Genomic DNA, 72,089 nt, shown 5'->3' on the forward strand with positions numbered 1-72,089 from the left:
GGGTAGCAATGCACATTGGGGTAATGATTAGATATGTAAGCAGTATGTTCGTGCTTACAGCATGTATACATCTCTAGCTCCATTACAAAGCACTATGTCAGTTCCTAGTGCCACAATGCAGTAATAGAAAGCTCCAGTAATGCTGTGGCTAAAAGGCTGACATTGTGCACCTTTCAGTCTACAAATGCACATCTATGAAAAAGGAACTACCATTTTGCTATACAAGAAGCCCTGAAAGAGTGTTCTGACTACATAGGGTGCTGAGGAATGCACAGTCCAGAATGGTATGCCAAAGAGAGCTTGTTGTTCATCCTACAAAGGGAGTTTCAGGAGTGTCTGCTAGGGAAATATAATGGTACCTTGAGGGAAATGGATCCCTGGTGTAAGCTTGTCAGACTGGTGGCTGTTGCCACTGGCATTACTCATTCTGCTGAGCAGTGCTGAGAGTGCTACAGTTAACTGAGGTGGTACCATCTTGAGATGCTTTAAAATTAGGTGGCAGAGTTTAGGAATTTACAGCTAGAAATGTACTATAGGCATATATAAACTGTCACAAGCTCTAGGTAGTCTCTGTCTCTCTCATTGTCTATATGATTGTGCAAATGAAATAGCTAGCTAACTAGCTAGCTAGATAGATAGATAGATAGATCGATAGATAGACAGATACACAGACATAATTTTAAACATTACTTTTGGTATTTATAATCGTGGATGTACACAGTATCAAACAATAAATATTGAAATTAATGAATCTCCAAAATGAAAAAAACTCAAAGTAGCTGCTCAAAAAATGAAAGCAAACAATTTTGTTTCCAACAAGTTAAAAAAAAAAAAACTAAAACCTAACACTGCATTCAGAAATAATTTGTCTGAGTAGTGATACTGCAAGGGAAAGTTTTTCTGTATGGTAATGGGTAGAATTTGGGTTAAGAACAGAAACAGGGTTAGGGTTAGGGCTAGGGTTAGGGCTAGCTCACACAAGTAACAAAGGATGAGAGGCTTCTCTGGAGGGCACCATGCCCATACTTGCACCTCTCCAGACCATGCAATGAAAGTGACATCACTCACCTCCCTGGCGACCTGGTTTCAGGAATCAACCCCATACATGGGTACAACGTAGTTTCCCAACAGCATCCCCTATAATCCATGTGCAGCAAGTACAGAATGATTTTCATGTTCCTGGTGTATCAGTTGGAAACCCTGCTAAAACCATTACTTGAAAAGCCCATGTGCACTGTACAGGTCAGAAGGAGGTGAAAAGTAGTAGCCCAATTTGCATGATCACATGTTGGGATACCACATGGCATGGAGTATCAGACAGCACAGGGGCATGAAGTAAAGGATCATTAGCACAAACAAGAGGTGCTATGAGTTATGTAGGGTTCATGCATAAGCATGCTGTACATATATGATCCACTAGAAAAAGAACAAACATAGGTGAGCATGCAAGATATTGCTGACTGCTGCTAATACATCATATTTTGGCAACAGTACAGAGGCCGTCATACTAAAGATCTCCATTAACAAAAATATCATGTTATGAGGCCCAGTGTAGTGCAATAAAAATCACAGTTGCCTGGGAAACCAGAATAGAAATCTTGCTGATAGATAGAACAAATATATTGGCTATTAGGTTGCATAGATGAGAAACTGGATATCCCACTCCCAGTCATGCTTTGGATTAGGAGGATAGTACTAACATTTATAGGATTTATTTTTAAGCACTGAAAGTATTTTCCTACTAATTGGTAATGTATTCTTATTCTGTATAGTCATAGATACTTCACTCACTTACTGAATAAGGTTAATAAGGAAGAATGGTTCTCCTTGTGGTCTATCTTCATTCTAGCTTTAGGCTCCACTAGTGTATTTTACTGAGATTGTAATATACCTCCCATTCAGATATCACCAGTGTCATGCTGATGTTAGGAACTATTACACTTGGTGAAAACTGGAAAGACCTTATCTGGTAACCATTTGAAATGCTGGACCTGATAAAGTGAGTCCCAAAAGACAGAGACTGAATGGCCAGAAGAACGGACTTACATATATTTAGTCTAAGATGGCCATTTGCCAGAATATTCCATTTTCACTGAATTATGGTGACCTCAGAGTTGCTATATATAAGCTCGAGGATATGGGAGGCTTGCCCCCTTATTGGGGGTGCAGGGCCCCCTTTGCAAAAATGAAGTTTAAAGGAGAAGAGCGATCTTTGAAATGTGCTCTTCTCCTGGATATTCATTTATTTTGGCTTGTCAGCACTCAGCATTTTGAGTGCTGACATTTGGAAAGGGAGCCACTTATCCACCGTCACATCAGCTTATCCTCTGCAAGTATAGAATAATGGCTCCTTTTTTATTCTTTTTTTTTTAATTCCTCCAAGTCTTTTGGGTTTCTAATACCTTGTTGGGAATGGACCCCATTCCTTCATCAAAACACGATTAAAGTTTATGACATTAGTATTGTTTCAGTCTTTGATGTTAGCCAGAAGTGCTATTCACAGCATCCACAATGTGGACAGTAATGACTCCTTCTGCAGTTCGTATGGAGTTACATATATTGTTAACATATCTAAGTACAATAGTAAATTCTTTTTTATAAGAATCATTGCTTCTACTACTATTGGACCTGTCTGGGTATCCTTCTTCCACATTCCCCTCATTCCTGCCTGCAAATCCTGGTATTCTATGATTTTGTGTCTCTCTCTGTATGTAACACACTGTAGTCACTGGGTGTGGTGATTTCACTGATCAATACCACTTTTGTCTACTTTTCATGGACTACTGCATCTAGTTTTCTTGCATCTATATTTTGAACTGTTGGTAATGGGTGATCCCATGTGATATAAACTTCATCATTTTCTAGGATGCTTTGTGCCTCATGCTTCCAGTGTTTTTCAGCTACTTCAGTATTATAATGTTTGTACAATCCCCAGTGGAACACTCTTGCCACATTATTATGCCTTTCAGTATACAGTCCTTCTGCCACTAGTATATCACACCTAGCAAAAAGATGTGTGACTGTTTCCACTTCTGTTTTGCAAAACCTACATTTGTCTGTTTCTCCCACATGTTCATTTGGCTTTGTAAACCAGTGTGTATGTAGTTCACTGTCTTGGGCCACCAATATTAACCTTTTGTCTTTTGGTTTAAATTCATCTCTCTTTAACCATTCCTGAGTTTGATCCTGATCCATATGGGGCTGCTCTAAGAGAAGAGTTTTCTATACTTGCAACTATATTTATGCATTTTCTGCATTTCTTGCTATCTCATCTGATCCTTCCCCTTATATTCTTTCTTTTCTTTTTGGGCACATTCAGTTGCTGCCTGACTTTTATCTACTTCTGGTTTGAATTCCATTCCTGCTTGATACTGATATGCTTCTGCTAAACTTAGCAGGGAAGTCATCTTAGACTTATTCTCCTCCTGTTTTAAAACTTTCACTATGCTTAGGTTTTGTGAGGTCAGCATCGTATGCAGTCCTACAGTTGCAGATCTATGCATGTAATCAATTTTGCGGAGGCCCATACCTCTTTCAGAGATGGGAATATATAGTCTTGGCATACAGTAATTTTTATAAATCATTTGATGAGCATGAAGCATCCTTCTTGTTTTCCTGTCCAACCTATCTAATACCTTTTGGGGCAAGCCAATCACTCCAAAACCTTGTGTTAAGACAGGGAAAGCAAATTGTTTTATACCTTGAATTTTGTTCCTAGATGTCAATGCTGTTTTTAGTACTAATTTAAGTCTTCTAAAATATTCCTTACTAAGTTTTATTCACATTTGTTCTTGTTTTGTTGTTGATCATTCATCATTTCCCAAATATTTATACACTTCCTCTTGCTAAAGTCTTATATATCACATCCCTGTCCCAAAATGATGGGTTTTTTTGGTGCTATAGCTTTCCTGCTTTAAAGGTTCCTTTTGCACATTTATCAAGACCAAATCTTAACTATAGCACCTGAAAAATTTTTGACCACTTGCAGTTGTGCTTTCAGTTCCTCATCTGATGAACTATACAGTTTTAAATCATCCACAGAAAGAAGATGAGAAGTCTTTACACTTTGTTGTTTTCAAGGAGCCAAATTGTAGCCATGACCTAATCTGTTGAATAGACAGATTAATGAGCTAAGGACAACATAAAAGAGCAGTGGTGACAACAGATTAATGAGTTAAGGACAACATAAAAGAGCAGTGGCAACAAAGAGTCACCATGGAATACTCCCCATCTGGATTTTTATCCCTGGAATAATCATTTGTCCTTCATCATGGCTTAACTGCAAAGTGGTTTGCCACAGTTTCATGGTCACTGTAATTTAATCGATCAGAGTATCTTATACATTTTTAAGCAGTCATTGAATGTAGAATACTGTCAAAATTCTTTTTTGTAGTGTCTCCATGCCATACTTAGATTCTTTCCCTTTTTACAGTTCTCCATTATGACTTTATTTAACAACAAATGATCCTTGGTTCCATATGACTTCCTTGTATTACCCTTTTGTTCTATTGCTATGATTGACTTTTTTTCAAAATTACTATAAACAATTCCAGTTTATAGTTTATAGGTCATTGGAAGGCAAGTTATTGGTCTTTAGTTTTTAGGATAGCTTGCAGATTCACTCTTAGGTAGGAACATTGTTTTTCCTGTTGTTAACCAGGTTGGTGTCTCTTCGGGGTGTGCATACACATAGTTCTTATGCATGGCTAAATCTTCATTTAAACATGTTATTACTTTTAGACAGAAGTTAGATATTGCATCTGGGCCTGGGTTTTTCCAGTTAGGAGCATTTCTTAACTTTGTTTCAATTTCTCTGGCTGTTACTTCATCCCCTTTCATATCCTGTATATTTGAACTTTTCCTTTCTTTTACTTCTTTTATCCATTCAGCATCTTTGTTATGTTTCACATGATCTTTATAGATATTTCTCCAAAATGTATCTATTTCTTCTTTTTTGGTGGTGTTTCAGTTCCTTTTGCCTTCTTGCCCAATTATACAACTTTTTTGGGTCATCAATAAATTGCATATTTTGTACTTTTCCTATATATTTGTTTGCATATCTTCTATGTTTTTCTGCTTGTGCTGATATTTTTAGTTTATTATTTGTGATAGTACAATACATCCTGATCTGTTCTGATACTGCACATTGCTTTTGTAACACCTATCTATGTTATTATTTTTGTTGATCTGTTCCCTCTTCTATACTCTGCTAACAGTGACACCTCTAGTATTAATTGCATTATAGTTTTCTCTACTCAATAGATCCACGATGACATTTGATTTCTCCCCCTCCTTTCCCTTACTGACCTGTATTCTTGTAGAAACACTTTATATGTTATTAATTTAACTGCACAGTTTGTTCTTCTTTCGGCTTTTCCCGGTTAGGGGTCGCCACAGTGGAACTCCGGTCCACTAATGATTGGCAGTCGATTTTTATGGTGCCGAGGTGCCAGCTCGATGCCCAACCTTCAATGAAGGCATGCCCTATGCATGTCTTTCGAATGCCACTCAACCATGGGGAGGACATGCAGACTCCACAGAGAAGGCACTCCAGCTGAGAATCGAACAGGAGAACCTATTGCTGTGAGGCGACAGCACTACTGCTGCACCACCACGGCAGTAATATACCTTATTTACTTCTGTTATATCACATAGGATCATACGATCATAGGAGGTTACTAGGCTATCGACCCAGAGGCCATTTCAAGCCTAGCCATTTCATCCCAACATAATACAATGGATACTCTAGTCAATACCCAGGATTGTATTTAGTAAGGACTGCCCATGTCCAGGAGGGTTGTGGGTGCTATCCTTGGTAAGAATTTATGGCCCCATCCACTCATCTTGGTTCCTTTTGAACAGTGTCATAGAGGTGCTCTGCTGCACATGAATTGGCTGCCTATTCCAAACACTCTGCAGTCACTGGGAGAAACATCTCTCCCTCTAGCATGTCCTATTCAAGTCACAGGCCATACTTAGGTCCCTGGAATGGGTAGCTGTAGTCCTGTTTGATTTACAGATGTGCAGCAAATTCATTAGGTTTGGGTTGGAGATTGCTCTGTAAGCCAGGCAGAAGTCTCCACTAAGATGTCTATACAATACTGAGGATAGTGACAGGGACTTTAGTGAACCTGTGTAAGGCATGTGCTGGTGTCCCCTGATCTTCTTAGTTAGAAACCTCTCCCCAATTGCTGCAGGTGCTTTGTACGGTACATGCCAAAAGGGGCATTGTACTTAGTTATGGGCCTGATTAGTGACAAGTATAGAGGGGTTATAACCTCCTTTGCTCTAGAGGTGATGCCTTTGCCAATGAAGTGTGCTACTTACAAAGCTGACTTACTACAGTAGACACATGGTGGTCAAAGTTAACATTGCAGCTTACTTGTGATCCCAGCTCTCATACCACTTTGTAGGTACATAGGGTATTGTTGTTAATCTGACAGGGTGAAGGGAGATTGTTTTTACTGAAGGGAATGATGATTCATTTCTTTGCATTCAGTTTGAGACCATGACTAAAGACACCAATCGCTTGTCTGTGTAAGACTCTTCTGAAGTATACTGACATCATTTGGGGATTCAATAATTGCAGCCAGTTTTCAGTCGTCTGCAAACTTGGTCAACCACAGCCCCTTAGTTTTGGCCTGGACTTCTGAGAAGTATATAACAAAGAGTAGGGGGACCAGCACTGACCATTGTAACATTCCGCTGGTGATAGGTTTGCTGATTGATGCAGAGTTACCCACTTTGATAGTGTGTGATTGGTGTTTGAGCCATTTGGCAACCCATCTTACAATAAAGGGGTTTACATTCAGTTTAATAAGTTTGTTGGTAATGCCTGAGTGTGGGATTGTGTCAAAGGCCTTTGCCAAGTTGAAGTAAGTTGTATGCACAGATTTGCCCTCGTCAATGGTCTTTATCACATTTTTGAAGAACTCTACCAGGTTTAATAGGCAGGATCTGGCCTTGACTAAGCCAAATTGGATCAGACCCATGGTCTGGAGGTCGTCTATGTCTTATTCATGAGGTCCACGATGATACGTTCCATGGCTTTACAGATGATGCTGGTCAGACTTATAGGTCTATAATTCCCTGGGTCTGTTGCTAAATCACATTTGCAGAGGGGAATAACTGTTGCTGTTCTCCATTCCAGAAGACCAAAGCCTGTTGATAGGTTGTGATTGAATAGGTTACTTAATGGTGTTGCTAGTTCATGTTTTAATTCATTTAGAAGAGAGCCTGGGATGCCATCTGTTCCCATAGAGGCTGTGTCTTTTGCCTTAGACATGGCTTTAATGACCTGCTCTTTGGATATGTAGGGTGGGGAGGAAGTTGGGGCAAGGTTTGTGATAAGTTTGGAGGGGATAGGTGAGTGAAATTTTTGCCGAATCTACCTACTAGTAGGCTTGCTGTCTCTGCAGGATCAGAGTGTGTGTGTGCATGTGTGTGTGTGTGTGTGTGTGTGTGTGTGTGTGTGTGTGTGTGTGTGTGTGTGTGTGTGTGTGTGTGTGTGTGTGTGTGTATGTGTGTGTGTGCAATACCATTACTCACTAGTTTGGCACATGCTTGGGTCCTACCTTTTAGACTACGTAAGTAGCTGTAAAAGGCCTTTTGGATATCCTTGGCTGTGATTGCTAATTTTTTTCTCAAAGTTACCCATAGAGGATTTGACATGTTGTCTTATTTGCCTGTTGAGGCTGAGGAGGGTGTTTTAATATTGTTGGGGCCTTGCCTTAGTTTTTGTAGGCAGCAACTTTTTACATTTGCTGCAAAGTTTGTTGATGCTGGATGACCACAAGGACAGCCTGTTTTTACTTGGGGCTTTGGCTTTGATTCTTTCTGGAACAGCAGAGTCTATACACTTATACAAGTGATTGTGCAGAGCTTTAGTGTAATTTTGGTGCAGTTATCACTCCCAGCTGGAGGTGTGGCTTGGAATGCATTTATACCTTCCCCTAGGAGGGTATAGTTTGCTTTGTTGAAATGTTTTAGTCTGACTTCACCTTTTGTTAGTTCTGGTGTTAGTGCCATTTTGAGGTGACTGATTTGTGGTCAGATTTACCAAATGAGGGTCCAACAGTTGTGATGGAGCATCTGTTTGTCATGCTAGTGAGGACCAGATCTAGTATGTTTGTTCCACTTGTTGGGGTTTGAACAATTTGTTCCAGGGAATTTGAGCTGACAAAGTTGAGGAACTTTTGCACTAGTGAGTTAGGGCTAGAGTAGATTTCCCAGTTGATGGAGGGATTACTGAAATCTGCGATGACCAGACTGTTTGACAATATTTGGATTGACTCCAGTTTGGTCAAGTAGGCCTCATGCGCATCATGATCCATGGAAGAGGATCTATAACTATCTATGACTTGACTGGAGGTCTTATCCACAGTAGTCTGAACTTGGAGTAACTCCATGGAGTTGTCCACTCTAACTAGTCGAGAGGTGAATTTATCTCTAATATAGATAGAAACACCACCTCCCTTAGTTTTCACATGTTTGTTTTGCAGTCTAAAGGTGTGGAAGGCATTGCAGCCGTGCAAGGCAGGGGTACTCTATAAGGCCTGGAACCAGGTTTCTGTGACTGCACAGACATCTATATCCTCCGGTGATAGAAGTGCTTCCAGGGTGTGCAATTTTTGGTTTAAGCATCTAGCAGCATAACCCTTATTTTGTTATGTTTGGCAATTTTCATGTCAGCGATTTTGTTTTTGAGACCTTTCCTAAAAAAAGGCACTATGAGGGAGGCAAGAGCCTTTGCCAGCAGTAGTGATGTCAGGTGAAAACCATCTCTGGAAAAGCAGCGAGGTGTGTCGACCATGTCATTCCAGGCTGACAGAAACTGGATCCCCTTTGAATGACACCAAAAACTAAGCCAATTATTGAAACTGATCATTTTTTGTTTATATTGTGGCATCATTCTATGTGAGGGTAATATGCTGCTCAAGCCTAGGTATATACCTGCCTGGGACACATACTCATAGAGCTCAATCATGTCTTTCTTCATATAGTTCCATGAGGTATGTTTCAGTTCGTTCACTCCAACATGAGCTATGATAGAGTCATAATGGTACTTGTTGCGGAGAGACCTGAGTGCATGCATGATCTGATGAATCCTGGCACCGGACAGGAAGTTGACAGTGACTTTCTCCTTATCTAACCTGGTGAGAGGGACATCCATGTGTCTCACTATGGAGTTTACAATGACAAGAAAATTTGTTTTTTGAGTGTTACACCTTAAGGGCTTGGTAGGTGAGACACTGGTGTGGCTATGTGTCTTGGATGCTGTGGGAAGTGTGCTAGTTGTAGCAGTATTTTGTTTTGGAGGTCTCTCGTGCTTTGGCAAGTTTTTTGAAAGAACCTCTGCATATGTTGATTTATGTGTTGGATGCGTGCTATATATATGAGTAGTGGTACTATATGCATGAGTAGTGGTGGGTGAGTTGATAACCTCTTGTGTTACTGAGTCGAATGCAAGAGTGCAGGGATTCACGATTCTTGGTGTTGCTACATCTCTCGCACTCTGTACTGTAGTGAGTTATTAGTAGAGGGTTGTCAGTGTACATGAGGAACTTGTTACACTCTCTCAGGAGACCCAAGTCAACAAGGCTGGCAGGAGAAACAGGGGTAGTCCAACTGTCCATAATGCTAGTTTTGAAGAACTGTTATCACAGAGCTTTCAGGAGTAATTTAGAAGGTGCTCTGTAGATGGATATTTCTGACAAGGTTTTTTGCTAGTGGTTTAATAGGTCACAGCTCAATAGCAGTACTTCTTACACAGGAGATGTACAAAAGATGAGGAAGGGAACAATTGTCAAAATTATCTGTCCAACTCTAGCGCACAATTGGGCTGCAGTGTGTGGTGCTACTTGATGTGCAAACAAGCAGAAACCTACTCAAACACAGGGCTTAAATACCAGAAGGTAAAAACTTTAAAAATAAATAAACTCAAAAGAACCAGTAAGGGTGCTTACTCCAAACCCAAGACAAATCACCCTTCACCAGAGAGATTCCAATCAGCACACTTCTCTTACAAGGGTGCAGAAGGGCCCCTTCTGATCAAAGTTGGTTTGGAAAATGTGCTCAGAATACAACAGCCACTACAAACAGACCTAGGTTCAGAACACCTGTATCTGGGCTATGAATCTTTATGAACAGTTCTAATTACTGTGTTCATTTGTTTTATTAAATCTTCTAACTTTTGGAGGTTTATTGACTTTCTGTAGTCTGTTTCTTTCATTGATCTTAATATGTCTGTCCACCTCTATTAAATCATGTAACTCTCCTCTTAGGTCACTTTCTTCTAAACTGAGGGCACATTCTTTTTCTCCATTTCCTGCAGGCATTCTAAAGAAAGTTCCAGAGCATCTTCATGTGCCAAATTCTCTTCAGTTTCATCCTGTGTCATCTGCTGCTCTTTCATATGGGAAATCCAATAGCTCTTGTTTATTAAGTTAGGCAATGAATACACCAACTTAGAGCTATGTGGGTTCAATTTCCAGAAGTATAAATTGGCTTTAGTGTTGGGGGTTGGTATAATAGTTAAGGTGTTTATCTCAGACACACAAGTTACAAGGTTTGATTCTTACCTTCGCAGCTAGCCTAGTACTTAGGATCAATTAACTGGAGCCACTCCACATTTGGCATCTTTTAGGGGAAGGGTTTGGCATATGGGTAAAGGTGTTTGCCTTATACGTACAAGGTACATGACTTGATTCTGATCTTGGAATATTGGTGAAGTTTAAAATGCTCTTTCAGGATAGTTAGCTTAGTATTCACCTATGAACACAGTAGCCTATCACTCCACAACACAGACTGTGTCAGTATTGTCACAGTTTGCTGTTCCTTCCTTTGCTGTGCAACTCTAACTGAACTTTTGTACTGGTTTACTGTGAAAGGCTCCTAAGGATCTTCATATGGCAACTGATCAGATGTTTCCTGATCCACTGTTTTCTCCTTAATTTGGGGATCCATTGCTCTGTCCTGTTGTGATTTTATCAAAATTAGAATTTCTACTTTAAATCCTTCTCTTCGCAGGTAATCTGTAAGCTCAGTTTCTATTTCTTTACTTCTCCATTACTAATCCTCTTTTTTACTTTTCTTCTTTGCTTTCTTATTTCTTTGTATTATAACATTTTCCATATCTGATTGCCTTTCCCTGTTTTTCTCTTCATATATCTTTGATGCTGCACTTTTCATATTGATTAGTTTTGCTTTCTCCTTTTCATAAGTATTGCACAATATCAAATCTCTTTCTCTTTCCCATGTCAATACTTCTATAGATGTCTCCTGCTCCTCATTGTTTCTCCTTACTTCGGAGACTTGTTGTTCCATCATGGTGTGATATAACCTGTGTTAGACATTCTACACTAAATCCTACACTTCACAGGTATTCCATAACTTCAGCTTCTATTTTTTTAACTTCTACTTTACTAATCTTCTGTTCTAGGTGACTCCATAGTCAGACACACTGACGTCCCGCTCACCAGACTGAACAAGGAAAAGGTTACAGTAAGCTGCCTGTCGGGCGCTAGAATCTGCCACATAACACAAGCACTCAGGTCACTCCAAAGCAAGTACAAATATGACTCAGTCATTGTCCATGCCGGTGTGAACGACCTGAGGTGTACCTCCCTGGACTACATGAAAAGAGACATAGAGGAGCTCCCTGATTATGTAGCCCAGGCGGTATGACCCTGACCCTGAGCAGCATCTTACCCTCACCAAGAATGATGCCACAGTACAAAGACAAAATGATCAGTTTTAACAATTGGCTTAATTACTGGTGTCATTCTAAGGGGATCCAATGTCTGTCTGCTTGGGATGACTTGCTTGACAAGCCACGCTGCTTCTCAAGGGATGGCTTGCACCTGTCACCCCTGGGCTTCCAGATATTGGCCAAGGCTCTTGCCACCCCCATAGTGCCTTTTTTAGGCAAGGCTCAAAAGACAAACCTACCTCCCTAGAAAACACAAGTGGAAAAAAACTAAGGGTAATGCTGCTCAATGCCAGAAGACTAAACCTCAAAATGCACACTCTCGAAGCCCTCCTCAGTTAGGAGAACATTGATGTCTGTGCAGTGACTGAAACCTGGTTCAAGGCTCCAGAGAGCACCCCAGCACTACCAGGTTTTACCTCATATCATGCTTTCTGGCCTCAAAACTTGGACCGAACCACAAAAGGAGGGGGAGTATCCATATTCATCAAAGATACCCACACCTCCAGGTTAGTAGCAATGCACGAAGCATCGGAGACCCTCCAGGTGCAACTAAATCATAGGCAAAACTGCCCTACAGTTTGTAGCATGCTACAGACCACCCTCTCAAACTCAGGAACCCCACTCAGCCTTCCTGAAGACACTGGAGAGTATGAATGTCTCTCCAAATACCATCATATTGGGAGACTTCAACTACCCAAACATAGACTGGGAACATTACTCAAGCCCCAACACCCTAGCCCAAAGGTTCCTAGAATTCATAAACTCAAATGCGATGGAACAACTAGTCACCATTCCCACAAGAGGAGATAATATACTAGACCTGATCATCACAAACATGGGGACAAAATGCTCCACACTGGAAGTATACCCCTCATTGGTGAGATCAGACCATAAATTAATCTCACTGGAAATCCACATCCGCCCCCACCCCCTGCACAAAAGACCACAGTGAAGAACTTCTCAAAAGCCAACTTCACACTTCTTAAGACTGAAGTGGTATCCTTCAAGGCCCCTGGGCCAGTGGAAACCACAACCCACACCACTGAATCCTTTATAAATGCCTTCTACGGGCACCTTCAAGAATGCATGGATCATGCAATCCCAAATAAAACCAAGACCCATTCCCCCAAAGGCAGGCGCCCTGTCTGATGGACACCAGCCATTAACAAACTTTATAACAGGAGGAGGAAGCTACTACATGACAGAGCAAAATCCCTAAAAGGGAAGGCATCTCTGATTAGTACTAGCAAAAAACTACGATCACTCATAAAATCATCCAAGGCCAACTTTAAGAGAAAAATCGCAAAAGACACAAAAGACAATGACAAGGCCTTCTTTAGTTATGTTAGAAACCTGGGTGGAAACTCCCAGATATGCTCAGAGTTAGTCCAAAATGATACAAAATACACTGAACCCACAGACATTGCCAACATTCTGGCAGACAAGTTCAGTGCAAATTTCTCCTCCCCCTCCCCCCCAAAAAAAGAAATATCTATCCCAGCAGAGTGTAGCCTCCCAAACATCTCAGATGCCCAGGTGAGAGCTGCCCTCTCCAAAGCTAAAAACACAGCATCAATGGGACCGGACGGTGTCCCGGGCTGTGTGCTACATGAACTCCAAGAGGAACTAAACCCGCACATAAGGCTGCTGTTCAATCTTAGCCTTACTACAGGATACGTACCCAAAGAGTGGCGTACAGCAACAGTGGTCCCACTCCACAAAGGCGGTGCTTCTACGGACCCTGGAAATTACCACCCCATAAGCTTGATGAGCCTGGTCTGCAAAGCTATGGAAAGGATCATTATGGAACTCATAAACAAAGACATTGGGGACCTACAGACATTGGATCCTACCCAATTTGGCTTTGTCAAGGGCAGATCCTGCCTTTTGAACTTGGTCGACTTTTTGAAACAGTCACTAAGGCCATTGATGAGGGTAAGGCAGTTCACACAGCCTACCTTGACCTTGCAAAAGCCTTCGACACAATACCCCACTTGGGCATCATAGACAAACTCACCAGCTTAAATGTAAACCCATATGTCACAAGATGGGTTGCAAACTGGCTCAAGGACAGAACCCACAGGGTCAGAGTTGCTGGAGCCATGTCAGACTCTAAGCCGGTCACAAGCGGTGTCCCACAGGGCTCAGTACTGGGACCCCTCTTGTTCGGCATTTATTTTTCCGAGGTGCAGGCAAACATAGGAGGATTGTGGCTGACAAAGTTCGCAGATGACTGCAAACTGGGCGCCATAATTGATACTCCAGTGGACACAAGCATCCTTCAGAGAGGCCTCATAGAAATGGATAATTGGTGCCAGAGCCATGGCCTTAAGCTGAACGCCAAAAAATGTATAGTCATACCCTTTGGGAAAAAAAAGGTACCCACAAATTACCACATAGGTGGTAATCCATTAAATACGGAAGAGGTAATCAGGGACCTAGGGACCCAAGTTGACAGTAACCTCTCATTTGACACTCACATTGCCAAAGTGGTTAGGAAGACCTTCTATATTGCCCACCTTATCATGAAGGGATTCACATCTAGATCAAGAGAGGTCATTGTGCCCCTGTACTCTTCTCTTATCAGGCTCATGATTGAGTACAATGCCCCATTTGGGATGTATCTTACCCGACACCTGCAGCAGTTGGAAAGACCCCAAAAGTTCCTCACCAAGAGGATAAAGGGTCTCAAACATATTTCATATGCTGCCCGGCTGAAGAAACTCCAGCTCTATTCAGTCGCATACCGCCTACTCAGAGGTGATCTATGCCTGACGTACAAGGCCATGTCCAATCCGGAATTAATGGACATGCTCCACCTCAGAAAATCCAAATCCACCAGAGCCACGAGAGCAAGAGATTTGAACCTCAACACAGAAATAAATAGGACGTGCTAGAGGGACAGATTCATAACCCAGAGGCTCCCTACACTCTGGAATAGAATCCCAGTCCATGTTAGGCAGAGCCCCTCACTAACTCTCTTCAAGAGAAATCTTGACGAGTGGATGGGAGATCGTAGGTTTACCCCGGCGGTCATCTCTGTGTCACTACTAGACAGAGGCACAGTAAACTAAACCCTAAATGGGCGTAGTATTCTCATCCTAAGGGGTGGTGAAAGCCACACACTCTGGCTAGGCTTATAAATGCCCTAGGGCAGATAGCCTAGTATGAACCTATGAACCTATGAACCTATATTGCCTCTTTGTGATCTTTTTGTATTGTGAAAATTTTCCATGTCTGGATGCCTTTGCCTGTATTTCTCTTTGAATATCTTTGGGGCTGCTTTTTTGTATTGATTAATTTGGCTTTTTCCCTCTACATAAATATTGCACCATATCAGATCTGTCTTTCCCCATGTCCATCCCCGGGATTCATGAAGCTTGCGCCAGGCGCAGGTGTAGCGTAGGCAGTATAACGCCAAACATGGCCACTGAGCAATTCAGGTACAATCCAATTCCACGTGCACTACCGGCGTACACAGATCTGCGCAGCCCTCGGCTTAGGTATGCTAATCATCCCATGTGCAGTGCCACACCATGCAAATGAAGGTACATAGTGATTCATGAAGTGGTGCAGGCGTAGCATAAGCTCACAGAAATGTAAACCAAAAAACACGGTTTACATTTTTCCAAACAGAACATCGGAGATATGAAAGCGGACTAGACTCATGTATTACAAAGTTAACATATGCCAATGGCTAAATATACAGCCAATGGCATAAGAAAGGATGCACAACACCTAAAAAACAACATTTAATGTCATGTCCACAGTAACGCAAAGTACAACCGCAGGGCATGTGTGCGCAAATGGGAACACAAAGAAAATATATACAAATGTCATAAAATCGCAATGTAATACAAATCATGGTTTCACCATAATACTCAATTGTATGCATGGTACACCACAACCAAGCTGCAAGGGTTGCTAAGGGTCTGTGACAGTGTTTGGAATGGTAACTAGGAATTAGTAGTCAATGCCATACAAATGAGGCCGATAATAGTGAATCGCAAACATCCCGCCGAACTAAGGATGTACCATACGGTGCAGCGCTACAACACTGAGGAGTGGCTTAGAGGCATACATGAAATCAGCAGTGGGGTGTGCCACCATAGCTGTAAGCACATTGGAGCAATGCAAATCCGGCCTGGCCATTGCTAAGCAAAGCCACAGGACAGGGGTTGGGAGGTAGGTATAGCATCGTTTAGCTGAGAGCACATATGGTGCCCGAAAGTGCATGTGTACGGGGAGGAAAACGTGCCTGAAACCCGGTAAGCAGACGCACGCCCGCGCACCATAGCTCAAACAGGAAGGCCAGGGGAAGAAAATAAAGAAATGCCACAGTAGGGTAATTGGAGTACAACTGAGCAATTAATACCTATTAACTCACAGCAGGCAATCCACGGCACCTGACAACTCTGCTCGCAGAAACCTGCAAAACAGGATAGGGGAGGTGTCGGATTGCAAACAAAAGAGAACTGTCATAGCAGAGCAAAGCAAACCTGCAGTAGACTGGCCATAGAACACATTATGCAAGATAAGCCAGATGTAGGAAAGTACAAATGAAAGCAGGCTGCTGGACGCATGCCAGAAAATGGGAGGTGAAATGTTAAGAAATGTAAAGAGAAGGGCAAGAGGTAATCCACGGCAGCCAAATGTAATTCAACACCAAAGGCACCACAATAGTAGTTCCTGTCGTAAAACGCATAAGATACCCTTTAGCTATGAGCGTACATACACACCCTATGACATCACCGGTGTTCACAGCACAATAGTATAAAGCGTGAAAGCACCCCACACACACCTGTGTATTCCCAAACACTGCACCATAGGTGTAAACATACGGGGAACTTTTACAATGTACATGTTGGGAGCTGCCATAGCTGTGATTCATCACCATGTGTTAGAGACTGACGGTGTCATGGAGGATGATGCTGACAACCACCACAGGCTCCGGAGGAGGAGAAGAGTGTTCAGACCAAGGGTCACCTACCAGGGGCTACATGACCTGGAGATAGTAGAGCATTACAGGGTGGACAGGGACATCTTACAGCAAATAGTTGAGCTGTGCCAGCCATGCCTGAGATCCAGAAACAACAGAGGGGAACCCATCCCAGTGGACACGAAGGTATGTGTAAGCTTGGGAATACTAGTCACAGGTACCTTTCAAAGTCCAACTGGAGATATAATGGGGATCTCACAGGCATCAGCATCCAGGGTACTACACCAGTTCCTGGATGCCATGTTACCACATGCCAATGAGCATATATACTTCCCCCAAACTCAGGAGGAGTTGGCCAGCAATATGCATCTCTTCCACCATGTGGCACACTACCCGGAGGTACTGGGTGCGATAGACTGCATGCACATACATATCAAGTCACCATCTGGTGAGCATGGTAGGCACTACATAAACTGCAAGGGATACCACTCCATCAACTGCCAGGTTGTGTGCAATGCCCAGGGCATTATCATGGATGTGTGTGCTGGCAGCCCTGGAAGCTACCATGACTCCCACATCTGGCATGCCTCACAGCTGTATCAGGTATTTGTCAGGGGGGACATCCCACATGGCCACCTTGTGGGGGATGCTGGTTATGCACTGGAGCCGTGGATGATGACTCCCATCAGAAATGCACACACACCCATGCAAGTATACCATAATGAGGCACACGCACAAACCAGAATCATCATAGAGCATGTGTTCGGGATGCTGAAATCACGGTTCCGTTGCTTGGACATATCTGGTGGAGCCTTGCAGTACTCTCCAGGCACATGTGCCCACATCCTCATAGTATGTGCCATGCTACATAATATGATCCTGTGGAAACAGCTGCAGCAGGGACAAAATGGTGAGGGCCCTCACAGCCCACCGCAATTGTCAAGGCCATCACAGGCACAGAGGGATTCAAACCATATCCATAGTTTCTCCTGCACACCCGTGTTGAGTTTCCACACATAACAGCCATTATACACCTCATATCGCAGCCATGACACACCTTTACACATTGCCCTCTCATGAACGTTGGGGCCCTACACACATTTTGTACCACTTCGTGTATTTACAGGCTCACCATCCATTCATATTTGCACATACGTGCCTTTCCTGGTGTTATGGATTACGAACGATTTGCGGGTTACAAGTGTAGGTGGTCGCAGCATGTACTACATTCCATCTGTTTACAATGTTGATGTAGCACTTCAACGATGTTATGGCCACTGGTATAACCCTACTTCTGGTGTGACGAGCGGTGCTCTACTCACACTTGTGCAGCTTTATATGCATACGCTGCGAGCACTTCATAATTCCTTACTTGCTCTGGATTCCCTTCAAAACCCTTATGTTTGCTTTCGGCATTCCTTACATATCTCTCTCTCTCTCTCTCTCTCTATATATATATATATATATATATATATATATATATATATATATATATATATATATATATATATATCTGTATATATATATATGTATGTATATATCTATATATATATGTATATATATATATATATATATATATATATTTATATATATGTGTATATACAGATAAATATGTAGATATATAATTGCATATTTCTGTTATGTCTGTGGATATTTGTCTATACACACATCTATCTATATATATAAAAGTTACAGCTGTACAAGACAACATACATTTGCTATGCTAATAGCTGCGTACACCCGTGCAGGCACACTTGCATCTACTTATTCTGAGTTACATATGTTTACAGGCACTTCTTTGGGATTACATGTGCCTTATTCCTTATGAAAGTACCACTTTGATGGAATCCGGTTAACGGACCCATGCAAACGTGGTCACCTTTACATGTATAAATTTTGGCTTTACAGCACAGAGGCATTCATTACACAATTAATATGTGCTATAGTCGTACTTGAACCTGGAATGCCTTTACGTTGGGCGGATGCTGTAACCACTACACTATTGGTGTTCTGGCTCATTTATATGTATACCCATGGTTCAGAGCTACTCTGACATATGCCTCACCGCTTCCCTTACACAGCAGGCATCCATTCTCCTGCTGGGAAAACCACAGTACTACAATTAGGACATTCCCTGTTTCCTACTGCTCTGGACCCGTGCTGCAAGTCTACTCACTCCAAGGATATTCAGAACTCCTACACTTATAGTCCTCGCACATACGCGTGTTTGATTGTCAGGGTGTTCATCTGCTGGTCCGGGTTTAGGCTCGGCTAACTGGTGACTAGAACTGCCCTGGCACTGTTCAAAGATCAGACATAGCACATGGACAGAGTTAGTCCAGATTTTAACATTCTACCTGTGTTTATGGAAGCATGTGTTTGTGCACCTCTGACCACATTATTGGATCGGCGCTACATAATTTAGGGCGGGGAGTGGTTCCACTACATAATGCAGGTTGTGGGGTGGTTTCCACATGTTTCCCTTCCCATTTGACTATTTCATTCATTTATCGATAAAATTAATATTATTCTGGACATCTGTTATAAATTCACTACAGATATGCAATAGTCCTGTCAACAGATGTGACAGTTGGTTGGTGTACTTATGTGTACAGACCTCTGTGATACTCCGGGACTCATTTCTACAGTGACAGGGACAAGGCTATGACAACTCAGGGACAATCACGGACACTTCTACCATATTAGTACTATTAACTTGGAACGTGTTGACAGATTCGTAATACTACTAATTTTCTGCAGTTAAATGCGTCTATTACTCTTCATTGTTGTAAGTCGTTATTCTCATTCAACACCTTTCCCCCAAAGGTCACTGGCTTTGTGAGTGGTTAAGAGGCTGGCCAGTTATTGTGCGAATGCTCTGACCAATGGTAGCGTTGACATTGTCATATGTACAGGTTGGGATGTATTCTGGGGACTAGGGTTGCCACCTTTTCAAATGGCCAAGATAGGACATTTTCAGAACACACATCAGATTTTACAAGCCAACACATACCCACGGTCAGTACAAAGGATAGAACTTTACTTATTTGCCTACTTAAAAGCCTATAGTTGTAGCAGTTTAGTTGCTTATTCTGTTTCTTGTAACATTTAGGTATTTTAGATACTGAAATAATTATTTTCTGCAACTGTTACATAACATATGGGACATAATTATGTCCTACAATCCCAGGACATTTGCCATTTGTAATGTATTTTGTCAGGACACAACTGTCCAAAGAGGGACTGTCCCTCACAAAGCGGGACAGATGGTAACCCTACTGCGGACACCAGATTGTTTGGGCCAACACATAGCCATGGTCAGTGCAGGTTTAGAACATTCATTTGTTTTCTAGCTGTGAGCCTTATACCTTTGGCACTTTTGTTGTTTGCCTGTTTCTTCTATGAATACGTTTATTCTATCCTGACGTGACCACTTTAGGCAACTGTTACATGCAGTATGGTACATAGTTATTTCCTACAATCACAGAACATTTGGCATTGTATCATTACTGGTCAGGTCACGCCTACACACACATTAATTGTCCCTCACACAGTGGATCATGGGGTATCCAGTTTACATCAGTGCCTTCATCACCCTTATACCATGTGCTACTATGCAAATGAGTGCAATATATTCTCTCGCTTATTCATGTCGGGACATGTGCATCACAGGCAGGTGTTTGATCCTGGGTAGTAGGTTCTGCATGACCATCTAGGGCTGGACAGTCTTGTGCACCACTACTGCACATTCCAACTTGTGTCCAGATATCTACAGGACTGGACTTTGTGTCTTCATACCCATTCTAATGTTTAAACAGGTTACTTATCCCATGAGGGATATCCCAAAAATTGAACAAGACCAAAACAAGACAAATACCAACCATTCTTCTGGCATTACGAAAATGTGCTGGGGGTTTTACATGCAAGGGATACATAGTTTGCAATCCTGAAACTGCCTAGGGTGACACTACCTACTACATATGCATAGTGGTCACTATGTGTAGATGTGGCTGCACCAAATCAGTAGGCCAAGTATGGCTGGATTTGGTGGATGTTCAGGTATGGGAGCAGGTTGTGTGCTGTGGAAGGGATGCTGGATAGTCCATTATGCATCCAGGTGTGTTGCATTTGATATGGCCAGTTCGATCAGGACCAATCTGTGGGTATGTGCCGGTAACATGTCTATACATTTGTATCACACATCTTAATATTCATATGTTTGTGGGATTGTGTTCTACAGTATGGCCTGTCTGGTTGTATTGCAGATGTGTATACATGTTTTTGTGTTTCTTTCTGCTTCACCCAGTGCTCCTTCATACACCTCTGGTTCACCTATTCTGCATGTGACACAGTGTCGCCTTGGAGGATTATACCATTACGTACCCCCCACACACATATTCCTGACACTCCATCATCACTGCTTTGGTTGATGGCCCATGACACGGTCAAGGTAACACATTGCATACCCTACATATGTCAGGTACCTGTATGGTCGTGTGAACTACCCTGCCATGTTTGACTTTCCACATGCTATACCTCCCGCACATAGGTACACGTCCATACTTAACTTTCATGACATGGTTGGTATACCCAGGTAATATCCATTCAACTGTGACACATCCTGACAAGTTCGGCTTGGACCACTGATGTGCAGATTTTGGCCGACTGTTCTAATCATTGGTAGGATGCCACCTTTTCCTATGTCCAGGATGGGATATATTCTGGACACATATCCGAATGTACTGGGAAAAATGTACCCATAGTCAACGGTACAGATAATACTGTTCCTTTCAGCCTACATGTTGCCTCATGTAGCAATTTATATGCTCCTTCTGTTTTGTTTACATGCTTATTCTATTTCCTGTCACATTTGGTATGTGAAATACAGACATACCTATTGTATGTGACTATTACATGCGTTGTGGGATATAATTCGGTCATACGGTAGCTAGATATGTACATTTATCATGTTTTTTGTTATGGACACATATGCTCAGCTGAGTACCCTCCCTCACAATATGGGTCAGCTGGTGACCCTGACCATTGGGCTGGACATACCTATTGGCGGCGCGCTAACATATGATGCGTTTCATTTCCACTTGGTATAACTATCTACACTGTGTTGGACTACGGGCACACAGTTTTCAATGTCATTTGTTCACGGGATAGGGACCCGTTATTCCCTACCGTGCATTTGTGTTTGCTTCTTCATTTTGTGTTCGCAGGAACTGTCTTGCATGCTTTGCATATGTTTCAGTATCCACGGACACTGACAGATGTGATTACTATTGCTTGCAAATTGTTATATGCAAGCATTTTAGGTTGCACGTCGACAGCTGACATTTCCCTGCCTCCGTGCGGCACTTTGACACACCCCATGCACTCGCGCTCCTTTCCTATGCACATGGCTGTGGCGGCAGCGCGCCTTCATTAATATGCATTTGGCGCTACTGCACCATCTTCACGCCGCACGGTCGGCGCAAGCCTAACACCGGCCTTGCACCGAGCTTCATGAATCCCAGGGCATATTTCTTTTTTATACCTTTCAAAAATCTCCAGATTTTGTTCTTTATATTTTCACACTTCCTCAGTCGCTACTTTTTCCAAGTGACCCAAGGTTTCTTGGTCTATATAACATTTTTCATAAATCTGTTGTATTAATGAACACAAATTTTTATTTGAATCTTCTGACAGTTTTTCTTGTGCAAGTATTTTTCTTTCCTCTAATTTCTCTCAATCTTTTTGTGTATCTTATTCTGGAAATTCTGGGCTTCTTGCATAATAGTAACAATACATATTATCCTAGGATCATAGAAAATTACTAGGCTAATGGTCCAAGGGCCCTTACAAGCCTAGCCAATTTTACCCTTGTTACCATGATCAGCACCTATTGCCCCTGTCCAAGAGGGACACAGGTGGAACCCCCGGTGTGAATTTACAGTTACCTATCCAATTGTCCAGATTGTGTTTGAAGATAGACAATGAGGTACTCTGTTTGACGTGAAGTGGGAGTCTATTCCAAAGGTGTGGTAACCTCTGGGAGACAAATCTGTCCCTCAAGCAGGTTCTATTGATGTCACATACCAGGTTTAGGTCTTTAGAGCAAGTAACCCACGTGCCATTTGACTTGCAGATGTGTAGCATTTCCAATAAAGCAGGATAAGAAATTGCCTTATATGTAAGGCAGAGATCACCTCTGAGTAGTCTGTATGAAACAGAATAAAGTGACAGGGATTTCAGCTGATCCACATAGGATATCTGCTGAAGACCTTGAATTTTCTTTGTGAGGAAACTTTGTGGTCTCTCCAGTTGTTGCAGGTACTTTGAAAGATACGTGCCAGAAAGGGCGTTGTACTCAATTATTGGCCTAATGAGTGAAGAGTACAGGGAGGTGATAACTTCACTTTTTCTCAAGACAATGCCCTTATTTATGAGGTGAGCCATATAGAATGCCTTTCTTACAACTCTGGAGAGATGATGATTAAAGGCAAGATTGCTTTTAACCTGCGTGCCCAGATCTCTCACCACTGAGTGTGTACTTAGGGTATTGTCATTGATGTGGTAATTTGTAGGAGCATTGCTCTTGCCAAAAGGATCATACTACATTTTTTGTATTGAGTTTGAGAGATGGCTTTGGCACCAATCATTCTTTTGCATAAGACCTTCTTGAAGAATGTTGACATTGTTTGGAGATTGTATGACCGCACCTAGTTTGCAATTGTCAGCAAACTTTATCAGCCACAGTCCCTTGGTTTTAGCTTGTACTTAGAAGAAATAAAATGCAGTAAAAACTGGAAGCAGATGATAAAAAGTTCAGTGAATGATAAGAATAAGCAATAAATAGTAAAAATAAACAATAACATAATATCTTTCTTATCCTCAATATTCCACTCTATCACCTTTATGGCTCTTTTTGTGGCCTATCAATTTTTGTGATTTTTGTGGACTACTACTTCTTTCTACAATGGGGGTGGGCATCCTCCCCCGAGCCTGGTTTGGCCCCATTTGAGGAATGTTTCCATGTCTTGAGGATTCTACACTGTCATTTTTTCCACTGCTGGCACTAGTGTGCCTACCAGGATTGGGCACATTTTTTCCTGGGTCTTGTGCACCCACCTCCACAGTATGATAAAGTATATAATAACTGAGCATATGACACTTGGATTTTTGTAAGATACTATGGTTAGCTATAAAATGGACTGTGTGAACAATTTGATTAGGTTACATTAGAACTGGAAAGATATTTTATGCATTTGTTTTTATCCTGAAAGGAATAGTTAAGTTATAATTATTTGGAGCATTCATAACATTTGAATTGCCTTGAAAAGCAACAGTTTGAGAGTGAGTAGCATACAGGAGGATGGTATATTTAATTACATTCCCTGAACTCATCATAGTGAGCAAATTAATTACTGGTATTACGATATTGATTTAGTTCTTGTCCAATAATTGGCATAAGGATGGTCTATTAGCTGATTATACAGGGCATTCATAAGTTTCTTATTGTGTGATGCATCAGTTTCTATACTGTATTCAGTAAAGTTGATCTATGATTAAAATAATAATAAGAAGTAAAACTCTTGGTTGCCATACCCTGGGAAGTGATGTTATGATCAGCAACATAGGAATTCAAATACAAGACTGGATAGCAGATTATACATATGCACAGCAGGACTACAAAGCAACAGTGCAACATGCAAGGTAATAGAACACAATGACATGCAGGTTCCTGTCCTGCTGTTGTGGTGGTAGCTCAGCATTTCAAGCTGTGGAGTTTAATGGCATGTCAGATTATCATCCTACCATCCTTTTGTTGTGGTGTACTATCTGCACATAGATCAACACACCTTCCACAAAGGATATGCAATCTCCCCACATACTATCAATGCAGTAAAGCAAGATGATGAGCTGTGGCTTGCTTCTTTGCCCACTGTTTTCTGTAGTGTGGCAGGCTGACATTACTGAAACAATTACTGTCTGCCAAAGACAGCCAAACATTTATATTCAGTCATCTACTTTTGTTGCACACAGATTGTACTTGTCATGCAAATGAACTAGCGTAATGGCGATGCCTGGAAAAGTTCACCACAGTAGAGATGATGCTGTTCCAGGCCTTATGCACCTATGGCATGTATATCCTTGACAAGGGTAAAGTAGACAAGGTATCTCAGGACCAGATGTGGTAGGGAGTTTAACACTACATCAGTGCTGAGGGGAGGCCATTATAGGTCCATAGTAGAGGTGCTGTTATGGTGCTACATACCAAGAACAAGCCATAGTATTTTGCCAGGACAGCTCCACAACAGATGATATATCATGACCACAGAGGGATCTCACAGAACTGGAGTTCCTGATGTCCCTGTCTGGTACAGCTGAAACACCCCTCTTGTCTTATGGTGGTTTGGATGTATGAGTCAGCTCGATGATGACTGCACAAGTGTTCATGGGGTAGGCACTAAGTTAGTACCTCCTTGATCCAGTACCACAATATAGTGTGTCACTAGTATGCTTGATGTCTTCAAAAGAGCACCTGTTGCATATCTGTCTACCAGGTCCATTGGGGCTACAGCCATGAAACCTGTACACAGTGCATAAATGTGTACATGTAGCTGCATGTATGCCACATGCTGAAAGGAGTGTCACAGAAGTCCCAGCATTGCCACAATTATAGCGTCTATTTTTATAGGTTACTCTATTGGAAGATCTAGTATAATGAATAGGCACATGCTGGGTGTCTGCATGATTATAGTATCCTGCACATTACACCATCCACTGGCCCAGAGGCACTGTCAGTAATATTATCACTGGAAGTAGTCACACATCTCCCACTACAGATTTGTAGGAAGGAGGATAGGATAAACTTTCAGCATTCCCTGTGTGTATCACTGGGTTGCCTGTGCATAGTACCTCCACATAGGCAGCAAAGGAAATGTCACTGCAGACATCATCTATGTGCCACACTGCCACTGAGGTGCATGGATCCACCATGGGTGAGATATTTGAAGGTGGCCATCATTGCCATGGATCTAAGGCATTCTCTAACCTGTAAGTTACCCTTGTCATCAATTAGTGATGTACGGCTCTGTGATCAAGGTACAGACAGCCACTACCCATACCATGTCAGAGATGATGAGCATGCTGGGTGACCTATGTGCGGACCTGCACCTACTGCAGAAACTGTATGACATTTTGCACAGACCATGTCAGAGATTGCGAGTGTGCTGTGTAGCCTGTGTGAAGACCTGCACTTACTGCAGGAGCTATGTGACATCTGCAATGTGCATATAACATAACATATAAAGAGACTCAGATTAGAAATGTCTGAAGAGGTGCAGTGGCCATGTTTTAATACACTGCTGCTTCCATAAGGATATGGGCAAACACCTACAAGGCCTGTGCAATGTGACAGACTAGGCATAGTCAGATGGCACTCGCTGTCCTGGAGACACATCACTGTTATCTCTAGCTAACCACTCATCAGGGATAGTCATAAACCATTCTTTTCTGGCTCCACTGTGGAGAAACAACAACATGAGAGCCACTATTGGTCCCATAGTTCATTCACATCATCCTTACAGCATGTAGAATTACTGAGGACATCAGATAGTAGTGGCCATTGACAGGGTTATGGACTACTGTTTATCCACATGGGAGAGCCACAGCTGAGTCCCTGAACATCAGCCCACAGTGTTATACTGTCCCATATGGTCATAGGTTGTCCAATATGGTCTAGTGGTTAGGATTCCTGGTTTTCAGCCAGTTGGCCTGTGTTTGACTCCCGGTATGGGAATGGGTCATTCTTTCTGTAGAGACAGGTATATGTCCAAGAGATTACCCCATCTCTGGAACAGGCTCCCCATCCATGTGAAGCAGAGTTCCTCCCTAACCCAATTCAGGTGCAACCTGGACAATTGGATGGGAACAAGAAATTCATCCCTGGTTTGGCACCTATGTCTCTAATGTACACAGACAACTTGTAAATGCTTCATCTCCCAGGCCCTAGCTTGTAAATGTTTCATTTCCCAAGTCACTGCTTACACTTATCAAGGGTATCAGAACTTGTCAGAGATTTGGGATGCATGACTATGCTTAAAAAGGCCCTTGCGGTAGTTAGCCTAGTAAAGACATATGAACCTATGAACCTATATCCTCCATAAGATGGGATGCCTCCTACAGGGTCACATAGTACACATTAATGCCATGGAAGTTCCACTGTGGTCCCATAAGATGTGGTCCTTGACTCTTCCAAACCATACAGTCATGTGCATGGCTATCATGTTCACCATCTAAATAGTCCCATCTACATTAGCATTGATGTCTCCTGTCACTATTCCTCATCCTACCTGTACAGATGATGATAAATGTTCCCTGCCAACCCATCTGACCTCTGTGAATATGGTAATACCTGATACACAGTGTGGCCATTCAGCTCACTAAACTGAATAGCCTGGGCATTTGAATGTGTCTTGGCCTATATTTGCATCTCCCATGCTGCCTCTTTTCCTCTGCCACCATGCATTGCTCCCACCTCTATCTAACATGGAGTACTGCTACACTTCCTTCAATATTTCCTTACCCAGCTCCTATTCCAGTACTGCCACAAATCTCTCTAACAGTACTACAAATGCCCCACTCAGTAACTGTTTTTGTAGCACCATGTTGTATAGAAACACAAAATCCACAGATAAGTTACTGTAGGTCTCCCATATATATTGTAGTGTGCCATCTGGGTCTATATCAGAACATCGAAGTTTTAAAACTTCGAATGTTCTAATATCAACCCATTTTGAGTGAACGCTAAAAATAGCAAAGCTGCAGAACACCAAATTCTTTCCTAGGGAAAGAATTTGGTTGGCAGGTTCTGTGGCTTCACTATTTTCAGTGCTGTGGTGGAAATTTACGGGTCGGGTTCAGGTAAGTGTACGATTGTGTGGTTGTTAGGATTAGGGTGTGGGTTAGGTGAGTTAGGGTTAGGGCGCAGGTTAGGTGAGTTAGGGTTAGGGCGCGGGTTAGGTGAATTAGGGTTAGGGGCAGGTTAAGTGAGTTAGGGTTAGGGCGTGGGTTAGGTGAGTGTACAATAGTGATGGACCTTAGGGTTAGGGCTTGGGTTAAGGTAAGTGGATAGATAGTAGTGTATGTATAGCTTAGTGTAGGGTTAGTTGTAGGATTATAAGTGTATGTGTGTGTATTGATGTTTTTTAGGTGTGGTTGTGTTGTGTGTATGTGTTTTGGAATAGCATTTTTTTTCCCCCAAGGAAAAAATTCGCTGTTCTGAATATTTGATATTATGTGGTTTAGATATTTTAGGTTCGATGAAATAGCATTCGGAATTTTCATCTTTCGATAACATGATATAAACGCGTGCCATTTGACTTGTCCAAACAGCATAAGTTAGCCTTCATACAAATGCATACATGTTTGATGATCTTCATTGCTTATGGCAGGATGGTGGTATATGCTTTCTCCACCGTAGTCTGGTGTTATGGATGGGGTCATCAGGCATGGTAAAAAGGCATATCCAGCATCATCTGCAGTATGCAACAATGGACACAATTATGAGCACCCTGCTCTCAGCTACTATGGGAACAGCATAGCCTGGATTCTGTGGTTGTCACAGTCAGAGATCTTGTGATGAGCGACCTTCCAATGAGATGAACTTGTGGAGGGTGTCCCTACATGAAATCCTTGTATAGCTCACTTGTCCTAGATATGGGAATGATGTAAACTGACCGAATGGTGCATAGACACATTGTACATAACATCCTGTGCTTTGCATACCATCTGGCAGCTGATAGAGTAGAAAGCCTTCCTACTGATATACCAGAAGTCATACAGATCAGATAGGGCCTTGTTGTTAATGTGGTTGCAGCCAATGACCCCCAGGACCTCAGAGAAATGGACAATGTTGTAGAATGCAAGGTTAGGGATAGTTCTCTCCTCTGCATTTTGTGGAAACCAAATGGGCTCGTCCACATGCTGCAGAATCAGGTCAAGGAGCTGGAGAAGGATTTGCATGTCTGATTCTTGCAAACCTCATAATGTATACCTTATCAGACAATGGAAATTCCCCATATACAGGATGGTTAATTCTACCCAAACCTTCATGACCACTGAGATAGTTATTGCACATATCCCCCTTGATTCCACGTGAGGGCAGCACATGTTTAATAACTCTTGTGTAGTATCTCTGTCCACATAGTAGTAGTCAACAATGACTTGGTGGTGATGGCATGATAGCTATTAGCAGAACCATTTGCAAAGTGGAGGGTGACAATGAGCAGCATAACAGGCAGTTGGAATGAAAAGTGACCACCAACATGTGCTGTCATGTGAACACTGAGGTTATTCCTAACATCTTAATATGAGTGAATACCCTGCAAATGAAAATGCCAGTGATCAAGATAGCTGATTGACATGGCTCACCACTGTAAATGGATACATTTCTGAATTACCCGACTATATTTGCTTTTAGTATTTGAATACATAATGAATGCCATTAGCATACTACTTTCATTTGCATGACATTATATGTTCATTAACATTCCATATATGCAATTTGTGCTATAGGGGAATTGCACTACATGCATCTCTGAATCACCCCTTCCCTATGAGATGGCTACTAAGTTGTTTTACATAATGCTATATGATAATGGTTTCTGGATACCCCCCATGTCGAAATATAGTTGAAAGAAATATTTGACTATGTTTTATATGATGAAAATATAATTTGACGAAGTGTTTGCATATTTTGCCTATAAATACTACAATGCAGTGGAACTGTTTAGGTGTCCTGTGATGCAATACTTTGTGTGGCTAAATCCTTGTTAAAAATACATGCTTGTTACAAAAATGAGAATGTGGAAGCAACGCAGGGCATTATGATCTTGGTGCCTTGACTAGTGCTATATTTTGATATCTGATAACAAGAAGCAGTAGCCAAGTACATGAAGCAGGAATGTTCACTTTATTTTCCAATACTGGTAGATTACTTGCATGTGGATGTATTCTTGCCTTGTAGCTCATGTTTTTAGCAATCAAATTTTTTACTGCAGAGAAAAAGATGATCATGGCAAAGTGCATTTATATCACGTTATCGAAAGATGAAAATAGTGAGCGCTATTTCATCGGCCTCAAAACATCTAAACATGAAAATATCGAACATTCAGAACAGCAAATTTTTTCCCATGGAAAAAAATTGCTGTTCCGAAACACATACACACAACACAAGTACATCAAACAAACAGCAACCACAAACAAACACTTAAATTCCTACATCTAACACTACACTAAACTAAGCATACACTACTATCTACTCACTTACCTTAACCCAAACCCTAACCTTAAGGTCCGTCTCTATCGCACACTCACCTAACCCGCGCCCTAACCTTAACTCACTTAAACCACCCCTAAACCTAAAGTCTGTCACTATCGCACACATGTCTAACCCGTGCCTTAATCCTAACTCACTTAACCCATCCCTAGCCCTAACGTATAAAAAATCGCTCACTTACCTGAACCCAACTCCTAACTTTCCACCACAGCGCTAAGAATAATGAAGCCACAGAAACGGCCAAACGAATTCTTTCCCGAGGAAAGAATTCACTTTTCTGCAGTTTCGCTATTCTTAGCGTTCGCTGAATAGTGTTTGATATCAGAACATTTGAAGTTTTAATACTTCGATGTTCTGATATAGACCCGGCAAAGTAAAATACAGAATAATGGCCTTGATGCATTGACAACTCCTAATGCCTCAGATGCAATATTAAATAGTAGGAGTCAAGAATTGGAAAAAGACTTATTTATTTTTTTACTTCACATAAATGCAAATATAATTTGATACATTGTTTATATGCTGTTGAATGCTAGCTTAGGGATGTTTCTCTCCTTTCTTTCTGTGACACCAAATATGCCGTTATAGTACCGTAATGACCTTGAGTACCCCATGATACAGGTTATTGCAAATTTGAATGATGTATTTATTCAGCTACTCTGAGTGCAGTATCTCATGGCTTTATTGATTCATTCACAAAAAAAAATACAATTGTGAAAGGAATTTAATTTGCTCTTTTTTACAGTGGCAAAATGCTGCACACTGGTCATTTTGCAGGAGTTCTCTTTGGATTTAAACACTATTTGTTAGCCAATATTTATATTTCCTGTGAACTTCACTGCAATTTTCTGTTTGTAAATACCTGACATGATTTTTCATATTGAGATAGAATACCCAAAGCCATGGATGAGGGGAAGATGGTGCAGACTGCCTACCTTGACCTACCAAAGCCTTCAACACTATTCCCTACTTGGGCATAAAACATAAACTCTCCAAGTTAGGAAACAACCCGTATGTTACCAGATGGGTAGCTAACTGGCTCACCGATAAAACCCATTCAGTATAAATAGGGGGAGCCACCTCTAGTAGTAGACCAGTAATGAGTGGCACACCCCAAGGATTGGTCTTGAGGCCTCTGCTGTTTGGGATGTACTTTTCTGAGGTGCAAGCCAACCAGTGGTCTGCAGCTAACCAAGTTTGCAGATGACTGCAAGCTGGGCCCTGTCTTAAATCCCCCTAGTGATGTGAACATCCTTCAACAGGGTCTTACCCAAACTAATGACTAGTGCCAGAAGCATGGCCTCAAACTGAATACCGAGAAATGCATCATTATCTCCTTTGGGGACAATGGTGTCCCCACTAATTATTGCATTAATAACAGCATACTAAGCACACAATCAGTTGTGAGGGACTTGGGCACCCAGGCTGATAGCAACCTGACTTTTGATCAAAACATTGCCTCCATTGTATGGAAAGCTTTCTATGTGGTCCACTTCATAAGTAAGAGTATTTCATCCAGGAAAAAGGGGATCATAACATCCCTGTACTCCTCCCTTTTCAGACTCATTTTTGAGCACAATGCCCCCTTCGGCATGTACCTTGCCAAGCACATGCAGCAGCTGGAGAGACCACAAAGGTTCCTGACTAGGAAAATCCAGGGTCTCAAACATCTGTCCTATACAGATAGGCTAAAAGCCCTGTCCCTCTACTCAATCTCACACAGACTGCTCAGAGGTGACCAGTGTCTAGCATACAAGGCCATCTCAAAACCAACCTTGATGGAGTTGCTGCATATCTGTAAGTCAGACTCCACTCACGCAACCCATATGCAAGGCTTCAACCTGGTCTGTAATATTAATATAATTTGTTGGTGTGATAGATTGTGTCCCAAAGACTTTCCCATTTGTGGAATAGACTCCCTCTCCATGTCAAGCAGAGTACCTCCCTAGCTCTCTTTAAGAAGAACCTGGACAACTGGATGGGAAACAGAAAATACACCCCTGGGATTCCACCTGCTGTGTACACAAGTCCAAAAATTACTGACAGGGGAAACAGATGCTGTCTTTGTGGGAACATGGGTGAAATTCTTGGTTAGGCTTATAAGAGCCTCTGGGCCAATAGCCTAGTATCGTCCTATGAACCTATGATCCTATGAGAAAATTCTGTTGTCCTACAATTAATGAGTGCAGTGATTGCTTTTACTTCACTGGGATTACACCCTGCATACTTCATTGTTTGAGCACTGAGAATAACGAAGCATTATTTTTATCACTGGCCATGAAACCTATTACTGCATCATTTAAGAGATATTATGGTGTGGATCTCATATGGGACTTGAACACACAACCATCTCTGTTTTGACTACAAAGGAAATCATATCACCTACTGAATGTGAACATAGATATGCTAAGCTAATCTGGGCTGGGCTGCTTAGCTAAGGATGAGCGACACATAAAAGCAGATTTACCAATTTGTCTTTCTCTAGTATATACATATACAGTCTTATCGGCAGATGGGACACTGTTTGGGTTCTACTGACAACACTACTTGAACATAGGAAACAATGCCCTGAGCCCTTTGAACATCATTCTCTATATAGCAGATGCACAAAGATGAGACTGATAAACACATAAATGTGTACATGTGTCCAGCACAGGAATAATGTAGTTTTCATTCTTTGCTTGCAGCTGTAACAATATTTTCAGCAGTTGTTGCATGTTCAGTCTTCTGTATATCTCACTGGTGCAATCATCTTACTTAGTTAGCTGTACATTTATTTATTTTATGATTGAGCAATGTATTCCTCTGAGTGTTGCTAATTAGCAGCTCAGCCAAGTAAACCTGTCAAAGACATCACAGCACAGGCATTACTATGGTAACCTTCATGTTGATTCAAACACTCAAGAATATTGTCTTTTGTTAATGCATTGCCTTACCTGAATAACAATGTGAGTGCTGAGTGGACAGCGTGGTATTTGAATGGTTCTGCCAATGAGGAATGTGATCCCCTACATTTTTAAGCAAGACAATGAAACAATCTCTCTCAGAAACATATTTTTGTAATCATCTTTAAGCTGAATAACCTACAAATTATTTGAACATTTTCAGAACTGAGCACTTCATAAATTCTTACTGAATCTGCCAAAAATAATTTTGCATGTATACTAGTCCTTGTTAACAAGAAACAAAAGAAAAGTCATCTACACGATACTTAAATTGCAAAATTCTTTATTATCCATGCCTATACTCTATAAATAGAAAAAGAGTTATTTTTTCATTTGCTTTTTTTTTTTCTTTTTGTTTACAGGCACATACCTTCTTCCATTTTATTGATATATTTGCAGAGATTACTAGCTACAAGAATAGCTATCTATGCCTTGAAGTTTGATCAATTTAAGCTATATATCTTGCGTTAATTCTCAGAAACAAATATATCTACTCTCCCTCTATCTGCTGATAAAATAATGCATACCATTCATGCTTGGAAAACATTTCTTAGTGCCTTGCACCATCTTTGTTAGCCTGATGAATATTATCAAGTTTTATCATTTTTTTTTAATTTGAAGATACAATTAAAGTAAACCAGTGTTGCTGGCATTGTATATTAACTGCTATGCATTTTTTCCCAGCAAGCTTAAAAATCATTTGCTATATACTGTTTATGATAGTGTTATAAACATTCCACCTAGCTTATTCTATTCTGTTGTTGCATATTTAGAATAATAAATGCTTGACTCCACCATGCAAATGTGGTATATAGGAAATGCCAAATATGGACTGACTTGCTAGACTGAAGCACATATACAAAAACTATGTTATTCAGTAACAGAAAATATGCGAGGTGAATGAGATGGCATGGAAAGTTCTGCACTGAAAGTCTACAGTTAAAAAATGCACAGGTCTATTATTCAGAGCTCATCAACCTCAAGAATACTTTATTTTTTGTTACAATTCATACATTAACATATTTAAGTATAACTGTTTAGGATAGCAATAGTTAGAGGATTTCACTTTCATCAGGTCCTGCCACAAGTAAAAAAGCAGGATTGCTCTTCTCATTAAAAGAGAGTAAGAACCTGTCCCAGTAGTACAGTGTAATACTGAACCTGAGAGTATATTGGTCACGTTCAGAGGTATCCTTGTGTACAGTTAATGCCATTCCCAGTTACACACCTCATTTTAAAGCTGCAAGTGATTTCAGTCTATCTCTATAACAACATCCACAAAATAGCACTTTAGTTTTCCACCTGCAAGACCTAGTTCATAATTTGTCTTTGTAGGAACTACGAAACTCTTAATGATGCATTTAGCATGCAAATATAGTGACCTGAACATTAGATGAAGTAGCCCGAACATTAGTTGGAGTAGCAGAGCATTGTGGCTTTAGTCTTTTATGACTTTAGGGGTTTTCTGTGCCAAAAAAAAATGTTTTCAAAGGGCTGTATTTATCAACACAATACAACATAAAACAATCAACTTGATGCATTACAAACTGCATAATTTGGTACTGAATATGATAAGGATGTTGTACCCAATTTCAAGGGTTTGTTACTTACACTTGCTGCAGAACATGACCCATGCAGTTTTGCAATAGAAAGTCTTTATAGAATAATGGAAATATAAGGGCATCATGCAGTATTTTAGAGTCACTACCAGACAGCAGGAAGCAGAAGAAACATAATGTGAAATAATCAGAAACATTATCAGAAAAAATGACAATAGCATGTCTCTGGCCCTGCTTTCATTTGACATTCTAATTCTTTAATATTTTGCTACCAAGAGATATTGTAGAAGACAATGTTGTCTGGTTCTGTTTTCTTCCAGTGAGAATCAGAAAGCATCAGTCAATTTGCTTTGTGATCATTCTGCAACTTCAAAAGATAAAAATTCTTAATAATTGCTGTTAATGTGGCAATCAACTTTTATTGCTAAATGCTGAATTACATTTTTGCCATATTACACAGCCCAAGAAACGCTTCACATTTGTTTTTTTAGAAAAATTACTTTTTACATAGCAATTATTTATTAAAACATCAAATCAGGAAATGATTCATTCCACTTAGCTGTGATGCCATTCTGTAGGTCAGGGTATGTTGCCTCTGAACTATTATATACATATGGAAAATGAATAGCAAATAATGTGAAGAAATAATATTTTGTGCAACATAAAACATAACTAAACCTTAATCTGGCAGTATAAGAACTACTAAAATGTGTGCATTTTGTTAATAAACACATTGGTATGAAATTTCCTGAGGTCAAAATAGCTTTTTGACCAGTCAGTCCAACAATTTGGCTAAGAAAAATAAATAAATTAGTAACTACATTCTAATAAATATCTCATTCTTTATCCATTTGACTTAGACTGTTCTATATACTGCAAAGTTAAATTTCTATCTCTGGATGTGCATTATTTATTTTCAGTCCATTCTGTTTCTGCTAAAAAATATTTTTAGAATCTTAGACTTCCTGCCAAAGCTGTGGTAGTTTTCATGATAGCACATTAATGTAAATAGCTGTTCTGTGTCATCAGATGGCTGCATTGTATTTCCTTTGTGTCCCAGTGTAACATTTATGGAATGATTCATAATCCATATAACCACAGCTGCAAAGCACTTCCACTTTCATTTACTTGGCAGTAGAAACATTTTAATTTTTATGTTACATGTTTACATCACTGTAATACACAGCCGGAACACTTGCATTATTCATCTGACAGCATTCAGCTCTCATATTGGTTATAATGTTCTTTTAGAACTGGAAATGAGTAATCATGACCTGTCAGCTACGTTCCATCTTAATAAAAGAAAAGCAGACATCACCCAAGATCTGTGAATAATTATTGGTTGTGATTATAACACAGTCAAGATGCGTGAGAATATATTAACTAAAATTGCTCATTATTATAAGTACAGCTGTTTGACATTCTAACTTTAAATCATGTCTTAAATATTGCTGTCTTTCCATCCTTTCAGTATCATCACATTCCTCCTTTTACCCCATCACAAATATCTGTTTTTGGCGAACATGCCATCTTGCTCAACATTTCCATATTTTAAGTTACTTTTGAATTGTCAGCTAATTTTGAAACATGCACACATTCCTTTTCCCATTGCAGTTGTTTTTTTTTTTCCCTTAATTTATTTGCCATAAGGCATTTCTGTTAAATGCATTCTGTACCAAACTTATTTTTATATAAATTATATCAGTTTTGTGTTGTTTCCATTTTATGGGTACTACTATGTTTTCAATGTTTGCTTATTGCCACATTTTTATAGTTTGTTTTATTAACTCAAACTTAATGCCAACATTAAACAAAGAGTTAACAGATTATCAGAGATGGAGCACAAAACTTGACACAGAAATCTTTAACATTTTTGAGTCACAGCAAATCTTAAGCAAATATCCTAGTTAGTTGAAACACTTTTCTTCTTAACAGTCTTTGTGCACAATAGTATCAATCACACCAACAAGCAAGGGATACGTGTATTTAGTCGAGCTGCACTTCAACTTGTAGGTTTTGTTGCATTTATTGAAGTTAATAAAATTGATGGTTACATTTTGCTGATGAAGCTAACATGTTCTGTTGACTAGCACTGTTAAAAGATGGAGTGTTTTTTTTTCTGACAGATTTGGAGAGGGGAGGGTAAGGGAATTTTCCCTTTTTCCATTACTGTACTATTTTAGAGTCAGTATCTCTCTCTCTCTCTCTCTCTCTCTCTCTCCATATATATATATTAGAGTCAGTATCTCTCTCTCTCTCTCTCTCTCTATATATATATATATATATATATAGGTCCCCTACAGATGCTCGAACTTCCAAAAGGCTGACTTTCATATGGCCAAGACAATATGATCGACTTTTGGAAGTTCGAACGTTCTGCATGGGCAGCTCTCTGTAGCGCAGAATGGGAACATTTCCATTTTCTGCACTGTAGTGTGATCTGGGAGTTGGTATATTTAAATAGCAGGGGGTGTGAGGGGTGCAGATTGGCTTGCCCCCCCACCACTAGCAATGTGTAGGTAGGTTTTTGTTTTTTGTTTGTTTTACATGTTCGAAATTTCAAATGTCGAACATCTGGTCTCGGCTATATGGGTTTCCGCTTTTTGAAATTTCGATCATCTATAATAGACCCATATATATATATATATATATATATATATATATATATATATATATATATATATTTATACATAAATATATATATATATATATATAGAGAGAGAGAGAGACAGGTACAGATATAGGCAATATTACTGCTGCTTGAACCCCAGCTGCTTGAATTTTACTAACTCCAGTCAATGACTTGAATGGCAGTATCCTTGTCCAATCAGCTTTTTGCATCAAAAGGAAGCAACTACTACACCATCTGTTGATGTCCTAGGAAATGGATTCAAGCAACTATATGCACTGACTAGGAAAGTAGGAAAATGTAGGTGGGAGAGTGGTTTTAGGTTTAGGGTGGGGGTGGGGATTTTAAGTTTAGAGAAGGGTATTTTAGGTTTAGGTAGAGGGAAAGTAGATTTTAAGTTTAGGGAGAGAACAAACCTCATAGCTACAGAGAATACAGAGATTTTTGGTTTAGGGAGTGGTTGTGGATGGAGTGGAAGGGGATTTGAGATATAGGGACTGATCTGAACTGAGAGTAGGATCAGGACTTTAGGGTTAGGGAGGAAAAGTGGATTTTAGATTTATGGAGGGTTAGGGACTTTATGGCTAAGCACTGGGTTGGAGATTTAGGGATAAAATAAGGGTTCTGGTATGGGTAGTTAAATTTATGGGAAATAAATTAGTGGGTGATAGAGCACTTGCCAAAACACGTAACAGGTAGCACAGATGTGTGCCTCTAGTGAATGTGCCTCAAGCACATGTAGTAGTAGCATATATAGATATATATATATATATATATATAGATATATATATATATATAGATGAGTTTATAATGAATAAACATGGATGACTTTGATGAAACACAAAATATCAAATAAAGCCACCAAAAGGTTACATTTGCAATTAGAAAAAGTAAAACAAAAAACACAACTTTTTACATGGGGGCTTTGCCCCCCACACCCCAGACATTAAATATACAAACTCCAGAGTCACACAAACTTGAAAAAAAGGACAAAGCCTTTCAATTATGTAACAGCTGATATAATGAACTTCGACTGTTACATAATTCGACAAACTGTTCTGGAAATGGAAAACACCACCATTTTACCTTATGATAAAATGCATGCAGTGATAACTCATATAGCAGTGACTATATACATATAAATAAATAATAAATAAATAAAGATGTATATATATATATATATATATATATAAACACCAAGCTAAAATCCTGAAAATGAAAACAATCTCCTGCCTATTCAACACACTATACTTCCAGTTTTGAAAGTCTGTATGTCTTTTCATGTTTTAGCAGGGGTGCAAGGTCCCCTGCGTCCCCCACACTGCCTGCAAGTTATATAAATATATATATATATATATATATATATATATATATATATATATATATATATATATATATATATATATATATATATATATATATACCAACTTTGAGATTGCACTACAGTGAGTAAAGGGGTAAGCTCCCTAATCCTCACTGTACGTGATCTCAGTTCACAATTGCAAACGCATAATAATGAATCAAGCTTTATGTTCATTATTATGAAGTTGAACTAATCCATTTCAGCATTGTGCAATCTTGAAAACTGCATTTCACCCACACTATGTCGATAATTCTATATATATATCGATAGATATTATACATACAAAGCCAACAGGTATGAGGAGCATGGCCCCAATAGTGCAGGGGACATGTGCCCATGCAAAAGCCAAAACCAGTTTTTGGAATATTTGTTTCATTTAATGTATTCCTAATGTGGCTGTTCTTTTTTTTTTTTTTGATGGTGGGAATTTTGCTGCATTGAAGTAATTTAGTGCATATTGATAAGTCAGTATAGGGTAAAGAACAGATTTCAGATTAAAAATCATATGGTTTTAGAGAGGGTAAGCATATGGTACCAACCATGTTTGGAGTTTACTATCACATGTCCTGTCAATTTATATAAACTACATCAACAACATATGATGGAAAAAATAGAAATATTCAGTTTTTGGTAAAATGTAAGTATTTTCCTTTCTCCAATGCTTGGGAAATTAAAATAGTGGGTTTGAAACACAGGACTGTCAAATAAGTACAGTACCTGTGTTTCAGAAATGTTTTGGTCTCCCATTTTTTGTAGTTTGCTTTGGAAAACAATGAAATTGTCATGTTCCTTGTGTTTCTTTATATAGGACTGCATTTTTGTATGATCTTTCTATTTAAAGTCATTATTTTTTCAAACAGTATAAAAGGTTAGATTCATAAAAATGAATTTTAAGGGGGTATATGACAAATTGACTTTTTCACAACAGCGACCCTTAAGAATAATTAGACTAATATTTAGACAATTGTTTACCTTACTTTAATTTTCATACCTTCATAATTTAATTAGCAGATAATTCAACTGTTAACCCAAAATAAACAAAACTGGCTGATCGCTATCTCTGTGCCAACAGCTCAGAAAGTATCCATCAAATTATAATATCACTTGAACTGTTGCATCATGCAGAGAACAGCATCAAAATGTAAAGGAAATTTATTCACAGAAGGACGGAAATGTAGCAGATAACGTATTGCAAAATTTTCTCTCCAGTCAGTGTACAAACTATCTGCCAAAATGTATTCATTTTACCATAACATGACCGTAGCTGCTTTTTCTAACTTTTCATAATCACTTCCCATGAATAGGCTTCTTATTGGATCTTTGGAAATGTTTTTTCCATTTATAGCCATCAGCAATTATCAGTTACTGAGAGGGTTTCTGTATGATTTTATCTACAGGCAGAGCTGTACTGACCAAAGCACAAAGGCTACAAGTGAACAGCAGCAAAATATTCATTGTAACATCATCGACTCTTATTTTCAAATGGTTGTCATTTATGTTGCAGCCTGTGTGCCATTAAGCACACAATACTTTGCAATTGTTAGACTGACCCATCAGAAAAATGGCATGCACATATCCAAAAGTACTCCCTTGTTGTTCTTGTTAGGAAAAATTACAATCTACCCGGAAACAGAGAAATGAAAACAACATTTTGTGACTGACAGCTGACAACTCTTACCAGTAAATTTCTGGAAGTAAGACAAAATAAACATCAATGTAGCAATTGTCTCATGTCTACTGACAGCCATCTTATTCTTAATCAGACTGACACAGTATGCAAGAGATGGAATTACACTATGGGCAGGATTCACGAAGCCTCCGTGTAAGAGTTATAACTCATACATGGAGGCTGCAGTTAAATGGAGTGATGTCAGCATGCTTTGCATATTCATGAAAGCATTCTGAATCACACTTAAGGCTAACACGGTCCATGTAAGACAGTAGGGGACGTGTCCGTAGGCCGAGCTCTGTAAGCGGACACGCCCGCAGAAGAGGAAAAGTTCCCAAAGTAAACACCCACGACAGAGTCCACGGAAATGTGAATAAACAGAACACAACACATGCCTCCACAGACTATGAACAGAAAACATATAAATAAGCATGTTATATATTTTTTTTAAATTGTAAAAATGTTTAACCGTGAGTGCGCTCATTTGCGCGGGCGTGCCCGTAGTGTAGCTACAGTTAGCAGGCAGTGGGAAAGCATATAAGAACTAAATATGCAAAATAAGCCAGGAAGCAATAGCGTAGCAGTAGAGATGTTGGTTGAAGAGCAGGCATTCATGGTTTGAGCCCCCACAACACCAATTTTTATTATTAGCAAAATAAGCACGAAACAAGTCCCTAACAAATATGTGCACATAAAACCACATTTTATGTAAAATGTAATGAAATAGCCCATTTATATTGAAGAAATGTGAGGTAACAAAAGAATAAAAAATGCCAGATGTGCCCATAGCTGAGCTACAGTTTAACAGGGTGAGTGCATCTGCCCGCAGATGAGCAGTGGTTTAACTGGTGCAAAATGAGTGCCCATAGTTGAGCAGTGGTTTAACACACTGAATCTAAGTGCCCCTAGCTGAGCTGAGCGTAATATGCGTGCCGATAGCCAAACGAGGCTTAAACCAGTGTACCCCATTTGCCTGGAGCTGCGCACCGTGCAAACAAGCTAACCGACAGGCAACGTTGAGCAAGCCATATCAAAACTGCCTTTACACAGACACACCCCTCAGCATGTCTAGACAGTCATGAAAAATAAAAAGCAGTGGTCAGTTTCAAACCCAGGATACAATACACCATAGTCAAGGTACCAAACCACTAAGCCATGACAGCAGTACCTAGAAATGCAATAATAGCTAATATATAGGAATGAATACAAACTGGAGCATGACAATGGAGGTTTACTGAAGTTGATACAATTCCAAAATGGCCAATCACAGATATGTGTGGGAAAAACGGACTATATAAGCCCCATAGGCGGGAATACACAGCATAAACGATTGTAGAACTGACCTGCAGGCAGAATGACAGGAGTAGGAGAGGGTAGTTGCTTTTGAGCACAGAGGTGGGGCATTGAGGAGTCCAGGTACATGGTCTGGCTCATAGTCCACAATCATAAGGCCCAACTCATACAGGGCCAGGTCCTCTGGGGAGCATACAGGGCCGAGGCGTGGGACTGGTTGGCTCATGATCTCACCAGTGCCACAGGGATTCCAAGGACTGGTGAGCAGGTCCATCACCACCATGCGGACCTGAAGAGATGCAAGCAGGACCAACTGAACCTTTGGATCCAGGAGGCCCGGCAAACACCCAACGCCCCACTACTGAGTAAGTTACATTTAATTATGTATGTAAGAAATTAAACTAGCTGATATTATGGAGATGTGTATTCCAATATTACTTCATTTATATTACAGCTGCAGGTGTCCGTTCTGCGAACCGCAGAGCCTATGGCGATAGGCTGGTGCGGTTGCACCACCAGGCAGGTCAGTAATCCACTACCAGTAACTGTAAAGAAATATAAAAGTATGACAGTCAGTAAAAGAGTGCAGTGTAGTCAGTAAGGAATAAAATGTGCAAGTAACAGTGTGAAAGTGTCTGCAAGTATTGCTTGATTGCAAAAGTGTGTTTCAGCCTGTAAGTTAAACCGAAAAATGAAACTGTCTGACATAAATTCTGAAATAAAAATGCCCTACCTGTAAGAAAATAGTACACAACCTGCAGCAGGCTGAAAAGTATAGCTGCAGAAGATGATGAAATCACATGTGTGAAATATATCCCTGTTGAAATACTGAAACATGACAGAAGTGAGACTGCTGGAAAGGATTGTAATAACTACAGGTAAAACATGTCAATAAAGCCTAGAAGTAAGTACCATCCTGAATAGTAAAATGAAAGCAAGTGAGAGAGTGTGAGAAAGTGTCATGAATCCAACAATACAGTAGTAATAACCCTGAATAAAGTATACTGCAGTCAAGACAGAATGAAATGCATGTGAGAATCAAAACCAAACAGCGAAATCTGTTCAAAGTGTTGCTGCATCTGGAATGTGTATCCCAAAATCTGGATATGTTGCTCTCAGTCTGCAATATGCAGATAGGATGATTGTCTGATATACCAAACATCCACACTTGTCTACAGCTATATAAAGCAAATGTAGCAGGATGATGTAGCTGAACAAAGCTAGATATGAATGTGTATGAAGAACAATAAAATGTATATTGATGTTGCAGTAACAGTCCTATCACCAAGTTGAAATAGTTATCATATAGGAAACTGTAGTTAGAACAGTAGTGTGTATATAACTGTAGCTATTAGAAATGTACAGCATATGTATTGGTATTTGAAGGTATTAATATTATTTTCTTCACCCCACCCTATAACCACATATAACCCATTCCACGTGAAAATGGTATGTGCAATCACAATTAACACCCCTGGACATTTGTCCTGTTGGGTCATATATATTTGCATGTCCGTTGATGCATCTGCCCTGTTGATACATCCAAACCTGATGGCCTGTTGCCATCAATTAACCCTGCATGTTGTTGGACTGTGTATTTCTGTTCAAATTATGCATGTGTTATGCACGCTGATCAATGGTGTGAATATCTGGGTGTTTGGTTAATGGGAATACTAATGCATGCTGTTACAACTAATTGTGAATGGTATTATATGTCACTAACCCAAACTGTCATGACATAATGCAAAACATAGGACGACAGGGAAGGCGGGTTCCAGCGGACCCACCTCTCCCACCTCAGCTGGCGAGTGCACCTGGCACTAGTGCCGAGTCTGGACCCTCCTCTGGTGGCCCTGTGCCACCTGCGGGTGGAAGCGCTGCAGGGGATGGGGCTCGCCCCCCCTCTGCAAGTGTGGCTGGAGGAGAACCACCACTCACCCTCCATAGCGTCCGGACTGTGGTGCGTAGGGAGATTCGGGACTCGAGCCCCTACGCCAGCTTGAGGCACGGGTGGCGCAACTAACGGGCATGCCTGTTGCTCGGCCTACACAGCCCCCAGCACAGCCCCATCCTGGGCAGTGAAGAAACAGTGGCAACTGCCTATGGGTGGGGATATCAGTTCCACTGTTGACATCTGTGGGCTCATGGGCTCTGGATATCCAAACCTCCGTCCCCGTCAATTGTGTAACCCCCCACACACATGTCATACACCACCCCTGTATGCGTCTTGTTTGTCTTGTCTGTTTACCTACCCAACCTACCTCCCCAGCTGTACCAACTTCCTTTACCTGACATACCACTCTCACCTGAAAAAAAAAAAAAAAAAAGGCACTCTGTACCCACAAAAAAATTACGCCCCATACATAGCTGCCCATTCTGCACACATGTCTGCTGGACATGGAATCTATCAATTATAATTGGCTGTACAACAAGTATTATTGTTGTCCTGACACCTCTCTCAGGGGTGGAAGGTTTCAAATGTCACACCAAATTACATACATATGCACAGCTGTTGCTGATGAAGAAATGGGCGGCTATGGGCCTTACCTACATCCCTCCTGCAAATCCCAAGCTTGTTTCCCTACTGTCTTACCCTCTTTGTGACCCCTTTTTCACCACTTTCCTGTCTCCCCATTTTCTTTGCTTTCAAAGAAAATAGCGCAGGTGTGCACCAGAGTAAGCACCGTTAAGCGGTTGTAAGTGGGTGTGCGCTTGTGTGCATGGAGCAAACCGCCAGTGGGCATGCGTCAGCTCCGCGCAAACCAGCGCTAACAACTGCTTAAAAGTGCCTTAGTCACTTTGATTGACAGGTCCTGTACTCAGTTCAAAAGCAAAATAAAATCCCACTATCAGTCCCGAACCCAGGACCTTGGAAACACTAGTCTGTATGGCCTACCACTAAGCCATGACTCTTATACAAAAACATTGTGCTAAAATAAATATAACATGTAATAGTAGGGATGAATGTAAAGGGAATATAGGATGTGTAGTACACAAAGCATGTCATTTAGAATTACTGTCAAAACTACTGGATTTCCATAATAGTAGTGTGTGAACAGAAACAGCCATGCTAGTTGGTAGCTTGTAGATAATAATGTCAGTTAAAGTACATATATAAATGTATGTATATGTATATATATATATATATATATATATATATATATATATATATATCTATATATAGTTGTAGGAGTCATTGTGCATACACACTTGCTACAGGGAACATGAGAGAGGAATGGAGAAATGTGAATATACAACACAGCCTGAATCATGAGAGAGATACTAACCTTTACACTCACAGAACACTGTCCACAGCATACCAGCATGGTCCCCGCCCTTACAATCTGAAAGGGCAATGCCTATCCGACATACCCTTTTATAGCACTGACCTGAAATCACTGTGAGAACTGCAATCAGTACACAACTGGCTGTATGTGATTAGCAAATGCTGGCTTACAATTGGTGCAGAGGCCATCACATGGACCTATGCAGATACCTACAAAAGCATCCAGTACTAACACTCCACACATGCAATACATTCATTGCACTGTCTGGAAGCAGACAGAGGGAGAGAGAAAAGTGTGAGAGAGAGAGAGAGAGAGAGAGAGAAAACAAAAAAAAAAAAAAATTATACACTGTGACTCTGTCACCCAAAGCTGTCAGCAGTGACAGTAGCAGCAGCAAGCAGAAGGAGTGGTAATGCAACCAGCTGCGACAAACACAGGTAATGCAAAGTAGCAGGTTAATAGTGTGCATACTCTGAACCCTCCAAATGTGTCATAGGTCTGTATCTATAGGTATATCCATGTGATATGTTGTGTGTACGTAGTTCCACCAAAAGGGGATGACCATACATTACATGTCAATCAGTCTTAGGCCATGATCCTGGCAGCAGTTGTCTTTGCGTTGCCTCAGCAATGGCTCTAGTGACTGCTTTGAAAGGTCAGCCAGGTTCAAAAGGCAGGATCAGCCCATCACAAAGGCACACTGGCTGGGAACAAGTGTCTGCAGGTACCCGATATCACTGCATATGCATCCCATACTGCATAATTCCATAGCTTAGCAGACCAGGCCGGTTATGCATATGATGTGGTAGTTCCCAGGGTCAGTCGAGGTGCCTCCTTAGTGGTGTGGGACCACTGTCGCTGTATGCCACTGTCCAGGTACATATCCTGTAGTACGGCCAAGATAAACTATCAGTGTTATATGCGGTTGTATGTCCTCTCAGAGTGCAGGTAGCACACATCCAGGGATACCATGAGGTCACAGTGATGCTGTGTGTTCTTCTCTGCTGAGGGCGGCCCTCACCTGGACATGTGAGATGATAGGGAGGTTACATCCAGCTGTGATAAATATTTCAACTGGTGGGGGAGAAGGACGGGGGATACGTGCACCGAACATGTCTGGAAGATTGTTGCCAATATCCGTGTGTTTGGTGAATGTTAAGTAGGTGTGTATTAACACAGAGCATATCTGAGGCATGTGGTCCATATGTGTAACATAACTGAAGAAGGCCTTGTGGTCATCCATAGTGTTTGTGGCCATTACCCTCCCAGAGTAGGCCATGGCCATTGTTATGACGGACCGTAGCATAGTACCAGTGCTGACCACAGATGCCTTCCCTTAATCTGAATGTGCTCTGTCCTGCAGTAGCCTCCTGCTATTGTTATACAATCTGCCTCTGTCTGGGGTCCACCGGACAGGATGCCTAACCTTTGTGCATAGGGTCTGTGTTAGAAATGTGTGCAAGTTCCATGCAATCTGTGGCATGTCCATGGTAAGCATTTGCAAAGGGGTCAGCAGTGTGGCTTGTGGCTTCCACTGGTTCAGTGTGCTGCATGGATTCCATCTCAGTCCCAGCAAGTGAATAACTGTCTAATCACATACATATCAAAGTAGTCTACTGTGCTGGTGGTGGTGGTGGGATATGTATATCCAGGCCGAGTAACTTCTGTCCACATCACAGTAGTGGATGGCATCCCACATACAGTACCTTGGGATGAACCCCCAGAGTGAGGTTGTGCATTGCACCTGTCAGTGTGTGCTGACCGATGGGGCATGCTACTATGTTGTGTGGAATGTGGCAGGTATTGTTGCACACATGTTGGCTGAGCACTGATATCTGGCCATGTACCTGTGTATCCACCACGACACACACACATGCAACATATGGGAGTAGTAGTATACCACTACACATGAGTATCATGTATAGTATGTGTGCCATATATTGCTGACATGGTCTGCTGATATCCTGTTTGTGTTCTCTTCCAGGGAGATGGCGCATCAGCGTAACCCTGCCTACTCTGTGGCGGAAGACGAGGAGATCCACCAGAGCCTGGTGCGGGAGTATGACATCCTGTTTTCCTGCACCAGTCAGAATCAGCAGGAGAGGGATGCACTGTGGTAAGACCTTGTCCATAGGGTAAATGATATTGGCACGCATAACAGGACATATGAGCAGGTACGACATCACTGCAGTGATTTAATCCAAAGTGTCCGTCAGCGTGCATCAGATATCCACAGACAACAGGTTGCCACAGGAGGTGGGGTGGCCACACATCCCCCCTCACCAGACTGGAGGGTCTACTCCTAAGTGTTGTGGCTCCAGCCCCGGAACACCAACAGCAGTACACCTGCATTATGATGGAGGCTGGTTCCACACAGCAGCACGACATGGAGCATGCAGGTAATATGCCATATGTACACTTGACTGTTCTGTACACTGTATCATATGCAATATCAATGGCACAGTTGTGCCCACTGACATTAATCTCATCATTTCTGCAGGTCCCTCCAGGGTTACAGCAAGGCAGGCCATCCATGCTGGTGAGTGTGTTTAACATAACCTATAATAGTCCTGATAATGCTAGTAACAGTAGTGCAACTCAGTAGTGCTCTGTGTGTATACTGCGGGGTGTGCATGTATGCATGTGTGCAGGTGTGCCTGTGCCCATGTGTGCATGTGTGCATGTGTGCCTGTGTCCACGTGTGCATGTGTGCATGTGTACACGTGACCATGTGTGCATGTGTGCATGTGACCACGTGTGCATGTGTGCATGTGTGCATGTGTCCATGTGTGCATGTGTCCACATGTGCATGTGTCCACGTGTGCATGTCTGCATGTGTGCATGTGTGCCTGTGTGCATGTGTGCATGTGTCCACATGTGCATGTCTGCATGTGTGCCTGTGTCCATGTGTGCATGTGTGCCTGTGTCCATGTGTGCATGTGTGCATGTGTCCATGTGTGCATGTGTGCATGTGTGTAGAAGTGCATCACTGGTAACAATGTCTGGAGACTGTAAACTGTGTTTCCTGTCTTCCTCCCATAGGTTCTGGGGCTGCTCTGGTGACCTGCAGCAGGGAACCTGAATCCTGTACCACGGCTGCTGGTAATGATGATATTTGTGTAATGGTACAGGAAGGTGTGTCAGGGTCCACCATTGGTCAGCCAATTGACAGTACACAGTTGTCAACCCCATCATTGCACACAGTCATCCTGCCAGTACATCCTTTGTCACCATTGTCCCTAGGTGATGGACAGGATACAGTGGGCATAGACCAGGGTAATGTGGTACCTGTGGCACATGCGTCCCCACACAGCAGCCATGGGCAGGGTCCTCCGATGGTACCACACAGACAGTTGCCCATGGGTTCTCGTGGGAGCATCCGTGGGCGTACTGCCTCTGGCCGACGTGCCCAAAGAGGTCTGTCAACCTCAGCTATGTTTTGGACTGTCATGCAGGCACAGTCACATATGGAAAGGTACACCAGACAGGGTCTGAGGGAGCTGAGAGCATGTCACACAGCCATGACAGACAGTATGCGTGACATTGAGGATGCTATCCGTAACTTCACCGATGTCATAGACAGATGTTGTGGGGACATATTACAGCAGTTCCACAACCAGATCTTCATGAGCCAGGGCAATGGTGGGTGTTTGCAGCGTCGACGTGGCCGTATGCTGGTAGCAGCAGCAGCTGGCAGTCGGCGCAGATGACAACAGGCTCGCGCATGCCCCCATAGTGCCAGCAGCAGCCCCAGCAATGCTGGGTCTGTGCTGTCATCGGAACGCCCCAGGAGACCACGTGCACGTGGCTCTGGACAGTCCCAACAGGGACTTGTGTCCAGTCAACACACTCCCGCTTCTGATGACAGTACCCAGTCTGGCTTAGTACTGGATATGGTCCATAGCACCCCTGCCAGGCACAGGTACCGTGTCCGTGCACACAGATACTGATCTGTATGACCTGCCAGGTGCAGTCTGTGGCTGTCCACAAACCCCTGTATATGGCAGCCATGAGGTGGAACTGTGTGCGTGCATACACACATGCAAAATGTTAGCACCCAGGGTGACCACATACATGCACACACTGCACCAACACTGCCCCACCCTGTACTGCTGCCCCTCACCAACACACATACACACACATGTCAATTGGTGGTATCAGTGGCTGACTCAGGCATACCTAATCCACACCCTGTGCATATGATGACACTGTGCCACCTCCTGCAATCTCCAACATCATTGCGGGAACAGGTAAACACGTTTCTGATGCACAGGGTGACTACATAGAAGTGTATTAGTAGTATCATGTTGGTAACAGTACAGTGTGCTGCTATGACTGTGTGTTTATCCCAGCATGCCTGCTGCAGTAACTGTATGAATGTCCTGAATTGTTATCTGCACCCATAGTACATACCAAAGTATAACAGCTGCACATAATTGCATGCCGGCGGTAAGGTTGTCAACAGATAGCCACATACATGGGTAGCACAAGGGGAAAGCTAACACAAGTAGTGATATGCAATGGAGGACATGTACAGTAATGGTGTCAAGTTGCCCACAACGACTATGCCATGTGGATGTTCGTGCATGTAGATATGTGTGCAGTACCAATGTAATCCAAATCACAAATAACTATGACATAATATCAGTTCTACCATGGGCATCTGCACTGTGTATTCCTGGGTACATGTTGATAGTGCCTACATATTTGCATTGTTACTTACTGTTATTGTTACCCCTTCTTTGTTGTACAATGCACTACTTCCAGCCCTGTTTACTGTAGCTTTGTTTGCATGCATGTTCGCTTGGGGTTCCCTGGAACACTGCTTACACCTGCAATGCAGAGTTACAGTGCTTCTGTAGACTTCTAGTGACATTTGCATAGTGTACGATACATATGTCAACTTTCCACATGACAGAACATCACTGTCTGTCCTGTACGCATGTACGTTGCCTGTGACACATTGCACATGTCTTACCTTACCCACGTGTGCAGTCATATATGTCAGTGCTATGAAACAGTAGCGGTACACCCACACATACACACCTTCAGTATGTTGTTCCCCATTGGCCCTATGTGCTGGTACTCACCATGGCAATCACACTACTAGGGTAGCATGTGCAAAGGTAACCCGTGAATCGCCTCTATGGTCCAGTTGTGGTTTATGTGAGTCATGTGTCAATGTCACAGCTGCCACATGTATGCAGTCAGCCATCACCCTTGGCCAGGAACATACAACACATGTGTGGGATGCCACCACACAGCCAATCTGGGGACTGGGCTCTCTGAACCCAGTAATGCCATACCCTGTCAGGTGACATGTCATATATACTACATCCTGGACAAACGTCAACCCCAATCCCTGCTGCTACTATTGATAATACCCCTGAAGATGTTCCTGATAGTTTTGACCAATTCTTTACTGAGACATTTCAGGCCCTAGCTAGCCATCTACCTCCTAGCTCCCCTGGTCCTGAAAGTAGCACCCCTAGAAACCTACTTGCATTCAGCTGCCAACCAGTCACCACTTCACTTCTCCATACCTTGATTGAAACAGTGAAACCCACTACACTTTCTGCTGATTAACTCCCTGCCGAGTACCTATCAAAATCAGATGATGGTATTGCTTACCCCGTCTCAAAGGTAATCAAACAAACCATGGTAGAATCTAAATTTCCCACCATCTGGAAAATGTCATATGTAATCCCACTTCACAAAGGAGGCAGCTCTACTGAATTCTCCAATTATAGGCCAATAGCTATACTCTCTCCACTTGCAATGATTATGGAAACTTTAGTCATAGACAATTCATGCACCACCTAATCCAAAATCGCCTTATGGCAGACACTCAGCATGGCTTCCGTCCTCATCACAGCACTACTTCAGGCCTCCTAGCCTTTACAAACACCATAAACCATACTTGCAACACTAATTATATATCCTCAGCCCTCTTTTTGGATCTTTCCAAGGCATACAATATGGTTGATCACCAACTTGTAATCCACACCCTGCAAACATTCTGTCTAGATACTGGAGCCTTCCAATGGTTTCAATCCTACCTGCATGGTCGACAGCAGGCTGGCCTCTAGCAGAACTAACTCTCTAACCTTCTACTTAACACCCTCAGAGTACCACAAGGCTCTATACTAGGGCCCTTGCTGTTCTCCATCTTCATTAACGACCTTTATACTGTCATCCCAAAAGTCAGCTGTATCCAATATGCTGAAGACTCTACTCTGATCTGCTCAGCCACATCTCCAGTAGAGTTATGGTCAGCTACCCAGACCACCTTTAATACAATAGAAAACTGGCTTTCTGAACATCGTCTGATCCTAAATTCCAAATAAACTAAACTGCTGTTATTTCACCAACACGTAGGTCTACCGCTTTCACCGTTACCATAACATCAACCGATAGCACAATAATCTCCCCTGACCCATCTACTAAACTATTAGATGTCATCATAGACAATAATCTCAAATGTGACCTACATGTTAACCAAATTATCAAAGCCATCAATAAAAACTAGGGTCACTTTACAGAATTAAAGCCTTCCTAGCCCCTCCAGCTAAAGGTGCCATAGCTCGCTCACACCTTGTTTCAACCCTTCTGTATGCATCCCTTCTACTCACGAATATGAACAAGACTGTCCTTAACAAACACTCAATTTGCTACAATGACATTGCCAGGTTTGCCACTGGGCTGCCTTTTAGGACACATCATTGCATCAATCTAAATCAGCTTGGTTGGCTTGCAATACCCAGTGTAATACAGTATAACGAACTGATTATGGCCTATAAAATCCTCTATAAACCAGACAATACTCCTGCACTTCAAATATTATCACCCCCTATAACAATCCTAGACCGCTTCGATCCTCTAACAAACTACTAATTCAGACTAGCAGAATTAATAACACAGCCGGTGATTCTCTCTTTGCAAACTCTGTAAGTAGATCCTGGAACTCACTTCCAGCTGATATTACCCTACTGTCCACCTTAGGTCAATTTAACACTAGAGTCAAACAACATTTGTCACTTAACTGGCTATGTCAATGTATCAAGCCTGGTTAACTCGAATGTGTAAAATCTGTGAACCACTTTACTGTGTAATTTAATTTAATCCTGACTTGTGCTCAGGACTAACATTAACCTGTGGAACATGTTTAACTTGCTTACTTATGTAATCTCTGTAAATAATCTGTTTGTAATATGTAATGCTGGTATTATGTAATGCTGTATCTGCTACCTACGTAGCTTGTCTCCCCGGGCCTCCCCTGGAAATGGACATGCATCCAGTCGGACTATCCCGGTCAACAAATGTAGGATAAATAAATATATAAATAAAATATATTACAGTGACTACAATACAAGTCAGACATTGACACGCACTGACAGCATGCTGAACACACTGGGGCATACGTGGGGACTCAGAATAGCAGCCTGCCTGAGCATCACACACCTCCGCAGCTGGCACACAGGCATATGTTCCATCGGAACAGAGCACATGTCACACATGGCACACACATCCCCTGTGCCACACACTCACAGCCTGTAGGGCTACACAACACACCTGCTACAGACATGTCAGGTACCTGTCTTGTGTGCTGCACTGGTTTCCCACTCAACAGGCTGCATCTGGTGAAGGTCACAGTGATATGCCTCAGGGGCACTATGGTCCACCACAGAACACATGCATACAGGTCAGTCAGAGGCATGGACACATATGACTCACTCATTGACCATGCCAGTATGGCTGCCTGAGACATACCTTCCTGGACCTCATGATAGGGAACATAGAATGGATCTCTCAGCATGTGGCACAGGCCAGTATGAGCCTGATGTTGGTTGCCAACATACCCTCACCAGGTATGCTACCACTATATGTGGGAAGGGTGTTGTATGTCTACATTATGCTCAGTCTCCACTGTCATTCATAGGGTATCCGCTGGCTGTTAACATGTGCTTACATGCTAGGGAAGCCACAATGATGTGCAAGGGTCATCTTGCATGTGACACCCATGGCCCGATGTATAATGGCAAAGTTCCTTGGTACACACATACTGCCTTATGCTGCAGGACATGGTTTACTCCGTGGGTATCACACAGGTTAGGACACTAACAGTGCTGCTACACAACAACAGCAGTGTACACCGGAAGATGCATGCACCAGACACTGTCCTCAGCACGGTGAACTGTAATGTCTGTGCAGTACCAGATTCATGATTCATGGCTCACAGGTGTTACCCATCACTGACAGGTTATGCCCCATACCATGCCTGTCATCCACTACACATGTAACACACATGGATAGGGGGTGGTATCCCAAGGTACCACAGATACACACACCTCCAGGTTGTTGGCACAGCACAAAGCATCAGGGCCTAATCATGTGCAGCTAACAGTGTGTCAGACTGCCATCTGGTTCATAGCCTGGCACACACAACCCTCCCATACACAGGAAGACCACCTATCCTCCATAACAACACTGGCAATATGACAGTCTCAAGAACTGTGTTTATATGGCTGGACTGCATCCAGCCAAACATTGTGCGTGAGCATTACTGTAGCTACAACACACTAGTTGAAGGGTTCACAGCATGTGGTCACTGAATTGCAGTGGAATGACATGTTACCACTACCACAACAGGTGGGAACATGCAGCACCTGTACATCGACTACATGTACACTATATGGCCCAGACCAGATGTGTATCCCCTGCTGTAGGTATTTCACCATATACACCCACACTGTATAGAGACATACCACGTGTGGACCCTGTACAGTAAGACACAGTCATATTGGTATACATTGCAAATACCATTTATCCACTCGAGGCATGTGTCAGACATAGTAACTACTGCAGGTCACAGGTATTTATGTGTATGTGTCACACACATACATCATGTGTGCAATGCCATTGCTGATTTAGGCAATGGCATGCATTGTTATGTACAAAGACCCACACAAGGTCATACTGTGTGACACAACCACACGTGACAGTTGTGGGTTACCAAAACATACCTATCTGTACTCTGACAATGGTAATAGACACAGTAGCAGAGTGCACTATTGGCATTACTAGCCAACTAGCCCTGTTTGGCTGTGCTGATAGTGTGGTGACATCCCCTGTGTTTACTGGGGGAGTATGCAGCATCTGTTGTATTTGCCAAAAGGATCTGTTTTCTCACACTTGCATTTACACACACCCTACTGCCCCCATACACACGCACACTTGCAGAATTCATTTCCCTACCTAACTAAGTCATGACACGTGAGAGAGATGCATTAGCAAAGCGCACTATTCGGTTTACTAGATAGTCCCTCTTCTCTGGCTGTACTTATAGGGTGCTGACAACATCAGTATTTTGAAAGGGTAATGTGCATCAGGTAGTGTGATCTCCTGATTGCCAAAACTAACATGTTTTTCATATGGAAATGCACAAACACAAACTCCCCACATCCAAACACACACACACACATGCCATTTACAGGTTTCAAACTCCTACCTAACTACATTATGATACTCGGGAGAGACACATTAGCAGAGTGCGCTATTCACATTACTAGGAGGCTTTCCTTCTCCTGTTGTACTTATAGGGTGCTGACATCATCTGTGTTTAGAAAGGGGAGTGTGCATCCTGTAGTGTGTTCTCCCAGTTGCCAAAAGGGACATTTCCCTCACACAAAATTGCACGCACACTAACCCCCCTCATCCAAGCACACACACTTGCCATTTGTAGGATTCAAACCACTACCTAACTATGTTATGACACTCGAGATGGATGCATTAGCAGAATGCGCTATTTGCATTACTGGGAGGCTTCCCTTCTCCTGCTGTACTTAAAGGGTGCTGACATCATCTGTGTTTAGAAAGGGGAGTGTGCATCCTGTAGTGTGTTCTCCCAGTTGCCAAAAGGGACATTTCCCTCACACAAAATTGCACACACACTAACCCCCCTCATTCAAACACAAACACGATTCAAACCACTGCCTAACTATGTTATGACACTCGAGATAGACGCATTAACGGAGCATGCTATTTGCAATACTGGGAGGCTTCCCTTCTCCTGCTGTATTTATAGGGTGCTGACATCATCTGTGTTTAGAAAGGGGAGTGTGTATCCTGTAGTGTGTTCTCCCAGTTGCCAAAAGGGACATTTCTCTCACACAAATTTGCACACACACTAACCCCCCTCATCCAAACACACACACTTGTCATTTGCAGGATTCTAACCACTACCTAACTATGCTACAACACTTGATATGGACGCATTAGCAGAGCGTGCTATTCACATTAGTGGGAAGGCTTCCCTTCTCCTGCTTTACTTATAGGGTGCTGACATCATCTGTGTTTAGAAAGGGGAATGTGTATCCTGTAGTGTATTCTCATAGTTGGCAAAAGGGATACTTCTTTCAAACAGCCTTGAACACACACTAACCCCCTCCACACACACTGAGCATGTACAGGATTCAAACCCATACCTAATTATGCTATGACACTCAAGACGGATGCATTAGCGGAGCGCGCTATTCACATTACTTGGCGCTTTTCTTTCACCTGCTTTACTTATAGGGTGCTGACATCAGCAGTCTTTAGAAAGGGAAATGTGCATCCTGTAGTGTGTTTTCCCAGTTGCCAAAAGGGACATTTCCCTCTTACAGCCTTTCACACACACAAACCCCACTCACCCACACACTGAGCATTTGCAGGATTCGAACCCCTACCTAACTATATTATGACACTTGAGGGAAATAAATTAGCAGAGCGCACTATCCGAATTACTGGACATCTGTTCTGCACCTGTAGTATTTATAGGGTGCTGACATCTTTATTTCTACAGAGGTATGTAGATGTAGTACTACCTGTCAGGTGGGGGATAGCATATATATGCATTTGCAGCCACCTATGTCAGGGTCAGATATGCACATCACACTGGCAGGATATGTTCTATACCATGCTTTGGGACCACAGGACCTGTAACACACAACACAACCAGTCCAGAACACCACACCCACATCCAGGACACACACTTAGCTTCCCTGGGAACAGTGCCAGGATATGCAGGTATTCACATACACCATTCCAGTTGTTAACATTAGGTACAGGCATATTGTGTGTGAGAACTACTCAGGCCTCTACCACTTTACCCTACAGCCACTACAATTTGTGGGTCCATGTGCTATGGCAGAACCACACACCACAGCCACATGGGTAAATACATATTGCACCTGTCCATCTGCAATGTGGGTACTCACTGTTCCACACCAGAGGTAGACCACCATTGTTGATATCTGACCATACCCACCTTTCCCTGGACATCCATATCTCATCTCCACCCCCAGGCAAGGTTGTCACTGCACACAAACTGTGTTTAGTACAAGCAGACTCTACACTTGTGTAGACTGGGGTGGATGACTTCAGAGGACCCATGCTGGAGGACTATACTGGCCACTCAGCATAATCCTTGACAATTGCATTCTATGAGCATGTGTACAGTTTGCATTGGTCATGCTATCCCACATATACCCATGACTGCTCCACAACAAGACACCTGTCAGCTGTACACCAGCCATATATGACGTTCAACAGACAGAGTGACCTAATACATTGCAGAGCTGTAGCCCACAGAGGGAGGACATCTGTGGACAGTTCCAGCACGGCACTTCATTCACACATACTCATTACAACACAGTGTTGACAGTGGAATCATCCAGAGAATGCAGATAGGGCTCCCCTCAGTCTGTTATTGATGGACACCTACTGTCAGAGATCCTCAGTAACCCTCTCACAGCACACACCGACAACATGGCTGTGGCTTAGCACATTCAATCCCTGAGACCTCCACAGTGCCCCTGCTTGACAGAGGCACAGCTCACTAGCCTCACATGTTGCCTTCTGTGACCTACTTTACAGTGGCACAGTAGCCTACTATCCTGGGGATGCAGATGCTAAGCACACTCTGGCTGAGCTGTCATTCCCTGGGGCAAGAAGCCTAGTATTGACCTCTACACCCATATGTTCAATTGTCGGATGCACAATATTTGTTGTGCTGTTCTACTGCTTGCAGGTCTTTATTGCCATACCATTCCCTGTTCCTATGACCAACTTGTGTATCTGTGGAAGATGTTTGCATATGACGGTGATCCACTATATCAGTTACTGTGTGCACTGGGCTGAGTGCTGTGTTGTGGTTGGTTCCTGGACTGACACGTACAAATACCAGATATGTGTGGCCAACTGCTAAACGAAGATATGGCTTAAGTGTGTGAGCATGCCCAGTTCAGCCTTTCCATGGCATGTTGTCTGACATATGCCTCATTTATCAAAGTATGCGAGCATGCCCAGTGTGAGCTTTCCATATGTTGCACTCTGAAGTCCACAACATATTTGGGTGTGTGTGAACTTCGACAATATCGCACGTTTATGATTGTGTGTTGGGTGTCATGTTGTGTACTAACTGGCCAAATGCTTCATGTCTGCCACAACAGGGATTATACTGTGCCTGCAGGGATTGCATGGGATACTTTGCAGACAGTTCTCAACATACTTTCTTAATGACCTAACACTGTAGTACCGTATAGTGTACTGGTTCGGTACTTTCACTGTGGTGGACAGTATCCTGGGCTTTAGTCCTATGTCTGCTTGACATCATAGTGAGCACAACAGACTGTGTAGGGGCCAGTTGTGCACATATGACCATGTTGCAATATGTTCAGATATGGACTACCTACACCAGGCTCGTCCAACATTGCTAGTGTATTCCACAACATGGGTGGATATTGGCAAACACTAGCAATGTTCCCTAGGCCATTTCTGATGCTAGTCACAGGGTGTGTTTGTCCTTCGACACACATTGTAACTGGAGTTTGCCATGACATATGTCATGGTTAGTATACTGTGCCTCCGTCTACCTCTGACATAACAGTGATACCCAGGGTAGCCTACCATCTCCCATACACTCATCAGGATGCCTCTTGAGGGGTGTCGATATGTGGCTCTATGGCTGACCTGTACCAGGAGTTTACTGAAGTGTGGGGGTGCCTTCTGTGTTATGGATCATTCTGTACAGCTTGTCCTATGTATGTCAGTGCTGGGGTTCAGGTCTCTCATGTGCATAGCTCACTGCCATTCAGTTTGTACAAGGTGCAACATGTTCATTCATTCCAGGTTGGACATGGCTTCATACATCAGGCACAGCTTTCCTGTAGCTGGGAAGGATGGCGGTGTGTGGGGCTGCAGTTTGTTTACTCAGGCAACACATGGCATCTGTTCATGCTCTTTGCTACCCCTGGTGGGGAACTGTTGTGGACTTTACAGTTGATGGAGGTGTCTGCTGTGGTATATCCCACAGGGGCTGTTGTAGTCAGTTGTGACACTGATGGAGGATGGCTGCAGAGCCACAGTGAGTTCCCCTTATCTACATCTGCCAACCTTCATGTTTGGGTGGGTATATGGTACATGTTTCTGCGAACACTACAGCCACATGTTTGTCCAGTGCAGGATATTTATCACCTTTTGTACCCAGGTCTCACATTACATGTTAGGTACCTCATGGGTTAATACCTGTGTGGTAATTTGTGGGCACTTACTGTATATCCACGGTGGTTGTCTATACACAGTTCTGCAATTAGCTTGCTGACATGGCTATGGCTACAGTTGTCTGTTTGTAGGTGGCCCTTTTGTGGGTTGCTTGGGTCAGCTGTGGGTTCTATATGGTGGGCTGTTTGTACTCCTCTGCATACATGCTCAGTCACAGTCCTTCCATGTTGGCCTATACCTATGGGACATGTATACAGAACGGGGGTGTGGGGGGCCAAGACCAGGCCTTGTGGGATGCCACTCATGTCCGCTTTGTAGTCTGACATGGATGCGGCATGTCTGACCATGTCAGTTCTGTCCTTGGTCTGGTTTGCAACCCCTCTACTGACATAGTGGTGTATATTTAAGCTGGTACACATATCCATACTGAACTCGTACGGTATTGTCTAGAAGCATGTGCACGGTCCAGCTACGACCCCATTGCCCTCATCAATGACCTTAATGACTGCTTCAAATGGGTCAGACATGTTTAGGGGCCGGTTCTGCAGTTACAACAGCCACAGTGTGTAGGGTCCAGTATCAGTAGGTCCACAATAGCCTTCTGTCTGCGGTACATACTGATCCTTTCCATAGCTGTGCAGAACAAGCTTGTCAGGATCCTGGGGTGGTATTTTGGAGTATCCATTCAGGCAACACCTTTGTTGTGATGGACCACTGTTGTTGTACACTGCTCTTTGGGTACATATCCTGTGGTAAGGCTGACATTGGGCAGTAGTGTGATTTGGCATTCCATTGTTCTTGGAGTCCATGTTGGCCTCAGCACAGAACACCATCACATACCTTTGCTGCTGTGTGTTTTGCTTTGCAGATGATGGCTGTTACCTCAGCATCTGCAATGTCAGGGGACCATCTGCTGGGATAGGTATTTTGCACTCGGGGGGGGTGTTTGCACTACACCTGACAGGTTGTATGTTAGCAATATGTGTGTGTGTTTGGTATGTTGTTTGTAATATCTGTGTGATTCGGAGCATATCTGTGGATGCCCAACATGGTTCCTACCATCAGTTGGGTAAGCCTTGTGATTATCCTTAGTGCCCTGTACGTTTTGTATCTTCATAGGTTCATGGGTTCATAGTAGGCTAGACACCCTAGGCCATTAGTAAGCCTAGCTAGAGTGTGTGTGTGTGTCTTTCGCCACCCCTTGCTATGTTCAATTATGGCCATTTATGGGGTTTTTCACTGTGCCTCTGTCTGGTCATGACACAGTGGGGACCCCCAGTATACATGTACGGTCATCCATCCACTTGGCAATATTCCTGTTGAGGGGTGTCAGTGAGGGGCTCTGCCTACCATGGATTGGGATCCTGTTTCTGGGTGTGGGGAGCCTATGGGTTATGTATCTGTCCCTCCAGCACATCTTATTTCATTATGTGTTGAGGTTGACATCTGTGACTCTCACAGCTCCAATGGCTTTGATTTCCTGTGGTGTAACATGTCCATTACTCCTGTGTTGGACATGGCCTTGTACAACAGACATACAATGCCTCTGTGTAGGCAGTGTGTGACTGCAGTCAGCTGGGGTGTCTTCAGCCAGGCAGCATATGACATATATTTCACACCCTTTATCCTGTTAGTGGGGTAACTATGAGATCTTCCGAACCACTGCAGGTGTCACGTATGGTACATCCCATATGAGTCATTGTACTAGATTATGGGTCTGATAAGGGAACAGTACAGCGGCACAGTGACCTCTGTTGATGTTGATGTGAATCCTTCCATGATACGGTGTCCAGTATCAACAGTCTTCATAGCCACATTGGCATTGTGGGTGTCACATGACAGATTAATGTCGACCTGTGTCCCTAGGTCCCTGATTACTCCTTGCATACATAATGCTTTGACACCTATGTGGTACTTTGTGTGTACCTTGTCTGGTATTTGGTGGGACATTCATACTGTCCAGTGTCTTTGGATGTCTGGGTGGAGTTCTTGTGTGTGAGAGTGTGGTCTGTCGCATGCTACAGACTGTACAGCAGTTTTGACTACAGTTATGTGCACATGGGTGGTGTCCGCTGCTTTGTGCATTGTCAGTTACCTGGCAATATGGGTGTCTGTGCTGCATATGGATACTCCCCCTCCTTTGATGTTTTGGCGCAGGTGTTGGGGCCATAACACATGATATGTGGTATAACCTAGTAGTGCTGGTGTGCTATCACTAGGCTTGCAGCAGGATTCTGTCACTGGACAGACATCAATGTTCTCCATAATGGGAAGTGCCTCAGGGGCATGCATATTGCAGTTTACACATCTGGCATTGGTCAGCATTACCCTTATGTTTCCTACCACTTATGTTTTCTAGGGTGGTGGGTAGTCTTTTTGGCCTTGCCTACATACGACTCTATGGAGGCGGCAAAGGCCTTATCCAGTATCCAGATGCACATGGGTAACAGCTGACAGCTATCCCTGGAACAGCAGCATGGCTTGTCATGCTTGACATCTCAAGCAGACACACATTAGACCCTCTTGGACTGACAGCTGTAACTGTGCCAGCTGTTAAACATGAGCATTCTGTGTTTGTACTGTGGCATCATTCTTGGTGAGGGTTGGATGCTGCACACAGCCAGTGTCATCCCGCCCTGGGGTACATACTCAGAGGGACCATCCATGTCTCTTTTGATGTTGACCAGGGAGGTACATCTCAGGTAATTCACACCAGCATGGACATTGAGTGCATCATATTTCTGCTTGCTTTGGGGTGACCTGCATACTTGTGTTATGTGGCATTTTGTGGCAGCCTACAAGCAGCTTACTCTACCCTTTCCCTTGTTCAGTCTGGTGAGTGGGACAGCTGTGTGTCTGCCTATACAGACACCTATTACGACTGTATCAGGCATGTTGTTTCTCCTTCTGGCCTGTGACTGTTTGGCACACCAGCTTTGCATACTATTCGTTGCATGTGCTATGTTTGAAGGTTGTGGTTGCTTGTGATCTACTTTGGAGGCTTCTGTTGGTGTGGTGTGTTTGTAATTAAGGCCTCCGGGAATATTTGTCTGTGTTTATGTGTTTCGTTTACAGTTGTGGTAGGTCTATGTGGGCCTGGGTTTGTGGTGTATGTGGTTACCTTCTCCTCCTGACTAGTGTTGACAGTACTGAGTTGTTGAAGCTCAACCTCTGGTTTGGATACATGGATGCATCTATCACATATATTTGTATTTATTGGGGGGTGTTGTGGTTATCTGTGTACTTGGTACTGGCATCACATTGCCTCTGGATTCACAGATTCTACTTGTTGTGGCTGGACTTAGTGGATTGTATGTGTGGACATATGTTGTTGCCATACTACTGGTCAGTGATTACTTCCCTTTTTATGTTTGCTCTATCATGTGGTAGCTTCATCATTCTCTTGCATGGTTTGGTAATGGCTGGAGGCCAGCATGCCAGATGCCTGCGTGTATGGCATTGTGTGTTGTTGTTATTTGTGATTGCATACTCCAAGCATTCCTGGCTGTGTTCATGGAATGCCTGTATAACATGTTCTGTGGTGTGTCCCATATTCTGCACTTGCACAGGGCCTTTTGTGGATTCAACATCGGTTTTGAGGGCTGCAACCTATACTTTACACATGTTTTTCACTGTGGTAGTCTGGCCAGGGACTGGGGTCAGGATGTGTATATCCAGTGTGATTACTCTATGGTCTGGTCTTACCAGTGAGGGGTACACTTCTCATCTTGCCATCCAGTACACATGTTGCTGATTATCACATCCAGTATGCTTACCCCTCTTGTGGGAGTAGTACATTGTTCCTGGGCATTTTGGTTTATGGAATCTGGGTAATTTTCTCCTATTGTGTTGGTGCTAGTACAATGCTACCGGTGCATGTCTGGGTATTTTCAGTCAAGCAATATAATGTGGTTTGGGGAGGCTTGATATATTCATGTATTCTGACATAGGCCAGGTGCTGTTCCTGGTATTAGGACAGTAGTCTGCAGCAGGCTATATACTGTGAGGCAGTTTTAGCCATTGGTATTTGACCATGACTATTCCATGCTGCTTCTTGTTGTGATACCAACATGGGGGTGTGGTTATCCTTGCCATTTCTTGCTAGTCACCCACCTTTTGTAGCTTGTTCCATGTTTTGCGGCTGTACAGCACAGTATGAGGTGTGACCTGGTAGTGTTAGGGTGCTGATGTGAGCCTTGCCCAGTTCTCTATTACAGGACTGGTATCTACATTCTCAATACTGTGTGCGTTTACACTGCACACATCTTGCTGTTTATACATCTGTCATTGGGTAGCATTACATCTAGGTTCCTATCCCTTGTAGAATCTATGAAGGTGGGTTTGTGTTTTGAGACTTACCTATTCAGGGCATGCTGTGGGTATTGACAGCCTTTGCCGATATCCATGGGGCATGGCATGATAGGTGCACGCCACCACTAGCAGGTGGTGCATCATGTCAAGCTCTGCATATCTTCCCAGCCTGAAACACATTGGCTCCCCTTTGACTGACTGCATTACTTCAGCCCATTATTGCACTTGATCATCCCATCGTCATTTTGTGGCTTCATGCTTGGCGAGGGTGGATGTTAGTCAGGATGCTCAGGTGTGCATATAGTACATGGTGTTACATTACTTAACACATAGCATTCATGCCTCAGGTGGTGCTGCAGGGCTGCCTCTGTCGGATGCGCATATTACACTTCCCTGTACATGTTTGTGAGCAGGTCATGTCATTTTAGGCATCCATGTTATTATTTGAGTCAGTCAGAGGGGGTATAATTCCCAGGGTTCCTACTGAGCCAGTGTATGTGCTATGCGTTGCCTCTTTGCCAAGGCCAGGGCATACTGGGCATGCCTCCTTCTGCCTACTGGGGCAGGCTCAGGTTGTTCCTCCTCCGAGTCATGCTCTGCCTGTGATGGCCTTGGCAATGGTGGGGGGCTGTTTGGCCCGGCCCTATGCTGGTCCTGCTGCAGCTGTTTTTGCAAGATCATATTATGTAGCATAGCACATACCATGACAATTTGGGTACATGTAGTTGGTGTGTACTGCAAGGCTCCACCAGATGTGTCCAGACACCGGAACCGTGACTTGACCAGCCCAAACACATGCTCTATTACATTACGTGTTTGTGCGTTTGCCTCATTATGGCGTTTCTGTTCAGGTGTGTGTGCGTTTCTGATGGGTGTCATCAGCCACGGCTCCAGTGCATAACCTGCATCCCCCACTAGGTGTCCGTGTGGGATGTCCCCATTGGCAAATGTCTGGTACAGCTGCGTCAAATGCCAGATGTGGGAATCATGATAACTCCCAAGGCAGCCAGCACACACATTCATTATTATGCCCTGGGCATCACACATGACCTGGCAGTTGATGGAGGGGAAGCCCTTGTGGTTAATGTAGGCCCTACCCCTCTCACCAGCTGCTGCTTTGATGCATATGTGCGTGCAGTCTATTGCACCCAGTACCTCAGGGTATTCCGCTATTTGATAGAAGAGACGTATATTGCTGGCCAATACCTCATGGGCATTGGGGAAATATACATGATCACCGACATGTGCTGACATGGCATCCAAGAGCTGGTGCAGTACCCTGGAGACTGATGCCTGTGATATCCCCATCATATCGCCAGTTGGTCTCTGGAAGGTACCTGTTGCTAGTATTCTTAGGCCAACACATACCTTGGTTTCCACTGGGATGGGTTCCCCTCTGTTGGTTCTGTGTGTGAGGCGTGGCCTGCACAGCTCAACAATTTGCTGCAGGAGCTCTCTGTCCACTCTATAGCGCTCTACTATCTCATAGGTTCATAGGTTCATAGGTTCATACCAGGCTATCTGCCCGAGGGCATTTACAAGCCTAGCCCATCGTTTTGTGGCTTACGCCACCCCTTTAGTATGGGGAACTATACCCATTATTTTGCTGTGCCTCTGTCGAGCAGTGACACTGAGGTAATCCCTGGGGTATATCTGCGATCTCCCATCCATTGGTCAAGATTTCTCTTGAACAAGGCCAGCGAGGTGCTCTGCCTCACATGTACCGGGATTTTGTTCCACAGCATAGGGAGTCTTTGGGTGATGAATCTATCCTCCAGCACGTCCTATTAATAGCCGTGTCAAGGTTTAAGTCTCCGCCTTGTGGCTCTGATGGATCTAGATTTTTGAGGTGAAGCATATTCATCAAATCTGGGTTTGACATGGCCTTGTATGTTAGGCAAAGGTCACCTCTGAGCAAGTTTACTGAATAGAGCTGGAGTTCTTTCAGTCGGGCAGCATAGGACAGATTTTTGAGACCCTTTATCCTTTTGGTGAGGAACTTTTGTGGCCTCTCCAGCTGCTGCAAGTGTCGGGTCAGATACATTCAATGGGGCATTGTACTCAATCATTGGTCTGATGAGTGATGAGTAAAGGGAGACTATGACCTCCCTTGATCTAGATGAGAATCCCTTCATGATAAGGTGGGCAATGTAGAAGGTCTTCCTAACTACTTTAGCTACATGGGTGTCGAATGACAGACTACTATCAACCTGGGTCCCCAGGTCCCTGATAACTTCTTCTGTGCTCAGTGGATTGCCACCTATTTGGTAGCTAGGGGTAACCTTGTTTTTCCCGAAGGGTATGACTATGCATTTTTTGGCATTTAACTTTAGGCCGTGGCTCTGGCACCAGTTTGTTTCTGTGAGACCCTTCTGAAGGATATCTGTGTCAGATGTGTTTTCTACTATGGCGCCCAGTTTGCAGTCATCTGCAAACTTTGTCAGCCATAACCCTCCTGTGTTTGCTTGTACTTGAAAAGTAGATGCCAAACAAGAGTGGGCCCAGGACTGAGCCCTGTGGGACACCACTTGTGACAGGCTTTGAGTCTGACATGGCGCCAGCAACTCTGACCCTGTGGGTTCTGTCACTCAGCCAGTTTGCAACCCATCTTGTGATGTATGGGTTGACATTTAAGCTGATGAGTTTTTCAATGATACCCGAGTGGGGTATTGTATCGAGCCTTAGCCAGATCGAGGTAGGCTGTATGGGCTGCCTTTCCTCATCAATGGCTTTGGTGACTGTTTCAAAAGTCAACCAAGTTTAAAGGCATGATCTGCCTTGACAAAGCCAAACTGGGTTGGAACCAAAGTCTGCAAATTCCCTATATCTTTATTTATGAGGTCCATTATGATCCTCTCCATGGCTTTGCAGATAAGGCATGTCAAGCTAATGGGCGGTAATTTCCAGGGTCGGTGGAGGCACCGCCTTTGTGAAGTGGTACCACAGTTGCAGTGCGCCACCCCTATCCAGAGGTAAGACTTTGATTAAACAGCTGTCCTAGCTGTCGGTTTAATTCCTTATTGAGTTCATGGAGCACACAGCCGGGCACACCATCAGGTCCCATGGATGCTGTGTTTTTGCTTTGGAGAGCAGTTCTCACTTGGGCGCTGGAGATGTTTGGGGGCTGCAATCGTTTGGTATAGATATCTCTCCTTTGGGGGAGGGGGAGAATTTTGCACTGAACCTGTCAGCCAGTATGTTGGCAATGTCTGTAGGATCAGTAATCTTCACATCATTTTGAACTAGCTCTGAGCATATCTGGGAGTTTCCTCCCAGGTTTCTAACATAGCTAAAGAAGGCCTTATGATTGTCTTTTGAGTCTTTAGCTATTTTTCTCTCGAAATTTGCTTTGGATGATTTTATGAGAGCTCTTAGTTTTTTACTTATAGTGATCAAGGGTGTCTTACCTTTTAAGGATTTTGCTCTATCTTGTAGTAGCTTCCTCCTTTTGTTGTAGAGTTTGTTTATGGCTGGGGTCCACCAGACTGGACGCTTGCCTTTGGTACAAAGAGTCTTTGTTTTGCTTGGGATTGCCTTATCCATGCAGTCCTGCAGGTGCTGGTAGAAGGCATTTGTAAGTGATTCAGCGGCTTGAGTACTGAGCGTGTTTCTGAGAGCGTGTTTCTCCAGCTCATGTAACCCGTAGTAGGTGACCCTGGGCCTGTACACTTTTCTCCGTCTCCTCACTGTGGGTTGTCTGGCACCATCTGCATTTTCACCACCCTCAGCAAGTCACCTATGTCTCATTATGACAGCTATGGCAGACCCTAACATTTCTGCTCTGAGTGAAGCTTTTTCAGTTTTCACTTCTATTAGCTTACTCCTGTCTTGCAGTGTCTCTTAAAGGAAACATCCTGCACTACTGTTTGCAGAGTTTTAAGTGCTGGGATGGGCTACTATTCTGCCTGTGTAATTGCCTGCTTCTAATTGTTTTCACCTGCTAGCTTCAGCAGTTATCCCTGCTAGCTTCCTATTAATTTTGTTGCTTCCTTTTTCCTCTCTGTTTCCTCTGGGGGGAGCAACGTGCATACTATCAGAAACACGCTCACAGTGGCTTACACGCGTGCACACGTGCTTACACGGTTCAGAATCTACTTATTCGGGTTAAAACGCGCGTACACCCACGCAAAGACTGTTACACGTCTGCCAACAGCCTCCAACATACTCAGCCCGCCCTACACGCGCGCACACCTGCGCAGTGTTAAACATCTCCCAACACGCTCCCACATGCTCAGACTGCCTTACACGCATGCACACTGTCCTACTCATGCTTCATGGTGCGCACACATGCGCATGCACTCCCAGCAAGAAACTTTGGTGTAAGTAACAGTGTACACCTTCCATTTCTTGACTTTCCATGACTTATCTAGTGGCACACCTCTTTCCATGATATGTGCCTGTCATCTGTCATGTTACACTGGCCTCCAATGAACTGCATTTCTTTCTACCATTCCCATCTGTGATGTCACCTATCTCCTACTCTATTCCTCCCCCTTATGTATCTCTTACACTACTCAGACTGTGCTCATTTGCTATGTGACTGTGAGATTCAGTATCCGAACCCTCATTTACATGAGATTGCCTACTAATGCTTAGTTACATGTCTTAGACTCAGCTTCCCCCCTTAGCAACCACTACACGGTGGCCATGTTGTTTTTGGTCTGCTGGTCCCTGCATTGTCATTCCATGTATTGCATGAAACCCACATTTGTGGGTTTATAACCTTCTTTTTTATGTTTTTATACAGCGCAGCCCATTTGCGCGGGGCTGTGCTGGGTTTAAACATTTTATTATTTTGGCATCTGGTTGTATTGCCAATAGCCACATATTTGGCCATTGGCATGCTGCCTGAGTCATATGCAACCTTTTTTTGGAGCTGACATGGCTCCGTTGTGGAATTTGCAGAAATGTACTCAGTTGTCAACTGAGTACATTTCTGCAGCTAAAATGTCTCCTACACGGACTGGTTTCTGCTTCGTGGATCACTAATATACCTCATTTGCATACCTTTTGGATGCAAGTGAGGTATTTAGCATGTCCACACCCAGTCCATGTAAGAGACATTTTAGCTGGTCTCTTACACGGAGCTTAGGGCTGTTCCTGGATTGCGAGGCTTGCATGGAGTGTTGCACATCTCTTACACTCCGTGCAAGCCTTCGTGAATCCTGCCCTATGTCTTTGGAGGCAAAGTAGTCACATACAAACATTGTTATCTCCAAATAGGTTGCTAGTAATACACACTACACCTATTATGGACAAGCACATAAACTCACATATGTTGAGACTCTTAAAAGCAATCGACCCTGGCCTTGAAGACTTACCAGACGCTGTCCTCAGCAACCTTTCAAACACTCTACAAAGACAACACTCCTCAAGACATATGCAATCACATCTCCCAAATATCGCATCCTTTAAGCTCTTAAGACAAACTACCACACAAACCAATATATTAGTCATGCCCCACTCACCGGGCTGAACAAGGAGACAATCGTGGACAGCAAGGATCTGCCAGATCACACATACACTCAGGATATTGAACCACAAGTACCAGTAGGACTTTATCATAGTTTATGTGGGTATTACTGACCTGAGACATGATAGAGCTTTCAGATTATGTGTCCTAGGCAGGTATGAGCCTAACTCTGAGCAGCATTCTACCTTCTCCAAGAATGATACACCAATATAAACAGAACATGATGGACTTTAACAAGTGGCTTAGTTACTGATGTCCTTCTAAGGATGACTTGTATTTGTTGGCTTGGGAGGGCATGAGTGACAGACCACACTGGTTTGCCAGGGATGGGCTGCAACTATTCCCACTAAGATTTCAGACATTGTCCAAAACATTATCCACCTCTATAGTGGCATTTTTAGGTAATGCTAACCTAATAAACCTTCCAACATAGTAATACACTTCTGGGATTCCACCTGTGTCCCTGTTGGACAGGGGGTCTGGGTGCTGACTTGTCTAAACATGGGATAAACTCTTGGCTAGGCTTATAAGGGCCTTAGGGCCAATAGCCTAGTAACCTCCTATGATCCTATAAATTCTACTCAAGGTACACCAAAGGTGTTACTTCTCATTGTTAGGAGTCTCAACAAGAAGATCCACTCCCTGGAAGTGCACCTCACCCTTGAAAGTGTTGATATCCATACAGTTACTGAGACATAGTTTAAAGCTGCAGAAAGCACTCCAGCAGTGCAAACTGTAATGTCTTCCACACATTATACTGGCTAATGCACAAGAAGGGACAACAGATGGAGGTGTAGCAATCTACATAAATAGTAATTACACCTCAAGATTGGTCAAACAACATGACACACTTGAGCTATTCCATATCCTACTAACCTTGAGTAAAGTCCCATGCAATAATATATATATATATATATATATATATATATATATATATATATATATATATATATATATATATATATATATATATGTGTGTGTGTGTGTGTGTGTGTGTGCAAGCAACCTGGATCAGATAGTCTGCACACCTACTAGGGTTGCAAGTATTCTGGATCTGGTACTTACAAATATGAGGGAATATTGCAACCCCCCCTATGTAATGTCCTCACTGGTCAGATCAGATCACAGAGCAGTCACCCTTGAAATAAATATGAAGCTCAAACTCCCAGCAGACCCCAGGACCTTTAAGAACTTTTACAAGGCTAACTACCTCCAGTTAAGTAATGGCATATCTAAATTCCAAGTTCCTAAATTTACAGAACTCTGTGGTCTATGTGGAAGTATTTATACATACCCCATTGTTGTTGTATCTTTAGAATTTTCCCGGTTAGGGGTCGGCACAGCGGAACTCTGGTCCGCTAATGATTGGCAGTAGATTTTTACGTACCAAGTTGCCAGCCCTGACGCACAACCTTCAATGAAGTGCAAGTATTTAAATAACTGCATAGAAATAGCAGTAGCAAACTGAGATAAAAATTAAGAAAAAACTCCAAATACAAACCTCCCTTGGAGAACCACCAGTATAAATATGTTGTACAATAAAAAAAGGATGATCCTGTCCATAAATATGAAGGGCTATGTTCAACAGGCAAAAAAGCTCCCTCATTAGTCTCAGCAAGCAACTCAGGTGACTAATCAAGTCCACCAAAGCCAACTTTGTGATAAAAATGCATCCCAGGCTAAAGGATAACCATAAGGCATTTCAATTATGCATGCAACCTTAAGGGAGCACCCAGCAGTGTGCTGAACTAATAGTAAATGGAACTTCCTATACCAAATGAAAGGATATGCTGGGTGATAAGTGTAGCTCCAGTTTCATGCCCTTATCACCCTCAGTTACCCCACCAGGAAATACCCTCTATCATTTCCCTCTCAACTACCAGTAAAGAACAGGATGCCACTGCACTCCCCATAAGCTAAAAACATTGCATTGAAGGGTCCTCATAATTTTCCAGGATGCCTCATAAATAGCTTGAAACAGATTGTGGCCTACTAGAATCTCTATTCAATGACAACCACCAGACATTCTTTGTCCTTAGGGAATGGAGGCCTGCAACTGGCATCACTCTCCACAAAGTAAGACCATGAACAGACAAAGGGATTTAAAGATTAATAAAACTGACTAGTCTTATATGCAAGGCCATGGGACAATTATCATAGTCCTGATGAACAAAGACATATGAAATCATCAAACACTGGACTCATCTCAGTTTGGTTTCATCAAGGACAAGTCATGTCTACTAAACATTTATAGATCCATAGATTCATAGAGTGCTACTAGACTAATGACCCAGTGGGCCATACTAAGCCTAGTCAAGTCTTCTGAAAGAATAATGATGTCCTATATCCAAACAGGATACTGAGAACCAGGCAATTACAAACTAACTCTGTTCATAAGAGACATGAGTGCCAGGTCCAGTGTAAATTTTCTATTCCCCATAAACTGGTCTAGGTTGTGCTTAAACTGGGTAATAGACAGACTCAGCTTCACATGGATGTGAAGCCTGCTCAGTGGGAAAAGCAGTCTCTGGAGCACATATCTGTCTCTCTAGCATGTTCTGTTTAAGTCACAGACAAAATTTGCATCCTTAGATCTTGTATGTCTTATACTATTTGGCTTATGAATATATAGGAGATTCATAAGTGTGAGATTTGTAGATGCCTTATAAGCCAGGCATACATTGCCCCTGAGCAATCTATAGGAGACTGAGTAGAGGGAAATAGCTTTAAGGGGCTGATGGGTCCAGTGTTTCAGGTTACCTATGTCCTCATTTATCATGTCTATTATGATTCTTTCCATGGCCTTACATATGAGGCTGATAAGAGTTATGAACCTGTAGTTACCCAGATCAGTGGTTGGACCTCCTTTGTGCATGGGAATGACTGTCACTATCTTCCATTCCTTGGGCACAAAACCTAATTGAAGGCTACAGTTGAAAAGTGACTCAAGTGGACCATACCAGGATGCCATTGTAGCCCATCGTTGCAGTTTTTTTGGCTTTGGAAAGTGCATTCTTGACCTGTTCCCTAGTAATGGTAGGGGGATTGTGGTATGTGGTATTTCCTTTGGACTACTGAGGGGAAGGGGATTGATTGAATCTGTCAGCCAAAAGGTTGGGAATGGCCTCTGGCTCAGTGTGGGAGATGTCATTTACAATACGTTCTGCACATTGTTGTACACTTCTCTTGATGTTATGAACACAGCTGTAGAAAACTTTGTTCATAGGTTCATGGGTTCATAGGGTGGTACTAGGCTATTGGCCATAGGGCCTATATAAGCCTAGCCATAACAATTCCCTGGTTATTTCTTCCCACACTATTTACTTCCCTCGACCCCTACCCAGCAGGGTGACTGACATGATCCCTGGGGTGAATTTCCTTTCTCCCATCCAATCGTCAAGGTTCTTTTTGAAGAGGGCCAAAGAGGCGCTCTGCTTGACATGTATGGGCAGTCTATTCCAGAGTCTGGGGAGTCTCTGGGTCAGGAACCTATCCCTCCAGCATGTTTTGTTTATTGTGATGACAAGGTCAAGATCCCTGGAGCATGTGGCTCTGAAAGATTGGGATTTTTTTAAGTGTAGCATGTCCAACAGCTCTGGGTTTGACATAGCCTTGTATGTTGTGGCTGTCCTTTGTCTGAAAAGTGATTTTTTTCTTCATATTTAGTCTTTGAAGTATTAATTAACCCTATTAGCTGCCTGCTTAGATTGGTCAAGGGCATTTTAACATGTATGGCTTTATAACTGATTGACATTGTGATTCCACAAGGTTGGCTTGTAGTTTAAGTTTGTTTTATTCTTAATGTGAGTGGGAACAGCTCAATCTATACAACTATCAATATTGCTGTACAGAGATTTTTGTAAATAGCTCAGCATATGCTATAGGGGTTTACTGGGTTTGGGGGGGGGGCTTAGCATTTCTCCAAGGTGTCACTAAGTAGAGACAGGTTAGCCCTGGAATAGTTCTTAAGGTTTTTGGTTTTGCTGAATCCCTTGATTTAATTTTTTTATTTCAAATAATACTGCTTTACATCAGATCT

The sequence above is a fragment of the Protopterus annectens genome, chromosome 2.part1, assembly GCF_019279795.1.
Source record: "Protopterus annectens isolate FY-2018-M chromosome 2.part1, PAN1.0, whole genome shotgun sequence".
NCBI lineage: Eukaryota > Metazoa > Chordata > Ceratodontiformes > Protopteridae > Protopterus > Protopterus annectens.